General features: G+C 40.1%; 2 protein-coding genes across 3 annotated transcripts; both read left to right on the plus strand.

Annotated features, from left to right (window-relative positions):
* Window positions 1-2,736: 2,736 nt before the first annotated feature.
* On the plus strand, window positions 2,737-26,459 carry LOC306945811 (glutamate carboxypeptidase 2-like; the record flags this gene model as incomplete). 2 transcript variants are annotated; one of them, XM_079534635.1, is made up of 19 exons in its annotated part: window positions 2,737-2,854; window positions 4,121-4,229; window positions 6,743-6,929; window positions 7,726-7,827; window positions 11,434-11,559; window positions 12,508-12,694; window positions 13,472-13,565; window positions 14,747-14,845; window positions 15,640-15,725; window positions 17,186-17,305; window positions 18,574-18,656; window positions 18,914-18,977; window positions 19,543-19,610; window positions 20,898-20,989; window positions 21,773-21,863; window positions 22,660-22,924; window positions 23,017-23,098; window positions 25,169-25,261; window positions 26,270-26,459. In XM_079534635.1, the coding sequence occupies 19 exons, from the start codon at window positions 2,737-2,739 to the stop codon at window positions 26,457-26,459; spliced, it is 2,256 nt and encodes a 751-aa protein (XP_079390761.1). The 2 variants fall into 2 exon arrangements, with proteins under 2 accessions (XP_079390761.1, XP_079390762.1); XM_079534636.1 differs by lacking the exons at window positions 2,737-2,854; window positions 25,169-25,261 and having other exon boundaries at window positions 4,174-4,229.
* Window positions 26,460-32,435: 5,976 nt separating this feature from the next.
* Window positions 32,436-60,139, plus strand: LOC306955623 (N-acetylated-alpha-linked acidic dipeptidase 2-like; the record flags this gene model as incomplete). Its single annotated transcript, XM_079546944.1, has 19 exons — window positions 32,436-32,517; window positions 33,599-33,710; window positions 34,581-34,767; window positions 36,102-36,203; window positions 36,984-37,109; window positions 38,727-38,913; window positions 40,249-40,342; window positions 40,620-40,718; window positions 42,582-42,667; window positions 44,503-44,622; window positions 45,041-45,123; window positions 47,304-47,367; window positions 50,056-50,123; window positions 52,551-52,642; window positions 53,830-53,920; window positions 54,568-54,832; window positions 57,358-57,439; window positions 58,486-58,578; window positions 59,950-60,139. The coding sequence occupies 19 exons, from the start codon at window positions 32,436-32,438 to the stop codon at window positions 60,137-60,139; spliced, it is 2,223 nt and encodes a 740-aa protein (XP_079403070.1).
* Window positions 60,140-66,206: the final 6,067 nt, after the last annotated feature.

A 66,206-nucleotide genomic window follows, 5' to 3' on the forward strand; every position in this document is an offset into this window, starting at 1 on the left:
AATAGAGACTTGGAACTCATGAATTTCTTCACTTTTTCTAAATAAATGATTTAATCCTACAGAACCCTGGGGAGCTAAGCAAGTCATTTTATTTCACTATCTGTATGGCAAATATGTAACAGAGAAGGAGGGATATTTAATATTTACACAGCAGACAGCATATTAATCCACAAGTAAGTCTCCATTGAAATCACAGTAAAAAAATGTTAGAAGGGATCTCTAGAGGTCAATCTGGCCTAAATTCCTGCTCAAAGCTGTGCTACCTTCAACTGTTCAAAGTTAGATCAGGTTGCGTGGAGCTTTGTGCAGTGTTTTGAAATACTCCAGGAATTTATACTCCAACTTTGGGAAGCCTGTTCCACTGTTTACCTGCTCCCACGTTGAAGGTACTGCAATGGTGGGACCTCTTCCAGTTGTTTACAAAAGATTTCTTCCTCTTTCTTGTCTTGAGATAGCTGTCAGTTGCAGTCAGACAACATGAAGGCCCCCTCGATGGCCTCCCTTCCTAATTCTGACACATAACCCTCTCATCATTTCCAAAGCAGAACCCCATGTATTTGAGCATCTGCTTAGCATCCTCTCTCTGACAATTAAAACTGTAACAAAGACCAACAACCTTTTTCTGTAGATAACTCATCTTTATTTGACAATCTGCAAACGTTCTTCTCAGACATTACAGAATAACCTGAATCTCCGCTCAGGACTAGGTGTTCCTCCAGGGGGTTGTAAGTGGAATCACTGGTTTCACCTTCTTAGCCTTCTGCTGTAATCAAAATGCTGGAAGTTGTCTTAATCACCTATCAAAGTCGCTAGTCACAGGAATGAAATTATATGGTAAAAATTACCACTGAGAGATCTTCTCTCCATCTTCTCCCAAAACCTTACAAAACTTAGAAAACCTGAGTAAATTCACAGCATGCTCGCTCAATTTAGTAGGAGCATTATCAGCTTGTATCTTGTATCTTCAGCAACAGATTTTCTGCACTAGGACATAGGGAAGGGATAAATATGCTACTTTCTGATTTATTTAATGTTTTTGTTTTAGTGAAATGTTTTGGCTGTAAAGTGATCTACAGAATTCTGCAGAGGAACAAACATAGCACTTTATGTATTTATCACAGCTGTGATATGCTCTTGAGTAAAGTTTGCCTCTGCTCTTTGGGGTCATAATGTCCTGTATAAGCTGAGGCACACTGAAGGCTATATATAAAATAGCTGAATTCATAAATTCTAAGGGGTGTGGGTGGCTAATTAGCTTATGAGTGCTGAATAGCACCAAACTTTTGACAACATTCCCACCACAGTTTCCTCACTGTTACTTTTCATCTCAAATTTTACTTGAGTAAGTGTGCCTATAACCCATAGGGATTAAATCTCCAAGGAATATTAGTCTAGAGATAAAATATATTTTTGTTCATTGCATAGTCCCACAGTGCTTCATTAACTCGAATTCCAAATACCTCCAGCAGAAATTAACTTATCAAGGATTCCAAATTTCTAGCCCTAAAGGTACCCTGGCCATGTTAGTCTTCACAGGAACAACATATGTGCCTGTTCTTCACTGACTTCACTTAAACACAGCATTGACTTCAGTTTACACCAATGAGTTATGGCAGAATAGTGAACATGGGCACATAATGTAGACGGGTTGATGGTTGGACTAGATGATCTCTTACCAGTCTTTTCCAACCTTAATGACTCTTTGATTATGGCACTCCAGGAACAAAACCTGACACTAACTGCAAGGCAGGGATACAAACTTCCACTGTGGTGACTCCCAAACTCATGTTGCCTTCTTTCTACACAGGAGATCTAAAACATTCCAGAACAGTATCGACAACAGAGGGTAATCTGGCAGACATCTGGTATTGACTTACTTGACAGAGTGACAGAGCACTCCACCTAGACTGTTAGCTCAACCAGTAAAATCATAGAGTTGTTTGAGTTGGAAGGGACCTTTAAAGGTCATCACATCCAACTCCCTTGCAATGAACAGAGACTCCTACAGCTTGATCAGGCCGCTCAGAGACCATCCAGCCTGACATTCAGTGTCTCCAGGGATAGGGCATCCACTGCCTCTAGGCTGCTATCAGATCTCTCCAGAGTCTTCTCTTCTACAGGCTGAACAGTCTCTCAACCGGTCCTCGTAGGGAAGATGTTCCATTCCTCCAATCATTTCTGTGGCCCCAGGGAGCGCTCCAACAGCTCCACGTCTCTGCTGTACAGAGGTCTCCACATCGGGCAGTAGTGCTCCAGGTGAGGTCTCACAGCACAGAGCAGAGGAGCAGGATCACCTCCCTCGCCCTGCTGCCCACATTTCTTTTGGTGCAGCCCAGGATACAGCTGGCTTTCTGGTTGTGAGGGCACTTTGCTGGCTCGTGACCAGCTGCCATCCACCGGTCCTTTTTCATCGGAGCTGTGCTCTACACTTACATCTCCCAGCCTGTACTGACAGCGGGGGTTGCTGTGACCCAGATGCAAGATCCCGCACTTGCATTTGTTGAATCTCGTGAGGCTCTCTTGGACCCGCTGCTCGAGCCTGTCTAAATCTGTGGATGGCATCTCAGCCCTCAACTGTGCAAAAAAGCAGGGCGCTGGGCGCTGCGGGTGAGATCAAAGTCCGATGCCCGTACGAGACACCCCGACGGGCGGCCCCGGCTGAGGCGGGAAGCAACGGCCGCGCCCTCCCGCCCGCCCCTATGGCGGGGGCGCTTCGGCCGGGAGCAGCGGGCGGGCATGTGGACGTCGCTGGGCGCCGTCTCGGAGCCGGTCGGCCCCAGGGCAGCGAGCGGCCGCTTCTGGGCCGTCACCCTGGGGGCAGCGGTTGGGCTTTTCCTCCTCGGGTTCCTCATCGGTACAGTGCGGACTTCAGCCCTTTTTGGAGCGGAGCCGGGCTGAGCGGCGGCCGGGTCGCGGGGAGGGGGGGGGGGGGAGGGGGGGCAGGGAGAGGGCGGGAGTGGGGGAGCCGTGCCCAGGTGGCTCAGGATCGGGGATGGGGTGAAAGAAGGGGACAGACTCTTGATCAGGGCCTGTGGTGATAGGACAAGGGGAAATGGTTTCAAACTGAAAAAAGATTGAAATTGGATATAAGAAAGAGGGTTTGTACTGTAATGGTAGCGAAGCATTGGGGCAGGTTTCCGAGAGAAGCAGTGAATAGCCGATCCGTGGAGACTGAAGGTCAGACAGGACGGGGCTCTGAGCACCTGATGGAGCTGTAGGTGTCCCTGTTCAGTGCATGGGAGTTGAACTGGATGGCCTATAAAGGTCCCTTCCCACTCCAAAGATTCTATGATTCTGTGTCCTGACTTAAAAATAAAAACAGGTGTCAGAAACTTTCTAGCCAGATGTTCCTTCATCACTTACTCTGGTAATGCCTGTATAGTAAGGGAAGGTTTCCAGAATAAGAACCAGAGACAGAGAACATAGTTAAAAGACATCTGTTCCTTAAAAAGGGGCTCTGTTTCTTTCCTTTTTTTTAAAGCTGCTATCTTTCTGCAGTGACTGACAGCATCATGCTCTGTGTGCAGGGAAGATAGGAGTTCTCAACATCTCTTCATTTGGAGGAGAGGAGGCTCAGGGGAGATCTTGACACTCTTTACAACTCTCAGAAAGAAGGTTGCAGCCAAGTAGGGGTCAGCCTCTTCTCTGAGGTGAAAACGATAGGATGAAAGGTAATGGCCTTAAGTTGTGGCAGGGGAGGTTCAGGTTGGATATTAGGAAGAATTTCTTCTCAGACTGTGTGGTGATGAGTGGCACGGGCTGCCCAGGGAGGTGGTGGAGTCACCATCCCTGGAGGTGTTCAAGAACCATGGAGATGTAGCACTGAGGGACACAGTGGACATTGTGAGAGTGGGCTGACAGTTGGACTAGGTGATCTTAGTGGTCTTTTCCAACCTTAGTGATTCTGTGAGGTAAGATCTGCAGTAAAATGACTGTGATTGGTATAGCACTGTTTTCTCTTCAGTGCCCTAGCTAACAAATACTGTAGTGCAGGGCTATCACTGCCATTACCAGTATCAAGTTGTGGCTGTTTTATTGTGCTGTGATAAAGAATAATGGTAAAATACACAGTGAAAATCTTGTGATATTCAAGAAAAATGTGTTTTGATGTGTTGTATAGGCTGGTTTGCAAAACCTGTAGAAGAGAAGACACCTTTAAGACCTCATGTGGAGATGAAGGCGGCATTTATGGCTGAGATGAAAGCTGAAAACATCAAGCACTTTCTTTTGTAAGCAATGTGTAGCCTTATCTGTCAAAAAAAATAATAATAATCAGGAACCAGCCCAAGGATACCACTAAACAGATCAGTGTGTAGGCTCTTGGCCATTGGTTTCAACTAATGTTTTCCAGTAAGATGAGAGAAACTACAGTCCATCTTGACTCCTCTCATTCTTGTTTGTGTTGAAAACACTTGGAGTCATTCTCAGCAAACTCAGTACTTAAAAGTAATTAAGAGCTGGCCAAATTCTTGCTCAGCAGTTGGTGAATACTTGCACAAGCATAGTTCACTCTTTCACGTATGTGGCCTATTTAGACAACAGCAGTGTTGACCTTACACTGTTTTTTTATGGAGGGTGTTTACTTCAAATTAGGCTTTATGAATGAACAGGACAGATTCAGTGCAAAATAGTAGAGTTCTTAAACATAAAAGAGAAAAAAGTCATGCCAGTATTTGAGCTTGTGTTTCTTTGTGTGGAGACCTTTACACTTTTTTGCTGTTCTCCCAAATTTGTGACCACATTTGTGTTACTTGGCAGCATTCTGTCATGTTCTCACTTTCTTGAAGAAAGATGTTCCCAAGCACTCCCTCACCACACAGTGAACAGCTAGAATGGTTATCTTTAAAGCTGTAAAGACACTTTTAAGACCATGGGTTTTTTTTCCCCAAGGAGGTTTTCCGCTCCAACAAGCAAAGATGCTAACTTCCTGAAAATTCAAGTGGTAAAAAATGGCACTGTAGATTTTAAAAATCTATTGTAGTTGAATTACTGTAGTTAATTTCTTGATTTCTTAAAGTTTAGAAGCCTTAGCTGCTAGGAAGCTGATGCATTATTAATTGTTCGTTCTAGAGACCTTCTAAACAGATTTTCTACTAGGAAGGTGTGATATTTGTTAAAATAATATATTTATTCAAGCTAGAAGTCGTAAATTATTGATAGAAATCGACTTTCTATGTAAAGAAAATTTTAAAGTGTCAGTGCTTTTAGAAGTAGACAGTAGTGCTGGTTTTGCCTTTAAATCCCAGCCTGATTAAATAGCAGGAAGTTACATCTTACTGCAAAACCAAATTGCAAAAAAAACCAAAACATGTTCAGCTTATTGATTGTGTCAATCTCACATATTTCGTTTTAAGTGCACTTCCACAAGCTATTGCAAATAAGTTAGCTGGAAAGTACATTCTCTTTACTGCGTTTATAGCCATGTCCTGGGCTATGTAAACATTGAAAACTTAAGATTTTTTGCACTCTTCAATCTGTGTTTTGGCTCCTGGAACACCAACTGTTGCGCGACAGCTCTGTAAAAGAAGCTTTCTTCCCTCCAATCTCTGTCTCTGTGCCAGCAGGAACATTGTACCACATTTACTGACATGCAGCCAGTCTGTGGTGGAATACACAAGTGCTTAATCACTACTCAGAACTAGCAGTACAGGCAGTCAACAGATTAGAACAGGAAACGAAGAAAAACAAAGTTCTACTAAATGGGGACATAACACAGGAGAACACTATTGCATAACTCAGATTGTAATCAAATCCAAAGAAAGTGCTGCCTTGACTGTATGAGGAACAGTACAGTACAGTCTTGATAGAAGCTGTTGATGTTATCAGAAGAACATGGCTCTGTACAAAAGTCAGAAGTATATAATTCTTCCAAAGTACTTTGCTGGTTTTTGGTAACACTCAGTGGAACTTAAGAATTAAAATTTTCCCCAACCTTATACCTGGATCTTATCTGAGGTCTCCTTTCCTTCATTAACACCACTTGGTTCACGTGGTGTGCTGACGGGGCACGGTCATAAAACAGGATGAGAACATAATGATGATAATCTCATTCAATGGAGGCTTCTATAGATCAGTTCACCACTGGGTTTTCTCAGTAATCTGGCCAACTTTCATTTTCAGCTGATGAGTTGCTCACCATTCCTGATCATCACACACTATTTGTTATTCAGTGTGCATGTCTCTTAAGTCACAAGCTGCTGAGTTTTTCTGTTCCTTGTTTGTAAGCTGCTACGAACTCATGATTTTATTTGCCAACAAAACACACTCAGTGTCAACTTTCAGATAAATCAGTATTTGCGCTAAAATTAATTAAAACAGTGGGATCTGAGGACACTTTCCAGCTAATTAAATATAGGGATCACAGCTTAATTACGCACATTTCTAACCTGAATACCTAGAAGTAATTATGCTCAGTTATTTTACTGCTTCAAGGAGGGCTGGTCTTATTATGCAGAGAAATGGCCCTAGGATGCCCAGAAGACAAGGAATAAAGCAAGAACAAGACCCCATGGATGATTTTCTGCCATTCTTGCTAGGCTGCATTGCTAGCAAGATGTAAACACCTATGACTGAAACCTTTTGCCTCACGTTATATGTATGGCAGACAAAAATATAAATGCTGAAGAATCTTGGTCTTGATTCAGTCTGGATACATCTGGTCATATCCAGGAGATGTTTTTAGCTAGGTTAAGATCGTATGCAGCAATGCCTGATCCTGACCAATTGCTTCTGTTTCTTCTAGCAATTTTACACAGCGTCCTCACCTTGCAGGAACAAAGGAGAATCTCCATCTGGCTCAGCAGGTTCAAGCTGAATGGAAGGAGTTTGGTTTGGATTCTGTTCAGTTGGTTCATTATGATGTCCTGCTCTCTTATCCTGATGAAAATAAACCAAATTACATCTCAATAATTGATGAGCGTGGAAATGAGGTACTGAAAACACCTGCTTTTGCGAACAGTGCAAAAAAACACCTTTATACACCTGGGAAGACTGCAAGGGAAAGCTGTCCTCTGCTCTGTTCATGGCACCTGATTCAGAGTTCATGGAAATTAGTGGTTCTCATTTGCTTTATTTATTTTTTCTTAATTTATATATTTGTTTCTTCATTTTTGTGCTGGGAATACTAATAACTGCACTGCTTCGTGCAGCTTACTGACACACATGGATGAAAGGAAAAGTGTGTGTTAGAGTTACTGTATGTAATTCAACTATTTTAAAATTGCTGTGTTAGTTAGGGAGAGGAAATCAACCATGGTTAGCATCATTACTTGTATTGAGTCATTTTACAGCATTGGTGATTGTGCTGAATTCAGTTCCTCGAAGATTACAGACTTTATGCCTCAAGATACACTGACACAAATAAAATCAGTTCATTACAGAGCAGCTCTACTGCTCACTGAAGGACGAGGGATGAGCAGAATGCAAACATTTTTTCTATTATTGTGATCTAACCTTCTCTTACTTGCTATATTGACACCTTCAAAGGAACCTGGGTTCACATAAACAGGCTTCTGTGCTAAGTCTGTGACAGTGAGGCTATCAAGATCACACACTGAATTCACATACAGAAAGTGAATCATTGCTTATTGAAGTTTTGGTCACATCTCATTTTGAGTTAAAAAACTAGAGTCCTTTAAACATAAATGCCTGTGAAATGTGCCTGCATAAACAGTACTTCTTTTTCATATTTCCTGGTTTACTCTTTTGTTTGTTCTTTCCTAATAGGTGTTCAACACATCATTGTCAGAGCCACCTCCTGCAGGGTATGAGGCAGCAGGAGATGTGGTGCCACCCTACAGTGCATTTTCAGCCCAAGGAATGCCTGAGGTAAAATGGTGGAATAGTGAAAGAGACAGAGACAGAGATGGAAATAAGAGAAGATGAGATGCTGGAGCATAGCATAGTGTGAAGTAAATGGAATAGTATGGAATAGAGTAATGTAAAATTCCTGGGTCTTAGGCTGTGTGTGTACAGACCTGACATGCTACCAGTAAGAATGATGAGTCAGCCCTGATGTTATTGGGAGTTTTACAATGGAGCTGTGTTGAAAATGAACTGTCATACATACATGTCTGTTTGTTTGTTTTCCCCTCTAGTTTGACTTAAAATTGAATTGTTTTTCATTTTCCTAAAAATGTGAAAATAAGTCTTTTGTTTTATTCACTTCTTCGGCTTCTCTAGATATTGTGTGAATATGCACTATTCTTTTCCATCTTGGTGATCAAAATAAGACTTATATTTAAAAGTAGGCAGTTAACCAACCTCATTTTCAAAGTGCTGTTTTCCAGAGACTGTCATACAGCTGTAGCTGTGCAGTGTACCATGGCTATTGCAAATGGCTATTGCTAGCATTTGTCTTTTCTCTGTTGCACAGATGGCACCAGCTAACAAACTGTCTATTCTGAAGCTGGTCTGTGTAACAGGAGTTTTCTGTTCTATGGTCATTAATTGTTTTGATACATAATTTGTAAGAATAGGAAATATTTTTTTGCTTGCTGTACCTTCCCTGTCTATACACAGAATAACATAGGTGGGGAGGGCCCTCTGGAGGTCCTCTCTTCCAAGCTGGCCTCTAAAATTGGAGTTGACTTTGGAATCTGCTAGCAGTATTAAACTCATATTCTTTCTGAAGCTTGTTAATAAGCTGCACAAGCCCAGAAAGCAAAATATATCCTATATTCATACTCGGAGGAAGCTGGAGAGCCAGACAGGTAGCCTGTCTCCTAGGATATGAGAATTATGAGCGTTTCAAGAATCACAGTGGGAATTGTGGAAGGTAATATAAGGTAAAATTCATCAATTCTGCCTTCCTGTTTTAATATTCCCACAGAAAGACAGAATAACTTCACTGTTTTATTTGATTTCTAGTGAACTACTCTAAATGATGGGATATGGGAAATAACAATAAAAACAAGTTTTAAAAGATGCAGCTTCCTTCTTTAGAAAATGATTTTATTTGAATTAAACAGGAGAACATTGTTTCTGAAAGAAACAATACCTAACGGACAGATTTTCTATTCAAAATATATTGGTTATGTTTCCCTTAAAGCATAATGGTTTGGTAATAGCTCCAGATACTGGTGCTGTTAGACACAATGTTCTTCAGTAAGCAGTTGTTGCAGCTCTACTGCAAATAGCTTAGGAGGGGGCACGTATAAAGCTCTGCAGTGGGAATGCTGCTTGCGTTTTGGGCTCGTCTGAGTTTTCCCATATCTCTTTATGTTAAAAGCCATTTTATTAAAAACAGAACTAGGCTGTGGAGACAGGTGTGGAACCTGCCAGGTGCATTCATCAATCTTAGGCTTTCTGCTCTGAATTTTGGGGACAGTTCCTGCGTAAAGCTTGAAGTTCAATGAAGGGAGAAGGCTGTCAAGAACCTGCATGCCAGCGTAACTGTAGTATCAAGAGTAGGACACTTTGCTGAGAAGTGGGAAGAAATGGATCAAAGTTCTTCATACTGAGAGAGGCCAGGAACTCAGCTTTCTTATCTTCTGGGTGAAAGCTCTAGTCAGGGAGTTGTAGAGGTAGTTAGGCGCTGCTAGCACCATTACTATTTCCTGCAGCTGCTCTTTAAAAATAAGTGGTAGTGACTCTATTTTGGAGGTTATATACTGTCAGAGTGGGATGGTAGCTTCTTTTCTGCTAGAGAGAAACCCTGCAGAGATTTAGAAATAGCTGCTGCTCATTTCTGGTAGATGTAGTATTGTGACTGGGCTTTCTAGATCTGTCTGTGTCCATGGTAGGAGGACAGCAGTTCCACAGGCCCACTGACCCAAAAAGGGGAGGGGAGGATGTCAGTGGTTTGTGGGCAACTTCAGCCCAGTTCTGTGACTAATGGGGCATGGGACCCATCGATCCACGCCCTGGGAAAGGGGAAGGGAAAAGGGGGAAGGGTAGGAAGATGGGAGATGGGCCTAAATACAGAACAGCAGCAACCATCTGAGGAGGAAAGATAATTTACTAAATATGATATCAGAATGCAGGATAACACACTATAGTACAATATATTATTGGAATTGAGGCTAATAAATCAAATAAAATGAGAGAGAGAGTATCTGAAACCGGAGGCCTTACTTTGAATTGAAGGTGGAATGGCTGGGAAGCACACCCACACACTGCCAGGCAGCAAGGGAGGGAGAGAGTCCCATGACTTGCGGGTCTTTCCTTCCCCTCTGAAGGAAAGTCTTCTGGGATATGTAGTTCTTTATCTCTTCTGACCAGGTATCCAGAAGTCAGTCCAAGGAACTGGAGTATTAACTCTTTAGTTCCACGAGCTTTACATGATGTGATGATGTGGAATACCAGTAACAAAAGTCATAAAACTATGACAAGTGTACTCTGGTCTCAGATACAATATATTTTTCTTCCTTGTGGTGTATTTCAACTAGATCCCAATAAACAGAGGAAAGAAGTTAAGTTTTGAGCAAAAGCTTCTTTTCTTATAAATCTTTAGTAGAAAGCTTATTTAGTGATGACGTGAAGTCACGTTCTTACATACAGTAGTGTTGGTTTGGAACATTAGCATCTTAAATAGCAGTAAAATTCTATTCTTCATTGCTTTTTAAGTGACTGGAAAAATGCCTCATGCCTTTGGCTGTTGGGGAAGTTCTTTACTATGAGAGTGGTGAGGTGCTGGAACAGGCTGCCCAGAGAGGCTGTGGATGCCCTGTTCCTGGAGGTGTTCAGGACCAGGTTGGATGGGGCCCTGGGCCACCTGGTTTACTATTAAATGGGGAGGTTGGTGGCCCTGACTGTGGCAGGGGGGTTGGAATTCATGATCCTTGAGGTCCCTTCCAACTCGGGCCATTCTGTGAATCTGTGATGAAGCCAGTACAGTTAAAGGGCTGTACCTCAGTCTATGCTGTATGCTGTATTGCAAGGCCACCTGAATGTCTGGTTACAGACTGTGTTGGAGATTTAAGCTTACTCGTTTTTGAAATTAAATTAAATATCTTTCTGGAAGTGTGTGATCATACAGAGAAATGCACCTTGAGAAGAGTTATCTGTCACCTAAGTTTAGCTGTCTGAAATGGCAAGTGTCTACCTTAAACTGGTTCTTCAATCTCACTGTAGGCATTTATTCTAAAGAGGACAACATGTTTCTTCCTAAGATAGTTTTGGGATACCTCCAACTGTCCAATGCTGACTGACTAGAGCTTAAGCAGGCTAGAGAGAAGAAAGGCCAATGCTCTGAGAATTTACACTCAATTTCTGAATCATATCTTACATTCTCTATAGAGTCTTGAGATCACACAGCTTTTTATATTACTGTAAATTCATGAGAAGTCACTTACTTACCTAATTGTCTCTATCAGAGGAGAATTCATACAAGAGCCAGTCCTGAAGATTATTGTTCTCAGCCTGTTGTCTTGCTAAATCCCATCCTCCTCCTGTTATGCTCACTGACATTCAAATTCTATTTCCTTCTATCAGGGTGAGTTAGTGTATGTCAATTATGGCCGCACCGAGGACTTCTTTAAGCTAGAACGTGAAATGGGAATTAACTGTACAGGAAAGATTGTTATTGCCAGATATGGGAAGATCTTCAGAGGAAATAAGGTAATCACTCCATATAGAAACGTGATTTATGCCATCCTTTAGTTGATTTCAAGAGACTGAAACTCTTAACCAAAGTCTTCTCAAGCTTGTAGTGTAATTGAGGTTTTCATAGAGATGTGTTCAAAGAAAATTATTTAGTAGGAGATATAAAATATCTATTTGGTATGTATATAATACATCTAAAGGATAAAAATGAGTTGGAAAATGTTACATATTTCAAAATGTATCTGCTTACTATTAATTGTTCCAAAATGTAACTAACTTGCTCCAGTAATATACTCTGAAGTAGTATGTTCTTCCCAGTTTGTTCAAATGCACCTTAATATAATTTGGGAAGTGCTGCATTTTGAATTTCTCAGTTAGATCTGAGTATTAAACACTGAATATCCTCATTGGAATGCCAAAATTTATTATGCAGACTTGAGTAATCTTCTGGAGAGGAACTCACTGGTTTACATATATACTATTTTCACCAAAGAAAAGTGATTTGTGGCTCTTAACTCTAAGTCAGATACCACTGTGATTGAATTTTTATAGGCTGCCACTCTTAAAGATACTATCTGAATGGAAAAGACTTAAACATTATAGAAGAATCTGAGTCATTTATTAAAATGAAATACAGATCAAAATTGCTCATAACCAGAGGGACAGGCAGTTGCCATTTAGTTTGGAAGTGGTATGTCCTCACTGACATAAGGGGATGATACGTTCACTCTTACAGTGGTGTTTCTAACAACTGTTTATATTGGTGTGCAAGTCTCCTACTTCACTATCTGTGTATCTGTATGATCTTTTTGATATGAGACAAGTATGGGACCTTTGTTTAGCTAAAGCTGTGTGAAAGGTTCCAAGTTATAATCACTGTAATTTATAATACTTTCTTTTGCCCCTTGAATGCTTATGTCAAGCTATAAAGGTCTGGATAGAAACCAGAGATGTGCTTTGCAGGTGAAGAATGCTGAGCTGGCAGGTGCCAAGGGAATTATTCTCTACTCGGACCCTGCTGACTACTGTGCTCCAGGAGTAGATCCATATCCAAATGGCTGGAACCTTCCAGGTGGAGGAGCTCAGCGTGGAAATGTATTAAACCTGAACGGTGCAGGAGATCCTCTGACCCCAGGCTATCCTGCAAAAGGTGAAGTGTCTGTTCAGTGGACCAGCACACACTTCCTAAATGGGTGCTGAAATTTACAGTGGAGCTAGACATCTGTATGTCTTCGGAACAGTTACTAAGAAGAAAGCCTCCATCAGAAAAGGTCACTGTGAATGCTGTATTAAGGACAAAATTCCATTCTATTCCACAACCTACTGGAAAAATGGCTTCCAAATGTTTATGTTTGTCCACACTGTGAAAATTTAGATTCTGGTTTGTGGGGGGGAAAAAAAAAAATATTTGAATTGTGTCTTGTCTGAGCCAAACCTAGTCCTCATTTATTTATGTATTTATTTTTGTGAACACAGCAGAACAAAATATTCATTAATGTAGTGTGCAAGTCTGTATCTGAATCTCTGGCAGATGCCCAGCTCAGTGTTCCAAACATTAGGCTATGGGCTCACAGTTTAGTCTTGTTTTATGGCTGTATCTTTTTCTGAAGTTGCTTCCCACAAAGAGAAGTATTTCTGTATCATTTAAATGAAGAAAAAAAAAAAAAGATTAAGAAATAATTTTTAAATCTCCAGCCAATTCTGAATGTGTAACTGTAGATGCTGTGGGAGAGTGTTTTGTAGTGTTGTTTTGAAAATGTGCTGATGGAGCACGAATAGGGAAGTCACCGAGGAAATGTCAGCCCAAGTTATAGGGAAGTGAAATGATTCTCTTTGAGACCTGTGGTGTCTTTAAGGACTGTGCTGTGAAATGTACAGATTGCTTCTGAGACTTCTAAGGACAGAAATCCTCGTCTTTGCCTTTCAGAATACACCTACCGCTTAGACAAAGCCAGTGGTGTAGGTCTCCCAAAAATTCCAGTTCATCCCATTGGCTACCATGATGCTGAGTCATTACTGAGGTAAGTGCTGGGGAGACAAAGAATTTTAAAAAATGTTCAGTGACAATGAGAAGAGTGTTTGAAAAGAAAAGGAAAAGGTTTTTTCACTCACCAACTTCTGTAGTTTTTGAAATCCTGTTTGTGATTAGATCTACACATGTTGCTACGTGCCAGATTCATGCAAAGTGTTTTGGATAGGGCTGTTTTTAATACATCAGGTATTACGGGAAGTAACAACGATTAGCACAGGTACACTGAAGTTGTAAAGTTACTGTGGAGAAAAGGCAAGAACTTGTGGGCCTGCTCTGATGCTTGTTTTGTGAAAAAAAAAAACAAAAATAAGGAGTGTCCAGGTGAATACTTGACTATACATCTTTGATGGGACAGTATCTATATTGTGTTGTAGTTATATGAAGCCATATTTTTTCTCCTCATTTGTATTATGTTGTGTAAATGTGAAAAGATGCTAGCACACGAATGTAAGGATACTGGAAAAGCTCTGGAGTGTTAAAAAGTAAGTAATAGATAGCCATATTTAAGGAAGTCTGCATACTAAGTGTGCAGGTGATCTGAAGACAGGCTCCGAGCTTTGCAGAGGATGGTATTAAAATTCATTTTTATGTTAACAAAACACACTGAAGAAGCTAAGATGCAGTAGAGTTGGCAGGTGCAACACTGTCCTTAAACATTCAACTTGGAGCAAGAAAAGATGACTTGGACACATCATATTTGTTCAGTTTTAGACATCTTAAGAACACTTCAGCTGTGTCTATGCCACCATATTAAATGGTGCCCAGAGACAGGCACTGAAAGACAATTGCCTGTGCTGTTAAACTGTTAGAATGGTCCAAATAACAATCTGCTGAATGAAAACTGCAACTGCAGTTCAAGGCAGTAGAAAGTTCCAAGGACCATTTACAATGAGCAGTTTATATGCAAAACCCTTGGAAGCAAAGACTGTTTTCCATTCTGAACTGTCCTCAATAACCAGGAACAGTTCTTCTTGTTAAAATACTAGTATTAATGTAGCCAAAAATGTAGATTAGTCATCTTTGAAACCTTATGCTACAAAACGTTTAAGACAGTGACCATCACTGTGGTCTGCATTTGCATGGCTCTGAGAAAAATCTGTTTTCTGCTTCCTTGTTTGGTGCTAAGATGATTGTAATAACAATGATACTACGTGTTTCTTTTCATAACAGTAATATGGGAGGATCTGCAGCACCGCATAGTAGCTGGAAAGGAAATTTGAATGTGTCTTACAATGTTGGTCCTGGTTTCACAACAAATTATTCTACAAGGTAAGTTCTGTTTCATAAGGAAAACATGTTTGGGATTGGAGAAAAAAAATTGGTAGAGCAATACAATTTGACTGAAGATACAATGGTCAAGGTTATATGCATTGTTCCTTTGATTTTGGCCATTTCCTGGGCTGAGCTGCTCTCTGCAAAGCTGCAATAGATTCACATCTAATTGGGCTCACATGACTGAATTGCTTTAGTTTTAAGCTAATATTGAACCAAGTTCATTTGACAGTCATCTAGCTTTTGGCAAGCTATTTGAATAGATGGGTTACTTTTTCAGAACAGAACCTATGTATTTGAAATTCTTGTTGGACTGGCTTTTGATCTTACCTTTTGCCATGTATAAAACAATATTAACCTACACTTCTAAGATTTCCAGAAAAAAATGCTGGAAGTGCAGTATCATTTTTATTAACTCAGATTTGTGTTTAAGTAAATAATTACAGTTTAGGATCAATTCCAGGCATTTCACTATTGGCTGAACTACTGTATTGACTTCATATGAACCATTTGACCTTTTGTTTTTTAGTCAAACCTCTTCTTCCAGAAAAAATATGCAGGCAGTATCTTTGAGGATGAGCTGTTGTACCTCCATCTGTGTTGTGGATAAACATAGTCTGTGACACAACTTAGTTCATCTGATTTTCTGGTGTCTGAGGTGCCACATCAGTACGAACACACAGACTGTGCTGAATTCATTACAGTTTATTCTGTATGCTTTTTAAAGGTGTTGATGTTTTATTATGTAATCTGGTTAACTTTTTCTTTGGATTTTTTTCCCAACGCACCAGAAAGGTAAAAATGCACATTCATAGCAACAACAAAATAACAAGAATTTACAATGTGATTGGTACCATCAGAGGCACAGTGGAACCAGGTAAAGTCATTTGTCTTCAGTGGAGTAGCTAGAAAGGGGAAATGAGGAAGATAGTTTTCTCTGAAATACTGCTTTGTGTGATACTTGGTGTTGAAATACTTACTGCATCAGATTTCATACAGTTAGCAGTATAAGTGCTGAGTTCCAAAGGGAGAGTCATACTCTAGACAGAATATTTGTCTTCAAACAAGTAGTTTTGCAACTGAAGGAATACTCTTAAATGGATATTCTTCCCTATGAACGAGGGAATGATATTGCCAGTTGAAAGAATTCAAAACCAAATGGAAATGGCTCAAAACCAGGTTTTCCATTCCACCTGAATACATCTTTTCCACCACTGTTGTCTGATCGCCTGTCTTATAGTTTTCTGCAGCCAATGTTATATTTACACATAAAAAAGCATAAATAGAGACATCCCTAGAATGATGCATTCATTTAATGTGTAACTGCAGCCCTTCCCTGTTCTCTGAAACACAGCTGCTGACCATATTACAGTATCACAGCTATCTAGTCTGACTTTGATCATATTAATCACATTTCCATCACATTGAACACCTTTTTATGACTGACTATATACATACTCACAGATACACATGCTTCCAATGCTGGGAGTCAGCATGATGTACAGAAATACATACGCTATTGTAAAATGTGAAAAGATGCATCTATTTTCAGAGGCAAACCACAGAATTTCTAATAGTAGAAGTAATGTTATGAAATTTAAGAGATCTTATGTCCTATGGGCTTGAATTGTTTGACAAGTTTTGTAGCACTGGCTGAAAATGTAGAAAAATGTCTGGATATTAAAAATATCTTTTGCCTTTACATTATGTGTGATACAAACTAGTAAGTTTTGTTACCTAACACTTACATGAAAAACTAGAAATAAGTTCCAGTCCTGATGTGTCCAGTTCTGGGCTCCTCAGTTCAAAAAGGACAGGGATCTTCTAGAAAAGGTCTAATGGAGGTTCACAAAGATGATTAGGAGTCTGGAACATCTCCCCTGTGAGGAAAGGCTGAAAGACCTGCACCTCTTCAGTCTGGAGAAGAGAAGGCTGAGAGTGGATCTCATCACTGTTCATAAATATCTGGAGTGTGAAGCTGATGGGGGCAGGCTCTTTTTGGTGGCATGCAGCAGTACCAGAGCGGGCGGTGGGCAAAAACTGAAACACAGGAAGTTCCATATGAACACAAGGAAGAATTTACTGTGGGAGTGATGAGCACTGGAGCAGGCAACCCAGAAAAGTTGTGGAGTCTCCTGCTCTGGAGATATTCAAGACCTATCTGGATGCCTTCCTGTGCAACCTGTTCTGTACGGAACCTGCTTTAGCAGTGGAGTTGTACTCTGTGATCTCTAAAGTTCCCTTCCAGCTACTACAATTCTATGATTCTGTGTGTAATTAACTCTATGGCAGGAAAATAATGTTTTTTTTTCTAAGTAAACTTCCATATTTTTCTAGATAGATATGTCATCCTGGGAGGCCACCGTGACTCATGGGTATTTGGTGGCATTGATCCTCAGAGTGGAGCAGCTGTGGTTCATGAGATTGTGAGGAGTTTTGGAAAACTGAAAAAAGAAGGTAATTGTCATGAGGGAATAAAGCACACAAAAAACACCGCTTTCATCAGTGTCTGCTGATATCTCTGAGATTTAAGCATGTGCTTAAACTTAGATTTATTTATCTCTGATCTCTCAAAGAGGCACATTGCTCTGCAGCTCTTAATTAATCACACTTACAATCTCAGTATCTCTGTATTACATCTATTCAAGAGAAAATACACCTGAAGAAAAGCAAAAGTCAAACCATAAGTTATGAGAAGGATAGTAAAATAAATATGACATTCAGATAAAGTTGATTGCTGTTTACTTGATGTTGATCATCCTGGGAGTTTGAATGATGCTATAAAATTGATACTGTGGTGAACTGATTAATACTTCAGCAGGGCAGCATTGAAAGTATTCTGATCACTTGACTGGTCTGGAGACAGACCCAAATACGAATAAAATCTGTGTGATGCAAAGAATGAGCTGTGCAAACACAGTAGGAAGTAATAGTTTTAAAAATACCTCTTACCTAGTTGTATTATAATAGGAGAAGAATATTAATTGTACCAGATTTCTGTTGTTGTCAGAGCAAATGCCGATATCTCCGATAAAACTCAAGTAGTGTGTTACAGGAGCTTCTTTTGCCTTGCCATTGCATTATAGACCTATTAGCACTCCGTTTTCTCCTCTTTCCCTTGCAGTTATTGAATGTCAGGGGACACTCTTTGCAATGCAAGCTTAAATTTAAAAAAAAAAAAAAAAAAAAAAGTTATAAGGGGCAAACAAATGAAAGATTCCAGTATCCTCAAACTTTGTGCAAAGTTAGAGAGGCAAGGCAATACATTAGAGAGGCAAGCCTGCTGTGTTCAGCCTGGGTTTGAATGAACTTCAAGTGAAATAACTTTGTTTTGAAGATGATCTAGGTATGGAAATCTCATATTTGTGAAACAGGTCAAAGAAATTGAGTACTAGATGTGACAACTTTCCAAATACAACTTTTTTACAATCGTTTTACAGTGTGCACTAAGTTGAAATGAGCAAATAGAAAAGCTTTCTTTCAAGAATTTATGCACATTCTTTTTTCTTGTTCAGTTTTAAATTTGAGGAAATTCTGTCAAGAGAAGAAGTGTACATGATATTAAAGTACGAGATTGCTAAAAAATAATAAAGCTTTATTAGATTAGAGAGAAAATTATGTTTAAAGTTCCTCTTTTTCCACAAATCAGGATTAAAGATGAACACCTTAGAAATGACATGGGCTGTTTTTATTTTGGTAATACACTTTTTATGGTCTTATTACAGGATGGAGGCCACGGAGAACAGTGATATTTGCAAGCTGGGATGCAGAGGAGTTTGGCTTGTTAGGATCAACAGAGTGGGCTGAGGTAAACTGATGTGGCTACAAGACAAGTGTTCATAATGACATATCTTTTAAGAAATCTGTTTAAGAAAGCAGCACTTCCTCTCTCAATTGCTCTCTGTCTATCTTACATATACACAGTTTTCCTTACAGACTTCCCAAGGTAGATCTGTTCAGTGCAGATCATACGACCTTACCTGAAACAGCTGTTACTTCTGTGGTCAGAAAAATTGTTCTGAGGAGAAAAGTTTATCAACATTTTCTTTCTGTTTTCCTTCTCAGGAAAATGCCAAACTGTTGCAGTCACGAGGAGTGGCTTACATCAATGCAGATTCTTCTATTGAAGGTATATTGTTTTGGCTTGCATTTTGTAGCAATTCTACATGCAAGAGATGCATGTAGAAATGCAGAGATGGCATGTATGGATGACTGGGAGGCAGTTTGACTTAGAAATCTGTGAAAGCCTCAACATGATAATATTGTTGAGTTAATGTTATACTGAATGTGGAAGGAAATGGTGACCCAGAATTGTAAAGCATCCTTCAGATATTCCATTGCTGGTGCTTTAGGGAAGAAGTACCTTACAGCAGCTGTATTATCTAGGGAGTCATGGTGAGCAACAGTTGTTGTGCCTCTGTCAGCACTGCTGTAGCAACTCAGTAGGGTCTACATCCCCTCTCATAATGTTCGTAATCAGCATGGGGGCATAAGAAAAGCTCTTATGGTTGCTTAAGAAGTTGGTCTATAATTCATGCTAACTAGCTCAAAGGAGAAGAGCCTCTCTACAGGAAGAATCAGCTTGTTTCTTGTAGAGTGTGTAATTTTCTGATGTCTTTCTTATTAACTAGTAATGGCACAAGGCTTCAGTTGAACTTCCTTCTTCATATGAATATTTTTGTTCTGTTTTTCAGGAAACTATACGCTAAGAGTAGATTGCACACCACTGATGTACAAACTGGTGTACAGTGTGACCAAAGAGGTAATATTGCTTTAAATTTGTAGCCACAACATTCACTGTTTGTTTACTGGATGGGGCTTAGTGTATAAAATATGATGTCATGTTGCTTTCTTTTCTACCAAGGTAAAGGAAGTGTAGGAACTCAATGTAGGCATTTTCTGGCAATTGAAAGACAACAAATACAATTTAACTCTGTTAAAATTAGAGCCCAGTTGAAGATATTTCTGTCTGGAGCTGTGGAAGAGCTGATCACCTGCAGTTCCCATGGTAACTTGTGCTGAATGTGAGTGTTCAGAACTGCAGAAAATCAGGTCATTAGAGCCTTACTTTGGACACCAGAGCCATCATTAAATTGTTGACCTAAATACCAATCAACATGGTTGCATAACCCTTCCTTGAGCTGGAAAGCAGCAACAAAGGCCGATTAATGCACGTTACTACACCCTGTTGGTAGCTGGGGTCTGAAGAGATCACTCATCAGAAAGGAGGTTGTGTAACACCGTCCAAAATTAACCTGTGGCAGAAAATGTTAACACGCTTGTTTAGGCAGTTAGCTCCGTGTCCAAATAGCCAAGCATATTTTATTTTGATTGCTATCATGGAGTCATTCTTACAAATATATTAAAACAAAAATAGAGAGTAAAAAAATTTTAATACAGTAAAAGCAATGAAACCTCAGCTGCCCATCAGTGAAGAGAAAGCTGAAAAATATACAGTGTTTATTGTGCTCAGTAATCTGGGAAGTAGTCTGAAAACAGTGATAGGAATGAACTAATAATAATTAGTTAATAATAATATACAATAATACTTGTTTAGCTCTGTAGCAGTAATAATGATGGAAGCACTCAGTGCTGCATACTTTGTCCTTCTAAAGTCATTACTCTTTCTCTGGAAATCCTTGTTTTGAACTGAAACAAGGAAAAAAACAATTAAACCAAGACAGAATTCTTTGAAATTTCCTGCCAGATTGAAGCAAGAAGCTTTTTTTTCCCCCCATATTTTAGTATTTAAATTAAATGACTGAACATCTCATTGAAAGTATCAGAAGGTAAATACTGACATGAAATGTTCTGCTTTTCTTGTGCTTTCTTTCATTTAAAATTACTTATTTTTAGCAAATAAAATATCCCTTTGAAAAATGTGCATTTAAAACTTTGAACTGGAAATGTAGAAAGGATGAGGGATTAAGACTTTTATTTATTCATTATCCTAAGCCATAGGCTTTGAGTGATGGCCAGTTTTAGTTTCATTGACTGGTGATATTTAAAACTGTACCTTTTGTCTTTTTTTGCAATATATATTTTCTAGATACCAAGTCCTGATGAAGGGTTTGAAGGAAAATCTCTTTATGAGAGCTGGTATAAAAAAAATCCATCAACAGAATATAAAGAGGTCCCCAGGTTAGTGACAAAAGAAAATGAAGACAATGCCTTAACTTAAAGAAGCTTGTAGTTGTAGTTAAAGAAATAACTACTTGAAAAACTGAGCACTTGAATGAAACAGTGTGATTTTCAACAGATATGGATTTCAGAGTCTGATTGCCACTGATACAGTATTGTACAACACTTACATGAACTTGGACTTGTAGCATCAACAGCTTTGTGAGTTAAAAGTAGTGTTGGCATAGTTTAGAGATGTAGACACATAAAGTATGTGAAAGGCAGTGGCAGGAGCACTAGATGATTACACAGTAGCATTCCCTTGCAGTTTCTTCCAGTTTCCTGGTAGGCCTCTGAATTTCTATGGCTACGGAGCACACCAAGCCGGTTTTTGCAGTACTGTCCTTCAGAATTTACTGAATCTAAGAAACTGATTCTCTTATGTGAAGCCATGCTAGTACTGTTGTGTTTTTTTTCTCAGTTGAGTGACTGGAAATAATGAAAGTTCAGCAGGAAGAAGGTGTTTTGGTCTTCTTAATTATTAAAGGCAGTGAGTTAAATTTTCCCCTTTAATGTTTTCTCTGCAATGGCTCTGTCCTCCTAAGAATACAGTTGTTGGTAGGAGATGAATACAGTGCAGGCTTTCAGGGAATTTGTGGTGTGTTGAAAGAAAGAACGTTCTAGGGAAAGATTATGTAGTGACTGTAGCGGGAGAATAAATAGCTATCTCAGTACTTGGAAACAAACTAGGAAATGTATGTTGAGTATTGTCACTCAAGGCATTTTCTTCTTTCTTGTTAAAAGAATAAATAAACTGGGTTCTGGCAATGACTTTGAGGTCTTTTTTCAACGTCTTGGCATCGCTTCAGGCAGAGCACGTTACAGTAAAAACTGGGTAAGTCTGCATCTTAGTAATTGCATCTCCCTTGCAATTACCTGAATAATAACTGTAAATGAGCCATTCACAGTGGTAGCTTTTTGGAATAGTTCAGTTTACTGTGTCAGCGTGGAGTCTCAGTTCCTAACTAGAACTACTATATGCTACTATGCTACAAATACTTAATAAACAGGACTTGTCAACTTGGTGTCAATCAGACAAGAGAAGAGGAATTTTATTTAGAGTAAGTGGATGTACTCAAAATTATTCATGGTTCAGGAAGGGTTCACTGGCTTATGATGCCTTTCAAATGAATTTGATGGCTTATGAAGCTTTGAATTCAGCAGTAATTCATGTTTTGTGAAGAATATAGGGTCGACTCTGGTTCATGGTATGAAAACAACTGAGAAATGTTTGAGAAGCAATCCATTAAATTTAGTCTTTTCCTGTGAAAAAGCTCAGCCAAAGTCATAAACAGAAATAACTACTGAGATCCAAAGAGAGGAAGGGCAAATTCACATTAATTCAGAAACTAGAAGTTGTGTCTGTTCCTGGCTATCTTCTTTAGGCCCAGTTCCAGGTCAGTGGAAAGAGCTTCTCCACATAACCATTTCATCATAAGCAGATGTCTAGAGCTAGCTCCACCACTGAGCGGTTCTTCCCATGTGATTGTCCATAGCGGCTACAGAGTAGCAGTGTGACCTGAACACTTAACTTTACTGTGCCTTAAATCCTACAGCCAAGCTTTTCAAACAAACAGAAAGTGTCTGTAGCTGACTTGAATAATGAATTTGTTTGATTTTGTTTGTTTCAGAATGTAGAAAAATATAGCAGCTATCCAGTTTACCACAGTGTGTATGAAACCTATGAAATTGTGGAAAGATTTTATGATCCCTCTTTCAAGAATCATCTGACAGTAGCTCAGGTACGGGGAGGGTTGGTGTTTGAATTGGCCAACTCTATTCTGCTTCCTTTTGACTGTAGAGATTATGCATCAGCTCTGAGCAGCTATGCTCATGTCATCTATAACATGTCAAGGAATCATGAGGAAGAACTGGCAGCATACAATGTATCTTTTGGTAGGTATAATCTTTTAATTCCTCTGTTAATTGTAGCGATGCCTTATTTTAATTTATAAGCCTTCCAATTCCTTCCTTTCTGCTCCTTCCAGATGCTCTCTTTTCAGCTGTGAAGAATTTTACAGAAGTTGCTGATAGCTTTCATGATAGACTGCAACAAATAGATATCAACAAGTAAGTTTAATTGTTTTTTCTTCCAGCCAAATCTTCATAGTCCTCTGGGCTCAGAGGGCATTGTCTTTGTTTGCATTGAGTCCCCTGAATAACCATGATGACCAATGGCAGGTGGCCATTTGAAGTCCTTACGGGCTCTTGTCTTTAAGGATCTGATTATTCTAAGAGACATAATATGGAAGTGTTGAACTAGTGGGCATCAGAGAGACACTGGAGAGCCTGGAAATCCAGCCATTTTCTCTTTGAAAAGTATCCAAGGTAATGAATGTCAGTTCTGCTCAGGAGGAGCACTTGGGTGGTGCATGGTTGTGACACAAAACTATACTTCTTTTATATATATGTAGACCTATGTTACATTTCATGGGAAGGGTGGAGCTTAGCCAGAGGCTTGCCCTTGTGGAATACTAAGAGTAAAAGCCCTATTTTTAATTGTGGCAACTTTGAAGAGAGATAAATTTATGTAAAATATTAGATTTATGACATATGCCATATTTGAGACATTTTTCTGGGCTTCATATTTCTATGGTGCTTATATCATGTTATTTGAAAAAAGATTAGTTTGCATAAGCAGAAAAAATGACTTTTAACCTAATTAATTCATTTTCTGTTTTGTGCTGCATTTGCAAATCGTAACTTCCCTCCCGACTTTGTTAGATCTCTTCTGCTTTAGTTATTTTGATTTTGTAACTCCTGTCAGATACCAAGCTTACACATTTGTAAATTTCAATGTATTTGTTTTCCTGCATCACTAAAATGTGTTGCTAAACATAGCTGAAGTTTCAAAGTAAATATAGAAGAGAACACTTTACCATTAATCTTTGTGACTCAGTAACATGTCTTGATAATTCTGCAGCACAGTAGCAAATGAGAAAGTTCAGTCTAAAATCATTTTACTGATGATTGACCTAAATCTAAACATTAATTCAGCCAACCAGATTCAGTTTATATCTGTATCAGTGTAAGCTTGAAACAATTTCATTGACAGTTGTAGAATTACTGCAGGCTTAGAGTGATAGAAAATTTACCACTTTTTCTTGGTGAGTGCTTTTGAACCTTTACAGTAAGTTACTTTGGATGTGAACTATCAAACTCAGATATAGTCAGCGTATTCTCCTTCACAGTTCTTCTATTTGTTAAGCATCAGTAGTATGCCCAGAGCTATTCAAAGCACACAGAAACAGATGGTCTCTGCTCCAGGGAATTTGCAGTCTGCTATCAGAAAAACAAAATTCTTGGATTACTCAAAAGACGATTCTAATGTTCCTGTTTCTCAGAGGTGATTTTATATAAATGCTAATGTGATTTTACTGAAGTAATTTGGTGTTGACTGGCTTTTTGGAAAATGGAGTCTTCTATAAAAGAAGAGAATGGTCTATCTAAGCATCCTAAGAAAAAGGAGGGAATAAAATAAAGCATGAAAGAAAATACCTGAAAGTCTGTCTTCTTTGACAGTATTCCTTGGTCTGTAGAACAGCTTTAAAAAACTTTCAGGTCTTTTCTCTCCTCTGGGGAGACCTCATTGTGGCCTTGAAGGGAGCATATAAACAGGGGGGGGAACGGCTGTTTATGAGGGTGGATAGTGGTAGGACAAGGGGAAATGGTTTTAAACTGAGACAGGGGAGGTTTAGGTTAGATATTAGGAGGAAGTTTTTCACACAGAGGGTGGTGACACACTGGAACAGGTTGCCCAAGGAGGCTGTGGATGCCCCATGCCTGGAGGTATTCAAGGCCAGGCTGGATGTGGCTCTGGGCAGCCTGGTCTGGTGGTTGGTGACCCTGCACATAGCAGGGGGGTTGAAACTAGGGGATCACTGTGGTCCATTTCAACCCATGGCCATTCTATGATTCTATGATTTATACACCAGACTGTCTCACGGTATAGAATAGCATAATTTGCTCATGCAGGTTAGTCATGGTCTGTCTTCTGTGGGTTGTGGTTCAAGTTCAACACCCTGGATCTACTGTCCTTCATATTTCCAGAGCTGTATACATCTCATAGCATGAACAGAGTAAGCAAAAAAATAATTTGTTATATATGGCTGATGTCTTCTTTTGTTGTTTTCTTTTTAGCCTGCTTGCTGTTAGATCGTTAAATGATCAAGTCATGTTTCTAGAAAGGGCTTTCATCGATCCACTTGGTTTACCTGGAAGGCCATTTTACAGGTAAGAAAGGGTTACTTTTCACTTTCTGCCTGAAATACTATATGAGAATTTCTTTGTAATTTATGGATCTCTAAATGAAATTGTAATGACTTTATTGAACATAGTAAAAGTACATTAAATAGGAAAAATAAGGTTGAAAGGGAAACAGTGCTAGGGAAAACTGCACTGAGAGACTCTATACAGAGTGAGTCTTGCTGTAAGCGTATACAAATCAAAAAAATCCATTTCCATTGATCTTAGTGTGCTTCTAACCAGATCAGAAAGTTTGGCTCTGGTCCCAATGCAAATTCTCTGGTAAAAATTTTTTAGGAAGCTGTGAATTGGAAGTGACATAGGGTATACTGGAAACATCTAAAATTGGACCCATCGTAGCAGAATAGGCATGCTAGCAAATACATTATGGAGGGCAGTCCTCCAGCAGCAGTGAATTCAGTAGTTCTCTCTTCCAGTTCAAGAAATAAATTTTGTTGGAGAGGCAGAATAGCCAAATCAAGCTTAGCTTTTTCATCCTTATACTACTCTGCATTCTGAATAGTAATCTTTCCAATAAAAAGTAACTGGAGAAGGAGAATGTAAGATTCACAATCGTATCTCTCATGACTTCTGATTAAAAATCTCTTGAGAACAGCCTGTTGTTAGAACATCAACTTTCATACCTCATAGCATGCCTGTATCTGTCAAAGGCTGTGTATATCTGTGAGAAGAGATGCTGGCTCTTTTTTTCTTTTTTTAATCTTTCCCTTTCTTCTGAAGTGAGGGAAAGGTGAATGCTTTAGTCAGTTTTATCTCAAGTCTTCTTAGCTACAAAGTCGTTGAATTTGCATGGAGTAATGTAGCTTGTTTAATTTTCTTTCTTCGTAGACTGTAGGCATTGTTGCTACAATGACAATATTTATTTACACCTTCAGTGTCAAGAATTTGACAAAGAATGTGGAAACACCAGATTTACTTAGAAAAAAATATTTTATTTTCCTATTACAGAATTATTTTTTTTCCCCTTAATTACAGACATGTTATCTTTGCTCCAAGCAGCCATAACAAGTATGCAGGAGAATCATTCCCAGGGATCTATGATGCCATGTTTGACATTGAAAACAAAGCTGATCAAGATGAAGCCTGGAAAGAAGTTAAGAGGCAGATCTCCATTGCAGCCTTCACTGTACAGGCAGCAGCAGGAACACTCAAAGAAGTAGCATAAATATCTGCATTATCATCAATGAAGACTATGTTTAACAGTGTGCAGAAGCCTCAAAACCAGAACATTTGAAAACACTAAGACAATTACTAGAAGTGCCACAAAACCCAAACAGTCTTGTTCTTTCTAATTATTATAACCAAGTGGAATGCACTTAGCAGTGTTAACAAGGTAATGATGTATTATATAAATTCTGGATAATGGATGCATTATATAAATTCTGAAGTGAAAGTCTGCATTAAAAAAACACATATTTTCTCTGCTTCATATTTTAAGAATCTCTAGCCAAGGGATTTATTTTCAGAGCTTTCAATTCAGCTTGCTTAATTTTTTATCTTTGTATTTTTTACCTTTGAGATGCAGATTTGTACTCTGTGACTGTCTTCTCGCTTTCCTTTTACATGAAGATTCACATAGAAAGATGGGAAAACTGTCACATACCGTGTGAAGAATGGATTAGGATCATAACAAATTCTGAGCTGCCAGCCCAAAATACTCATACCTATGTTGTATTATCTTGGCCATATCATAGCATTCTTAATATTAAGACAATTAGAAGGAAAGAAAATTCATCATGTCTCTTGTGTGAAAGTTTACTAAATTATTAAAACCACCGTAGAACCTGTATTTCTGATTTTGGCATGCAGCTTACTCTTACACCAAGCTGCTGAAGGGACAACTGAAATCGGATGGAGAAGACTCGGAAAACCAGGTCAATTCATCTGACAGTCTGCCACTGCAGGAATTCAATAATATTTCTGTGAAATTTGATTTGTTATTTCATCTGAGTCCTCCACCATTTCTTAGAAGATTCATCTGTCATCTGGTGGATTTCAGTGTAGTGATTTTTTATTTTCCATAACAATTCTTTTATTCTTAACAATTCTTCTTCTCACATTAAAAACCTTTGTTGTTAGATCATTTTACATGGCAGCTACTCTTTCTCAAAATAATTCAGTTTATCAGGTAATGGGAAGTGCTCTTGCAACCACAGTTGTTACCCAGTTGTTCACACATTTCTATGGAATTGATTAAAGCTGGAATAAAAGCATGAAGACACGTTCTCCAAAATCAAGTTGTGTGGATGGGAGGCAATGCAGTCTTAGTTTTATCACTGCTGTCTGCTCCACTGCTCCTTTTGTCAATGAAGCAATGAATCATGATGTTCTATGGTCCAATTCTTGCAAAATTAGTGAGGTTAGTTTCGGTTGTCAGGTAAGTTAACCTATAGGATTTTGTGTTTAAAGATCTCTTCGCTTCGCTTCCTTCCCCTCCCCCCCCCCCCTCCCCTCCCCTCTCCTCTCATTTTATTCTATTCAATTCTGGATTATGAGTTATAACGAATGAGCAAAAAAGGAAAGAACAGTTTTGTGTGAACTGAGAAATGGCATCTCACATTACTCATTTACTAGGAGGACAGTAAGAAGCACAGGTCACGTGACATTTATGAATGAAGTCAAGGCAACTGGCACATGCCAGCAAATGAAGCATTCAGTTCCTGTCAGCCTAGTGGCAAAACAGCGGTTAAATAAACAATAAATAAGCATTCTGAGCCCTGCCTGTTAATATGTTCCTGAGAACTTTGTAACTTTACTGACAAATATTTCCAGTTCAGTGATTCTTAGAGCTCAGAAAACAGCCTGAACCAGCCTCATGCACAAGGAGATACATCTTATGAGCAGGTCTCCTAAGACACACTGTGAGAAACCAGATAGAGGAACAGATAGTTTTTAAGCATCTGTTAGATCTGTCGGTGTAGCTCAGGTGTACAGCTGTTAGCTGACTGAAGCCCTGAGTGTGGAATCAGGGAGTGGTTGGTGTGTAAATTGGTTTCAGGTTGAAATGGAGCCCTGGAGGTCATCTAGTTCAGCCCTACTGTTGTGGGCAGGATACTTTTCACTAGATGGAGCTGCACATGGCTCCCTTCCAGCCTGGCCTTCCAGGGATGGGACATCCATAGCTTCTCTGGGCAATCTTTTCCAGTGCCTCACCACCCTCATCCTAAAGGATTCCTCCCTTACATCTAATAAAAAAAACATAAGTCTTTTTTGTTGGACTTCTACAGTGAGTCAAACTTTTAATGCTACTAACTGCTGTTGACCAGATTCACCATTTTGACTCTTAAGCTTTGATATTAATCCACAATAATTGGCCAAGAAGGATTACTGAGTTAATTTTTTTACAACTGGTTGTAAATAGGAATAAAAAAGAAAATGTGTTGAATTTACAGTCAGTACACGGGTTGTATAACATGAGCAAGTTGTTCATGTAACTACAGATGTTTTCAGCTAGAGATGACCAATAGGGGAATTGTTTACTGTAACCAAGAGCTTTGTTCTCTAAATATGCTGTAATGGCTACTTGGAAGAAATAACATCGTACTTCCAGACAGCTCTTTGCATGGCCCTTGCAAACACTCATTTTTGATGGTTACAGCAGACAAATTCATTATGTCATTGATTTAAATACAGAAGCAGCTGACTTAAATAGAAGTCAGGAGTGTTAAGTAAGCAGAGGGGGGAACCTCTGGCATTATTAAGAGAAACAAAAAAAAAGGTTTTTTTATAAAGAAAGTACATCTTCTCATATGTCGTTAAACTGAATGCTGTAAAGATTTTCCAAAGAACTCCATGTGACCATACTGTGCACTGTATATCAAATGAAATGAATGTGTTGGAAAAGTAGAACCTATACTTGTATTAAAATTAATCCTTGATGTCAATGTTCGAGCAGTCCCTGGTAGTCAAGTTCTTTGAGACTGGACCTGTGCTTGTCTCTCTGTATGTAAGCTGTTTGAAATTTGCAGCTGGATCACAGACAGTAGTGTGGTGGAGCAGAGTAGACAGCTCTAAACAGCTGCTGTCAGTGTGTGTCATTCTTTCATGTGACTCACAGCAGGTCCTGAGGGTAGGGGACTGCAATGCGTAGAGCAACATCATTCAATCAGAGGATCGTAGGGTAATTCAGGCTGGAGGATACATCAGAGGTCTGTAGTGCAAGTTGCTGTTCAATGCAGGATCAGCTCTGAGGGCAGATCAGGTTGCACAGGACTTCGTCTAGTCTGGTCTTAAAGAACTCCAAGGACAGAGACTGCAAAACCAGTCTGTGCAACGTGTACCACTGCTTCAGTCTGTAATGAAGAAAAGCTTTTGCTTCAGTTGATGCCTACTGTTCTTCATGTTTCTTGAAAGACTTTTTGTAGACACCATTCGGTTGCTTTTGGTTTATGCTTAATGTGCAGTTCTTTACTCTTTCTATCTCACTTGGTTTATTCCCCTTGTAGAAGAAAGCCTCAAAGTCTGCAAGCTGAACTTAGCTGCCAGTAATGTAAACTTTATCTGGAATCTGATTAGGGACTTCTGAAGTTCAAGATAGCAGTCTCCAACTCAAGGCATCAAAATCTGCTGCCCTTTTAATCTAGCAGTCAGACAGATTGCAGAGGCCATGAGAGAGAGAACTCAGGGGAGACTGAGAAACTGGCAGAGTCAGAAGGGATCTGTTGACTTGAAATTGCAGTTGAGCATTCCTTGACTGCTAAATAAGATGCTCAGTGAGATCTATGCATTTCTGTTTGGAGCAGCTTCTTCTGCCTCCTCATAGATGTGATTTTCCATTCCAGGCATGCTGTATTTCAGCTCTCATATGTCAGGCTCGTTTTTCTCTGGCTTCAGTTATTCTTAGATGTTTTAGCATAGTCAAGACATGCCAGTACAACTTTGGCTTTGTGATTTAGTAACATTTCTTGTGGGCTACTCAGGGCATGTATCAGGAAGTAGCAAATGTGCAGGACGCAGGCTGCATTTCTTATGCTGCATACTTTAGAATTGGTAGTATGAGCAAGGAAGAGAAAGTAAGGGAATTAAAGAAATAGAAAATGACTGGGATGAGGGGGACAAGAAAATGAGCAGCAAAAAATACTAAAGAGAACCCCCTCTTCCAGCTTAGGCAACGAGGTGAATGAAAGTGGGTACAGGAGGCATCATTCCCTTTCCCTTCTCTTGAAAAACAGTTCAAGCCACTGCCTCTGCACGCTCTGTAAGAATCATCTATGTTTCTGCACCCTGTTCCCCCTTCCAGAAGGGAAGAGCATCATCTACAAGTTTTGTTATCAAGCGTAAACTCCTGTTTCTCCATCATGAATGGATTTGGCCTTTAGATGTCGTTCTTCTCATCTTCCTGCCAAGTGCATAGATGGGATAGCTAATGTATGCTCTTGCAGCGTATCAGCAAGTGATTTTAATTCTATATATAGTAGATGTGATCCAGGAGAGGGCCAGCAAAAAAAGTTAGGTAGTAATGCCACTCCTTGAACTGGCCTCCACAGCACACCAAGATTATTGGAGGCACAGATTCATACTATGGTATGCTTGTATTTAAATGAAACATAAGGTACTCTGCATGTGGCCAAATCATGGAGTCTAAGAGCATACCACAGCTAACAACTAATAGTATTAGAACTTTGTCTTAAACTGTAGAAGCCACTTGGTTACTGCTGTATTAAACACAAGATGCCTGATTCAGTCTCTGTATATCTGATATTGTGAAGATATAGAAAGATACAGAAATAAATGTATTTCGTACTGTCTCATTGTTACTATTCTTACCTTCTTCCTCCACTGATGTTGCCATCATGTGAGATCTAATTTAGGCGTTAATCCCCAAAAGCCCTTGTCACTTTGCTGTCTATTATGTGCCAATCCCACACCTGTGATGCTATATAAATGCCAATAATACACCAATATGCTCATTTGTTATATTTTCTGAAGGTGGAAATCCATCTGGCTTGTGTATGTCAAGTGAGATGGCGTGGAAAGGCCTTGCTGTTGAGGATTTGTGATAGTTTATGAGCAGCTGGGAAACGACAGGAAAAAAAAAATAAGAAAACTGGACTTGCTTATTGTTCTTGCTTATCATTTGAACAGAGACATCCAGCCATGTGGCCGCATGCTCAAGTTCATGGCTTTGAGTGGAATAGAATCCCCAAGTCTTACAACTCTTCTGTATCTCAGGCCTTCTTGAAAGGCCCTTGCTGTTGTGACTGGGATGCTAAGCAGCCTTTCCAGCTATTTCTGATTATTTTCCTCTCGGTACAGTCTGAGACATTTGAAGCACTTGGATACTTGATACTTGGAGCACTGCCGTTTCTTTCACAGGATCTATCTCCTTTGGACCTTTGGGATCGAGCAGTAAGAACAGCGTGCATGTCTGGGTTCCCAGAAAAGCTTTCCTGCCTTCATCCTGAGAAGTTGTCTTGTGGGCAGGCCCTCAGTTCCAGAAAGATCTGCCTTGGCTTCAGTGGCAGGGAGAGAGATACAGAGCCAGGGTAAGTTTCCACAAAAAGAATTGGCTTTTCCCTGGGCTGAGGCTGCATCCTTTCCCACGAAATACTGATGGATTTGGTAGAATTAGATTGTCAAAACTAGATCCTAGGGACCTCGTAGTCCAAAATGTAAAAAGCTAAAGGATGTAGGAAATCCTTTGGCAACGTATCTAAATTGGAAAGTGACATTTGGAAGTGTCCCCATTGGCTAATTTAAGTATTTATTGCTTGCCAACATAACCACAGATTACAAAGAGGAGCGATTCAATGTTTCCTCAGTAAAGAGAAAGTAATTTTCCCTTCGTCCGTTTCATCTTGCGGTCACTTCCACGGATTGTGGTTTCAGCTTGAAACAGGAACTTTCAAAAGCAGAAAGTCCTGATAATTAGTAGAGAATGGTTTTAAAAATAATAGTTAAGCACTGCTTGCTGCACAGCCTTTGTTCTGATACACAGACTGTCTTGTAGGGCGGTTTGCTGTGCTCAGAAAATCCTCCCATTCTCATCGCTGGGTTGCAGCTTCCTAGGCAGGACATGAGCTGAGGATCACCGAAGCTAGAGGCAGCCCTGGTGCCGAGGGGGGAAAGAGGAGGGGGGAGAAAGGAGGAGAAAGAAGGCAGCAGCTTGCCTGCACTCTTTGCCTGTCACAGAGCTGCCCGAATGGCCAGGAGCCGGGCCACCCTCTGCACATGGCTGGGCTGCCCTGCGCTGCTGGGCTGCTTTGTGCTGGGCTTTCTCATAGGTGAGTACAGAGCTCTGGGACTCAGCCTGCAGCTCTTGTCCTCCACAGATACTTCTATGCGACCCGTGTCGTGATTAAGTTCCCATCTAGGAGCTTGGGCTGCTGTCCAGGGACTTCAGATAACGCTCACTTGCACCAAGAGTGTTCATCTCTCAGATTTGTGTCTTTGGAGAGGGAGAGGAATACAGCAGTCACGCTTCAGCAGAAGAGGAGCCACAGTGAGCTGACAGCTCCCTGCAACAAGCAATCCAGAGAGGAGAGGTTAACAGAAGAGTTTGAGATTTACATGACTGCAAAACCTCCAGGATTTTTCTTTCTTTAATTTTTATTTTGTGATTCCTTCTGAAGGTCTATTGAAATGCTCCTATTCTGTTAAAGGAATGCAGACAAGGAGGAGTGCTGTCTAACAGCCAGGAGCGGAGCTGCTGAATTTTCCATCGTGTCCAATGCACTGCACTACAACTTCAGATTCATTTCTGCAGTCACATGCAACATTTGATTTTATGTCTAAAATCGCATGTCTGCATCTGTCCTTTCTAACCTTGTGTTGCAACAGAAGCAAAGGGCTAAAGCATGAAGGAAGGCTATGAAATATAAAAGTTGTTGTTTTCATTTAGGAGATCCCTAAACGGCAAATTTCTGGTGGTTTTGCTACAGGGGCTTTTGAGTCCTAGGCTTTTGCTTTGAATACGCTCATACACAGGTTTTTAAATACCTGTAAAATTAAGGAAACTTCACACATGATTCAGAATCTATACCATAGTTAAAAACTAACAAGAGATGAGTCTGCCTTAAAAATTAACAATATTTACCAGAGGTTTAGCTTATGTTCTTTTAATGATGTCACTTATTTTGCAATTCAGCCAGTGCATTTTTTTTGCTTCTCTGTTTCACTCCTCTGTTTGAGTCAGCAGGCACTGACAGAGAATACTCTAAGCCCCAGTCATCCTCTTGACTTTGATGTGACGCTCTGTACTTGAAGTTCCACGTGGGCCCATATATGTGAGAGCTAGGGCTCTTGCTAAGTAGGATCTTTTCAATAATGACTTTTTCATAAATAACTTTTCAAAATGTCTTTCAGGATGGTTTACAAAGCCAACCGAAAAAAAACCCAACTCTTCAGATGTCTTTCAGAATGTGAGACAGAAACTTGTGGATGAAATGAAAGCCGAAAGCATCAAGCGATTCCTTCGGTAAGCCCTGCTCATCTTGCCTTGTGATTAATTTCATCAGCCAGGAAAGCTGGGAAGTGATAACATCAGCTCCAAGAAACAGTCCCTGAAAGCAGAACTGCTAAGATGCATTGAAAATGCCTGGTTTGTGCAGGCTGCCTGGGGAGAGGGGAAGGGAGAGACCCTCAACCCTTCTGCTGCTTTCCTCCCCATTTTTGAAATTGTCTTTTCAGCACATGGGTAATTCCCTCAAGCTCTATTGCTTCCAGTGCTCATCAGAAAATTTTGCTATGAAGATTTTCCATAGTCTACATCTAAAGTAGTATAACTGCTTTTTTCTTCATGACTCTCTGAAGCTCTAGCATCAGAGATGTGAAGAATTTTGTTCTTTGTTCTCCGACAGAGATTATTTTACTTTATTTGGTAAAGACTGATTGCTATTAATTACATTTGATTGATAATCTGTCCAATGTGTCCTTAATTTTTCAGTATAAGCAATAATCCAGTTAATCCAGTTAGTCCAAGTAGAAAATCTATACATTCAAAAGGTTACAATGCTTGCATGCCACTGAGTTATGTGTGTAGTTACAATTTGGAACAAAAGATGATGAAGAGAGGTGGCTCAGGTTTGATATTAGGAAAAATTTCACCTCAGATAGAGTGAAGTATTGGCACAGGCTGCCCAGGGAGGGTGTGCAGTCACCATCCCTGGAGGTGTTCAAGAACTGTGTAGATGTGGCACTGAAGGACAGGGTTAGTGGTCATGGTGGGGTTGGACTGTTGTTTGCATTTGATGATCTTAGAGTTCTTTTCCAACCTTAATCATGATTCTGTGATTCTTTGATTCAATGAACTGATAACTACTACTGGTGACCTTTTGTTTTATTCTAGCTCCTTTACCAAGTTGCCTCATCTTGCAGGAACTGAGCAGAATTTTCTTCTTGCCAAACAAATTCAAGGCCAGTGGAAGGAATTTGGATTGGATTCAGCAGAACTTGTTCATTATGATGTGCTGCTTTCCTACCCAAGTGAAACACAGCCAAACTACATCTCAGTAATTGATGATCAAGGGAATGAGGTGATATTTTTAACGATTAAGCTATATTTATGTAAGATCTCTTTTAAGAAATGATGTCTTCCTCTGTCTTCACACTCCCTCATCCCAGCACTGGGCTTTATATTCTGATAAAAAATCCAGTGGAAAGAGAACTCAAATGTAAAAATAGTTTTCCAGTCTGTGCAGCAAAACAGAATGGTGTGGCTTAAATCTCAGTGCCTCATACAGAAGAGAAAGGACGTGAGGATAGGCAGGGACTCAGCGCATGTATGCCACAACATGTGAGAATGGCCACCACTGGTTCATATTAGAGGTACATCTAGACCAAAATCCTCTTCCTGCAAACAGCTTTAAGTAGATACCCAGGCAAATTTAAGGAAAAGAAACATGTCCAATGTGCATAATTCTTCCAGTGTCTAGATGTTTTCAGCTCAAATATGATTGTATCACATTCAGAGAACATGTTAGACCTCTTTTCCAAGTATTTAATTGGTTAGTACTCTTATTAGCTCTCTGTTCCAAGTGCCTTTCCAGGGTCTGCTTGAATGTCTGTACAGTTGTTTCCACACATAGCTGAGGAATGCCGTGCAGTGCTGCACACCGTATGGAGTACTGCCTCTTTTCAATTGCTCTGAATATGATCTTACTGCCTTCCTGGGGTGTTGGAAGTAATAACAAATGACTCGTATGTAGTCACCTTCTTCATTTTTTACACCCAGGAGAATTAATAGGTAGCAGTGAAGAGGGAAGATGGAGCTGCTAGGGAAGCATCATAGCACACTGTCAGGAATGGAGACCACTGGTAGGAACTGAGGAATATGTGCTCAGGAAGGAATGAACTTAAAGTTAAAAGAATGGAGAAAGCCTTCCAGAAACTTCTTAACACAATCTCTGGGACTCTCACAAGGTAACAAAGAATAAAAGTAAACCTTGAGACAATGTGAGTGTTACAGATAGATAGTGGTGAAAGGCTGCATGTTTAACTGGAGTGTAAGTACTTCAGAGAGGTGAATAATGAATAATAACATAGGTGGGAGTTATCACAAGAAATGCCTGTGAAGGCATGGATGAACTAGGTGTCTCTGTATTGCCATCACCTCTTGGCATTTTTCAGCTACTTCTTTACTTAAGTGACTGATGAACATCTTCTGACAAGTGATCTGTATTCATAGCAGCGTTATGTTATAAAAATTCAGCCATGTATCCTCAGCTGATTTTTCTTTGAAGTTACGCATGATGCTTAGCATTCCATCTTTTTGCTGACAGTTTAAGGAAATTAGCATATCATTTGCATTAACCAAACTTACACCTTGAGTTGCACTGCTGGACCAAAGACTTATGTTATTTATTGATAGATTTTCAATACTTCATCATTTGAACCACCTCCTCGGGGATATGAAAATGTTACTGATATATCGCCACCATATAATGCTTTTTCAGCGCAAGGAACACCAGAGGTGAGAAAGAAAAGAAGGGGATTTGTTGACTGAAATCATGTTTTGAGAAACACTTGGTGGAGTGGATTGCTTCCACATTTCAAAATATTCCTTGCAGAAATTTTAATTAACCACTACTACAAGGGAAGAAAAAGACAGCTAGGCCACATATTGTGCGAAGTTTAGAAGGCTATTTAAAAGAAGCCTTTCTGAAAGTGTTAGAAATGTGGTTCGTGAAACAAGTGAAGAGCTTCTATTTCTATGGAAAACTGGATACATCTCAGATTACTCCACATTACTCAGTCATGTGGAAAGGATTTCCATAAGTCTTAAGTGGAAATAACTATAGAAATCATTTTGAAAGACATTTTGGATTGAGTGTGTGTCTTCAGAGGTTAAAAAATCACTGGAACTAATAATTCTTCATGGCTAGATCAGTCAGGAGCAGCACTGTTTTATATATATATATGAATAAAATTATATAATAGCAAGTGTCTATGTGTACAAGAACATCTATCCATGGCCACAGAACTTTGTTACGTTTGCAGACCGCGTTGTTTTCATTTGCAGCCTTGCTTTGTACGGCTGCTGGGCAGCATTTAAGTGCAGGGTAATACAGGAAGGTCAGCTGCCTAAGACAAGATTTCCTGTAGATATGATGGAAATATTTTGCTATTACTTTTATCGGGGCTGGAACTCGTGTATGGAAATGCAAAGTATATCACACATGAAGAAAACTGAAGAGGTATTTTGTTTGTTTGATGACCAATTGCCAACAAACTGATGTTCTTTACTGTACAGGCAGATCTGGTATATGTGAATTACGGCCGCACTGAAGATTTTTTTAAGCTGGAGCGTGAAATGGGAATTAACTGTACAGGAAAGATTGTCATAGCCAGATATGGGAAGATCTTCAGAGGAAACAAAGTGAGTACTGTGTTTTATTGTTTTTTATTATTATTATTATTTTTTTTTTTTTTTTTTTGTAGGTATCTTTGTCTAATACTGCTCATAGTAAAGCCTGCAGGAGTTAACAACAAATGTAAGTTGCAATATATGAGCAGAATCATAGAATCATAAAATAGCATGCTTGGAAAGGACCTCAAGGTTCATGAAGCTCCAACCTCTCTGACACAGGCAGGATTGCCAACTGCTAACCTGGCCTTAAACACCTCCAGGAACCACAGCCTCTCTGGACAGCCTGTTCCAGCACCTCACTCCCATCTCAGTGAAAAACTTCCTCCTGACATCAAATCTAAATCTCTAAATCTCTAAATAAAGGATCAAAAAATCCTTTGATTTAAAACCATTTCCTCTTGTGTAAGCACTATCTATCCATGTAAAATGTTTATTTTCCTTCTGTTTATAATCTCCCTTTAAATATTGAAAGGCCTTAATGAAGTCACCCCACAGCCTTCTCCAGTTGAACAAGCCGAGCTCCCTCAGCCTGTCTTTGCAGGGGAGGTGCTCCAGCACTCTTATCATCTTAATGGCTCTCCTCTGGATGCTCTCCAACAGCTCCCCATCTTTCCTGCGTTGGGACCCCCAGACCTGGAAGCAGATGGGACCTCATGAGGGCAAAGTAGAGTGGGACAGTTATCTCCCTTGCGCTGCTGCCAACCTCTTCTGATGCAGCCCAGGATATTGTTGGCCTTCCAGGCTGTAAGAGCGCACTGCTGGCTTGTGTTAAGTTTTCCATCTGCCAGAACTCTAAGTCCTCTGCAAGGCTACTCTCAAGGATTTCTTCTCCCATTCTATATATACACCTGAAGTTACCCTGACCCAAGTGCAAAATTCTGCACTTTGCTTTGTTGAACCTCATTAGGTTGATATGGATCCATCTCTTGAGTTTATCAAGGTTCCTCTGGATGGCATCCCTTCCTTCTGCCCTATCAACTGCAATAGTCAGCTTGGTGACATCAGCAAACTTGCTGAGGGTGTGCTCGGTCCTATAATCTGTGTTATTGATAAAGATGTTGAAGAGTCCTGGTAATGCATTCAGCATGTCTGCCTTCTTTACTATAACTTGTAACAGAAGGAAAATCGTTAAGCATACTAATCTTGTGAGAGTGATATGACTACAAACTCTTTAGACAGTTCTTGCAAGAGATTAGTTTGGGGAACAGAGTATTTTGTAGAGCCAAGGTATTTACTACTTTTCATCTAAAGAACTGCAGTATTTTGGAGAAGGATTCAACATGGATTCTGATGTACAGAGATTGAGTAACTACTCCTTTGGCTTTGGACATCAACTCCAATAAAATTCAGGATAGAAGGAAAAGGAGGGTAGTGGTTAGTTTTTTTTTCTCTCAGTGTTAGGCCTTGTGCTTTATCTCACAGCTTTGAGGTATGATTTAAAGGTGTGACACAAATAATGAACTTAACATCTTTTGTTGTGGTTTGCTCTGATGAGTCTGTGATCATTTTCACTTTTCCACATATATATCTTCTAAAACTGCGTCCCCATGGGAATAAATCACAGCACTCAAAATTGTTATTTCACTTAAGAAAACCTGTATTTCTTAATGCCAAATCATTTTACAGGTTAAAAATGCCATTTTAGCAGGAGCCATAGGGGTCATACTTTATTCAGACCCTGCTGATTACTGTGCCCCAGGAGTAGATCCTTACCCAGATGGCTGGAACCTTCCAGGCAGAGGAGTCCAGCGTGGGAATGTGCTGAACCTGAATGGAGCTGGGGATCCTCTAACACCTGGTTATCCTGCAAAAGGTAAGTGGCAGATCCGTACCTTGGACCATCAAGTACTTTCTAAAATGATACTGAAAGCTACTGTAGCTCTAGAAATTCATCTGGTTTTGGTACAGATGCAAAGAGAAAAGCTACTTAGAATGACTTCTAGCAGTCATTCATTTTCCTGGTGCACAGTAGATTCTGCCTGTATATCATTTCGACTGGTTGCTTTTGAGTTAGGTGGGGATGGTTACATTTTCTGGAAAATCTCTTTGCATTTTCTCAGCCTTACAACTCTCAGATGAATGATTTCAGGTTTACAGACTGCAAAGTAGTTGAAAATGAGTAACAATTTACAGCTATTTTTAAATCTCTATGTTTCGCAAGAGGACAAGTTTAAACTACATTATATTCTATCATCAAAGAGAAGTAATAGCTTTGCTTGGAGGCATGTTTTCTTTGTCATCCAAAATTCCAAGTAGAAAAACAATTTAAAATTCTCTATATAGGGTGTAAATTTCTGTAATAAAAATAACAGTAGCCTAAAGCCTTTTGAAACTTGGCACCATATGCTTGTCTTGTCTCTATAGGCATCCTGAATTAAGGTGCCTACCAGTCCTATCTGCCAAAGGGTTGGCAACAAAACAGTGCTTCTGGCTTGTGTGATCACTACTGGAGGCATCACACAACACCATATAGAAAAAAAGCAAACCTAACAGGGCAGGCTGTGTGCATTTGGCTCACTAGATTCAGAGAGACAGTGAAAGTCTGCAACTTAGATAAATCACAGCATCACAGAATTGTTGGAAGGACCTCCAGAGATCATCGAGTCCAACACCCACATGCATCTGTGGATGTCTCCTGAAGCTGGCAGAAAGCAAACACCAGCTTAGTTATCTCACATTCAGCTTTGAAGAGACACAATAATGTAGATGGACATGCTAGCATGTAGATGGAAGGCTAGCAAATCTAGCCTTCAGTCAAATGTGCATTCAGATTAGGGATTCATCCACACCAATCTCTTTCTACAACCAACTTTAAGGGATGCCCATGCAAGGTTAGAAGCAAAGAAGTGTGTCTGATATGCATAATTCTTCCAGTGTCCAGATTTTTTCAGCTTGAATGTTCTCTGAATGTGATGCAGTCAGTCTCTTTCAGAGTCCTCTTTAGACCTCTTGTGGGGGCTGTGCAGACTCTCTCATTACGTTTTGGTTTTCTAGAAGCAATATCTAAGAAATGATGTAAGAAATGATTTAGGAATTGATGTATGCTTGTGAGTGATATGTGGCTGCATCGATCAAAAGAAATCTTGGTTTAGTTTGGTGAAAGCTGATAAGAATGCTGTACAATGGATATTTTGTTCTGGCTTTTTAGAGTACACTTTCCGATACAAAGTGAATGAAGGTGTAGGGATTCCAAAAATCCCAGTTCATCCCATTGGATATCATGATGCAGAAGTGTTATTACAGTGAGTATACATCAGTCCTCTTCACCACAATTTAGCATTCACAAATGTACTGTGAGATTTTCTTGTTCTAAGATGGTGGAATCTGTATAGTTACTTGTATTTATTGTTATTCTGTAGTAGTGTGTGCTTCAGAAATTTCAAAGATTTGGAGCAATGTTTCTGGCATGATGTTTTTAGGAGTTTTGTAAGACCACTTTGGTTTAGGCGCACCAGCTTTTAAAGGAATTTCTGGTTTTAGCCCACTGTTCAACTGCTTTTCTTGGTTTTCACTTAACAGTGCAATGGGAGGACCTGCAGCTCCAGACAGCACCTGGAAGGGAGCTCTGAATGTATCATACAATGTAGGGCCAGGATTTGCAAACAACTTTTCAACAAGGTCTGTTTTAACACTCACCTGTTCATAAAAACTGCAAAAATGTCCACAAGAAAAAGACTGTGAAACAATACAACCAGATGTGTTCTAATAGCAACATACAATCGTAGAATGGTTTTGAATGAGAGGGACCTTGAAGTCAAATCTAGTTCCAGCCACTCTGCCCTGGATAAATTAACTTCATTCTTAGTGGGGAATACTTAATGATAAATATTAGAATTTGGAGGTAAATGGTCAAAACTGCAGTGTTGCTCAGTGTTCCCCAATGTAAATGGATAGACAGATGCAAAGAGTATATATCCAGTCTATCTATCTATTACTTTTCTTTCATGTTTCTAATGATCAAGGGGAAAATAGTTAAGCCAATTTGTAAATGTCCAAAAGGGAAGCACTACTAATTAGGTAGTCCTCTTCTAGATAGCTTTCCATCGTCCACTGGAAGCCCCCCCAGTGTTTCTTTGAACATAAGAGCTGTGGAATGGTTTGTGAGTCCATCAACTGTTTCCCAAAGCTGGTAGTTCCCACGGTGGAAAGCCTGTAAAATAGCAGGATATAAGAAAATGAAGCTCAGTGTCTGACTAATTTGATTAGGGAGAAATTGGATGTGGAACTGTTGGATTAGCAATAGTATTTTGCTCTTTACCTTTTTTCATCTCTGATGGAGAAATAAAACTGGTCAGGTCTCCAGCAGTTGCTGGAGCAACTTTGAGCAACTTCTTCCTGCAGAACAAGATATTATTTTGACACTATATAATTCTGCCAAGACTTCATTTATCCTTTTTCTTTCCTTGTCTGTTCTAACACTATCTGAAAATGAACAAAGTAGGAACAAAGTAGGAAAAAAATAAGAAAGCATAATCAAGGTGCTGTTTTGAATGTCTTCAAGAGTAATAAAACCAACAGTTAGAAAAGAACTACCATGATTCATTGTGAACACGTATGCAAAGGAAATATTTTTGAATGCACTTTTTAACATCTTCCCACTTGATAGGAGAAGTAGTTTTTGTAGAGATTAATCCTGCATATACTTTTCTATCAGAGTAATTCCATATCGAAAGGAGACTTTTGAGTCTAGGTAGACAGTCACTTGCACATGGAAATGTGCAAGCATAAGCATGTTCAAGCCACAGGTGCCAGTTTCTTTCTGGGCAGTGATCCAGTAGCTGTCTTGAGAAGTGGGTCTCGATTTTGACAGCCATGCAGATCTGCTGCCAAAAAGATGAGAAACTCTTGGAGTTTTGCCGGACCCCAAATCAGTGTTGTTTCATTCTTTGTGTCTTCTATACGTTAAAAGGGGCTGAATAGTACATTATTTTTAGTTCTTCTAATACCTGAATTCCCTTTCTTTTTATGAAATTTCATGAGAAGTTTTTTTTTTTTAATGTTATTTTGCTTTGACAAATTTTGATCACTTTGATCTGCTGTCTTAAACAGAGATTTCAGTGTATTTGTGCATAACTGTTTATAATGACCATCTCTCCAACTTTTATCACAATTCATGTAGTTTTGCTAAAAAATCACAGTGTATTCCTTATAAAGATATTTATATCCGCAGTTATCATTTTGATCAAAATTCAGGTTCATTTTTAGTTACTGTGTAGACTTTTCAGTTTCCTGCTCTAACATACCTTTGACCAATTGTCACCCAGAAATAACAATTCAATAAATTCTGTCACCATTTGAAACTTTAGAAGCTGACCTGTAAAGGCCTCTTCCTGTCAACAGTTTAACTTGAAATATGAAATGGGAAGCTGATGCAGCATGATGGATTAGACAACTGCTGAACACACAAAGCAAAACAGGAACATAAACTTTCTTACTTACAAGCTTCTCAGAGATGGTTACACCAACTGCTTTTCATTTCAGAAAAGTCAGAATGCACGTTCATACAAACAATGAAATTGCTCGAATTTACAACGTCATTGGTGTCATCAGAGGAGCTGTGGAACCAGGTGAGCATAAGAATTCCTTCTTTATTGCTGTTTGGTGAAATTGTCATTGGGTTTCAAGAAAAACTCACTTTCTAGGATAGCCAGAGAGTGTTGGAACCTGAGAAATCTTTAATAGCTTGTCCCATCCCTCCACTACACTGTTTTTAATAGGCATTCTCAAGAATATACTTGAATTATAATGCTAGAATGATAGACATAATTCTTTACATGCCTGTCCTTTTACCATGGGATTCTGCTTATATAATTAATATGCTTTGTCTGGCAAATCTTGACAGAATGCAAAGCGCAGAAAACTGGTTATGATTTAGGACCTTAACATCCTATTGTTGGGACTGAGTAACAAGGCGTGCATAAAAGAATGCTAATTCAAAAAGTGTGTAGAATAGATTTGCTTGCATTGGAAGGGGCAGTAAAACCCACCCTGTTCCAACCCCCTGTCATGGGCTGGTTGCCCGCCACCAGCTCAGGCTGCCCAGGGCCCATCCAACCTGGCCCTGAGCACCTCCAGGGCTGGGGCACCCACAGCTCTTTGGTCAGCAGTGCCAGGGCCTCATAAAAAAGCCCTGCCAAAATTGCCAAATAAAAATTTTCTTCCCTATATCTAATCCAACTCCCTTTTAGTTTAAAAGCTTAACTTGTTGTCCTATCTGCATGCTTTCGTAAAAAGTCTTTCTTCATCTTTCATATAAACCCCCTTTAGGCACTGAAGGGCTGTAGTAAGTTCTCCCCAGAGCCTTCAGTTCTCCAGGCTGAACAACCCCAGCTGCCTTAGCCTTTCTTCATAAGAGATGTGTTCCAGCCCTCTGATCATCTTCATGGTACTCTGGACCCACCCTAAGAAATCCTTGTGTTTCTTTTATTGGAGACCCCAGACACAGATGCAGTACTCCAGGCAGGATCTCACAAGGGCAGAGCAGAGGGGGACAGTACCCTCTCTCACCCTGCTGCCTCCCTGCTTTTGATGCAGCACAGGATACTGTTCTCTGTCTGGGCTGTAAGAGCACACTTGGCTCATGTCAAGCTTCTCCATCCTGAACACTGGCTTCTCAGGTCTGCCCTCAGTCTACTCATCTCTCAGCCTATATCTGTGTTTGAAATTGCCTTGAGCCAGATGTAGGACCTTGCACTTGGCCTTGTTGAACTTAATGAGGTTTGCATGGGTCCACCTCTCCAGCCTGTCCTGATCCCTCTGGATGGCATCCCTCCCCTCCAGTGTTTCAACCACACCATGCAGCTCGGTGTCACTGACAAAGCTGGTGAGGGTGCACTATCACAGAATCACCAAATCACAGAATGGCCAGGGTTGGAAAGGACCTCAAAGATCATGAATCGCCAACCCCCTGCCACATGCAGGGCCACCAATCTCCCCATTTAATAGTAAACCAGGTGGCCCAGGGCCCCATCCAACCTGGCCTTGAACACCTCCAGGGTCGGGGCATCCACAGACTCTCTGGGCAGCTGTTCCAGCACCTCACCACTCTCTCTGTAAAGAACTTCCCCCTGACATCCAACCTGAATCTTCCCTCTCTCAAAACCATTTCCCCTTGTCCTGCTGTTATCTACCCTTTCAAAGAGTTGATTCCCCTCCTGGTTGTAGGCTCCCTTTAGGTACTGAAAGGCTGCAGTGAGGTCACCCTACAGCCCTCTTTTCTCCGGGCTGAACAAGCCCAGCTCCCTCAGCCTGTCCTCATAGGAGAGGTGCTCCAGTCCCCCCACTAAATCCCACTGTCCATGTTACTGACAAATATGTTGAATAATAATGGTGGAATCAACAGAAATGCAAATAACCTAAATGCATTTTTAAGTCAGGATTGATATTGTGTGCTTGTTTGCAGATAGATACATTATTTTAGGAGGTCATAGAGACTCCTGGGTATTTGGTGGTATTGATCCAAGTACGGGTGCAGCTGTTCTTCAAGAGGTCGTTCGAAGTTTTGGTAAAATGAAGATGGAAGGTAACTTAATTATTATGGAATTAAAGTGATGGATATGGAAAAGAACAGCTTTGAGAGACTGTGATGAATATTCCCAGTTGCAGCTGCTTTGATTTAAGCTTCACCTTTACAGAAAGTTGGTTGTATATTTCATTATGAAATATACAAATTCGTTGAAGAGATGCAAATGCAGCATTGCATCTTAGTTGGCTGAATTTATTCCCTCATCTTTCTTGTCAGTGTAATATTACTACTTTAGTTGTATGGAATGAAAATGTTACGTTAAGAAGAAATGTCTTTGCAGTAATATGTTTCTCTAAAGAACCTAGAATTGTTGTTTCTTTTTTTTTCCCTGCTATTTCAATTAAGTCTATTTTTTTTTAAGAGATTCAATTAACTGTGGTGAAATTAAACTTGAAAATTAATTTGGTGACTGCAGGCTGGAGACCTAAGCGAACTATCATTTTTGCTAGCTGGGATGCAGAGGAATTTGGATTGCTGGGTTCCACAGAATGGGCTGAGGTAAATAAAATGGTTTATTAGCACTGGAACATTTAACAGATTATTTGCTGTTAAAATTTCATTTATTGTACATATTCTGTACTTATAGAACTTGGATTTTGCTTTCAAAATATGTAAAAGAAAATACTTAAATGTTTTTATTTAGTTTGTTTATCAGTAGAACACAAAATTGCAGAACAAAAACCAGAAACATAAAACAGCATCATTCATCTGTTAACAAAGCTGAGATTTCTCTTTCCTTGGACTTGCACTAACCTTTTCTCCCATGAAATTATGTTTTGCTTCCAGCTGCAATAGACACTCTGCCCCTTAATGTTGTTTTATGGGATATTAGACAAAGGAAACATAATATAAATTACTTTTAAAATTATTTATTGACTAGAGGGAGTTGGTTCTAAAACTTCATTTCTCCTGAATTCCAGTGATAACAAAAGTGTACTGTATATTAATCTTTTATTTATGGTTTCTTTCTTTATCTATCTGGGCACGTTTAGATGCTATCAAGAGAAAAAAGAACAATTTTAAGTATGAGGTGTATGGAAGCATGATATTTAAAAGATCTATTTCTCTTGAGCAAGTAATGAATAGATTAGTTCTCTGTATGCTTGTTCTCATATTACTACTGCTGCTCTGTAATGTTTTTTGTTTAATAATTTAACAGCCAGTAATCTATCATTTACTATTTCACTCCATGGCAGCTGTAGTAGATTAGAAGCCTCTAAGCACCTCTCATATCTGAACCTCAATGTTTTTCTGTTATTGTTTTCCTGCTTTGTCTCAGTGGTGTGCATTCCTCCTCTTTGACACCAAAATTAGATTTTAGTTTCTCTGGAGACATTCCTCACAGCTTACATTCATTTTCCTGCAGCTGCCAGATCTGCCATCTACTAAATCTTGGGAAAAATTAATCCATTATATTTACTGTCTTCTCTGTAACAAAGACTCTGCAAGTGTGGCAACGTCCTTTTGTTACATAAACACATCATGAAGGAATTTATGCTGCAAATATGCTTTTCCACATATGCGTGGCCCCATGTATGCACACACAAGATTGCTTTCTTCCTTCATATTCTCCTGCAGAATCTTCTCTAGCGTTTGTTTTGAAGACAGTGAGTGCATTATCGAGTTATCAATTATCAAGCTAATTTGTAGTTTGCGTGATTTAAAAATAATTAGTTGGTTATAAATTGAATGAATCAAGTATCAATTACTAACCTAATTAGAATATCTATTACAAAGCCAAGATTTAGTAACATATCCCTTCCTGATTAGAATATCAATTCCAAAAATAATTACCGGTTTGCAAAAAAAATTCAGCATATGTGTAAATATTTATCATGAAAGCAATGTGTAGTTGACTCAAAACTGCTTTGATTCATTGTTTTTAGGAATGAGTGAGTATAGAAATGACAGCAATACCCACTTTATCATTGTTAAAATTCATTTAAATACTGGAACGTGATATCAGTAGCAAAACTGGTGAGGCTACATTTAGAATACTGTGTCCAGTTCTGGGCTCCCTGGCTCAAAAAGGATAGAGATCTCCTAGAGAAAGTCCAGTGGAGGGCCACAAAGATGATAAAGAGCCTGAAGCATCTCCTGTACAAGGAAAGGCCTGGGTCTGTTAAGGCCTGAGTAACCTGGGTCTGTTCAGCCTGAGGAGAAGAAAATTGAGGGGGGATCAGATTAATGTTTGTAAATATCTAAAAAGAGGTGGGAGGCAAACAAATGAGGCCAGGCTCTACTCGGTGTCTAGTGACAGGACAAGGAGCAGTGTCCTAAAACTTGAACATAGAAAAGTTCCATACAAACATGTGGGAGAGCTTCTTTATGGTAAGGGTGACAGAGCTTAGGAAGGAAGTTGCCCGGATAATTTGTTTAGTCTCCTTCTATGGAGATATTCAAGACCCATCTGGACTCTCTCCAGTATGAGAGGTTGGTTGCTTTCCAGACAAAAATGAGTCCCAGAAGCAAGAGTGAATGTTGTACGCTCAGATCATTGACCCATCCTCAAACACCACAGTGATTGGCGAAGAACATTGTGCTACTTATCCTGACTTGTTTTCTAAAGGTAATGTGGTTAAAACAAATGAACAATAAAAAGCCCACCTAATATACTTAATATGCTCTTCTGTAAATGTCATTAAATGAAGGTAATAATTACACTTTTACAACCCCAGGAAAATGCCAGAGTGCTCCAGAAACGGGCAGTGGCGTACATCAATGCAGATTCTTCTATAGAAGGTGTGTCTTACTTTTAAACTCACTTTACTTTATGGATGTCAGTTTTAGTAGTTACTGTGTATTATTGTCGCATCCAGAGCTAGCAAACATCAATTATGTAATATTCGGTAATTGTAGCAAATTCAGAATGAAGTGGAGGGAGAGGACAATCCAAATCCTCATGTTGCTTGCTTGTTGCAAGTAGTGCCATCCATGAGCTGCAGTCCACATATCTGGAAGCCAGAAGGCCTCCTCTGTATTCAGTGTTCTGTGCAAATGAGCTGAGCAGTCTGAATTTTTAAATCTCTCTTAACTGCTTTAGCAATTATTATACAATTATTGTTATGATGTATGGCTGACATACCTGCAGCTCCAGCTCCATTTACTGTGGAAGTGCAGTATCTTGGGACACTATAATTATTTACAGTCACAGGACAATTAGTGTCAAAACCTTGGAGTTATGTTTTGTAGGTGTGGGAAATCATTTTGTTGCTTTGGGATGGGGTGCACCCCTTTGTGCAGTGCTGTGAAGAGGGAGGCTGTGCAGAGTTCCTTGCAGAATATGCCTGAGCTGACATAGAAAAATAGGCTCTCAGGAGTGATTCACAAAAAAAGTGACCCACCGTTATTTAATTTACTGTGTCTTTCAGATTCTCAAAAGAATCTGGCATACAGGAATGCTGCTTATAAGCTAGACTTGGGAAGTTAGAGCAAGCACAATGACCTAAATGAGAATAGCAAGGATAATATCATTAAATTATTTTGAGCTTTGTTACAGAAGATCTTCATTTGCTGTTTTCTGTGCTGAAATCATCATAGAATCATAGAACTGTTTGAGTTGGAAGAGGAAGAACCCTTAGAGGCCATCCAGTCCAACTCCCTTGCGATGAACAGGGACACGTACAGCTCCATCAGGTGCTTGGAGCCTGTCCAGCCTCACCTTGAGTGTCTTCAGGGATGGGGCATCCACTACCTTTCTGGGTAACCTGTGCCAGTGTCTCACCACTGTCACTGTGAAAAACTTCCTAATATCCAGTTTAAGTCACCCCTTGTTTTGTTGGAAACCGTTTCCCTTGTCCTGTCACCACAGACCCTGCTAAAGAGTCTGTCCCCTTCTTTCTCACAGCCCCCTTTAGATACTGAAAGGCCGCTCTCAGGTCTCCCTGGAGACTTCTCCTCTTCAGGCTGAACAGCCCCAGCTCGCTCAGCCTGTCCTTGTAGGGGAGGAGTTCCATCAGTAGAGCCCCATGAATCTGTTCAGCACAGTTCTTTCTGGCATTGCTTTTTCCATGTTAAACCCAACCATTTTGTGCTTACTCTGTGTGAATAAAATGGATATCAGTAGGCACATTTAAAAACTCTTCTTACTCCTGTCAGCAGAAAATTCTGTCTGTCACAAAAGGATTGGAAGGAAAGAAAAGACAAATCCAGTTTCTAAATGCTGTGTTGGAGGTTGGCTGTAAGGACAGTAGAGCTGTTCCTTCAATTATACAGTGTACATGCTGTGGAAAAAGTGGAGCAGAAGTTCACACTTAGATCTTGTGGATGAAATAATAGCTTTACAACTGCTTCATATTCTCAGCATGGATTGTAACACGTTCATTTTTTTCAGCTGATCTGCAGCCAACATGCTGCTGCATTAACTATTTTCTTCCAAATCCTCGTTACTCAAACACATCTCTTGCTTTGTGCATTAAAAAAATGTGAAAGTAAAACCAGTGGGAAAGATATGTAGTAAGGCAAAAAAGCACCATCACCAGAGGACTGTTTTAAGTATTCGGGCGTCTTTCACTTTCTTCTGAGCATCCGCTGTAGAGGCAAAACATCCATATAGTCTGGGAATTAATTTTTTTTATCATCATGCTTTTTCTACAGTGCTTCTTGTGCCATGTTTCTATTCATTGGCCTTGAGACGTGAAAATCCATAAAAGGAACAGCAAGTCATTCTTTTGAGTATTTTTGTGTCTCTAATTTCCAGTTCTCAAATAGAGATTCTTGTTGGAAACATTATTAATGTTATCAAGTGATTTTAACATTATCTAGAATTTTTTACAGTGTTGTTGGGTTTTCTGTAATTGTTAGTCCAACGCTGGCTCTTGTGAGCATGCAGTGGATGACCCCAGGTCTAAAGCAGTAACAAGACCTAATGACAGTGTTTTCTGATGTTTCATTATGTCAGAACCTTCTCACCCTTCTTGTTGTCCACATCTGAGGAGAGAGATGTTTGCCCAGCTGCTGTTGGGTGGCTACAGAAAAGATTGTGTTGCAGACCTGCCTCCCTCAGCAGTGGCAGCAGTTTCTTTGCAGTGGGGCTCTTGCTGCTATGACTGACAGCTTCCCTATGAGATACTTACCCACTTACCACTCCATTCTGTTGAATGCAGGCTTTTGGGAGCATGTGAGAGACAAGGGTCAATGAGTGACAAGTAGCTGATGAAGGATAGTTGCACATATTCCAGAACTACGTGGAAACTTCATTACATTACTTTGCATGTTCAATAACCAGTGCATAATTGTGTAGAAACAGGAGCTTACAAAGTGTGACCAAATAAACAGTCTGTTTCTGTGTATATTCTGAGGAAAGATCTAAATTCTTTGCCTTGGAGTCGAGGAGTTTGTCTAAGAAAGGACTGCAGGGCTTAATCCATTAAGAAGATAATGTCAATTGTATGTGGAGGGAAGATTTCCATGTCTGTGCTTCATTTTCAGGCAACTACACATTAAGAGTTGACTGCACTCCTCTTCTCTACAAACTGATATATAATCTAACAAAAGAGGTACTGAATCAGAGTGTTTATTGTTCTTGATTTTCTGAGAATGTGCAAATTTATTGGATAAAATGGGACTATTGAGTAATATTGCTTTTGTCTTACAGCAATGCTGAAAGAATCTTGATCCTACTCTAATCAGTAGCAAAACATTCTCTCAGTGGTACACAATCCTGGCTCACAGTTCCCTGGTACGCTGAGCAAGGCTGAAATGTATCGCTGACATAGCTGGAATATTATTTGCAATATATAGTGAAACAATTGTATGTAGAGATAACTATATATATGTATGTATAAAACTTGGAATATAGATAATTGGATAAATAAATAAGTTTGAGATAAGAAAACACTTAAGCAAGATCAATTCTTGTAAGCATGCAAGGAAATAAACTGCATTTGACATTCAAGTGCGATCTATTACAATCTAAGATCTATTTCTTTTCACACTGGCTAGATACCAGTTGTTCTCAGATCCCCTTGAATCACCTCCAGATCTCACTGAGCTTCTGAAACACTGTAATAAATATCAGAGGACTGAATGGGCTTTGTAGTGGGCCAGAAGTATGGATTTGCTTTACTACAAGTGGTCAGATCACGTCTCCTTTGCTTTTTTAACTCTCAGCACAAATTATCATGAGGCTTAAAGACGTATTTTCTCTCTCTGAAGAATCTCATCTACAATGCATTTTCTCTACATACTCTTTTTTTCTTTTTCTTCTTCTTTTTTTTTTTTTCAGTTTTGTGCCACAGTTTTCTAGAGCATAATTTCTGGCTATCTTTTCTTACTTCTTGACTGGTGACTGCCTGCCATGGAAAATAAAATCATGGCTCAATTTTTACAGTGCTTCAATTTTGTAGTTTTCAATTCCAAACCACCTCAAATTTACCAATATTGATGTGTCCCAAGTGGCCTCCTGTGACCACATATCTCTCATTCTGAAACCTTTCCTTCCTACTCCTTTGACCTTCCCTGTAAGATCATTAATAGAAGTTTTTGGGATTTCCCCAAGGAAAATGATGTTTTTTTGATGGACTGAAGAAGAGAAATCAGAGATACTAAGGGCAATGTGTTGAAAAATCACTTCTACCTAGGCCACCATTTCTGGTAGCATAGAAACACATGTACAGGTGACTGATTAACATTGTAGAGCTGTGATATATCTTTTCCTTGCCTCACTGATTCTAGCATCACAGAATAAAATTTATGTAAGGATTTGAACATCTTTTTTCTCCTGGGATCTGATTCCAGACTTAAATCTAAGTTAGAATGGACAGTTCATTTTACAAGGTTCTTAGCATTGTATGAAAATGCTGGCCAATGGTTTTGATATGAGCAGAGCTGTTAGAATGACATCTCTGACAGAGCATGAAGCACTTTCACTTGCCTGTGTCAAGAGTTCAGCTTGCTCCTGTTATGCCATTTCCAATTTAGCCTTAAAACTTTACTGAAATGCCCTGAAAATGACAGCAGTCAAATGACTGCTTCACAAAGTTGTTATTTTTTCTGCTAACTGTTGCCATAATTTTAGAGGTCAGAGCTCCTAGGATTTTCAAGGATTTTTGGAGTCTGTATGTTTTTCAATGCTGTATTAAGACTCAACAATATTATGCATCTACCCATGCACATTTATGCTTTGCATTAAAAAAAAAAAAAAAAAAAAAAGAGAAAGAAAAAGAGAGAGAAAAATCCCAATCTTGTGCAGATCATGGCCAATTTTACACTTGAAGGACAATGGTAGCTTTAGCCAAGGCTGTCACAGACAGGTAAGCATAGCTGGAGACCTGGACCAGGGTTCTGATTTATGTGAAACTCTGTCATAGTTCTTCTAGCAGCTTTGGACAACCAATTTCCTAGCTTCCTAATTTTCCATCATGGATACATAACTACCCTTTTTTTTTTTAAAGGAAAGTGTGTCTCGCACAACAGGGCTCCGATCTTGGCTGTGTTCCACTGACACTACTTCAGACCACAATTCCTTTATAAGCTTCCTGTAAGAAATGCCAATTTCAGGCTCAGCCTGTTGAGGGAACGCCATTGTTTTGTGGTGCAAAGTTGTGGCGGCTTAGGGCTGTCTTTTCTTCTTGCCAGCTGAGAGGTGAACAGCTGGAGCAGCTCCTCAGTACTGTCCTGTGCACTTGTACGTGTGCATACACAGCGCTATAATAAGTTGGTAAAAAGTCCTGGAAGCCCCAAGTACGCTTCTGCTTTCTTCCAAAACCAGATGGGTTTAATTTTGTGTCTTACAGCTTTTGTCTTGCTCTGCCCTCTGCCTGTGGTTGGTTCCAGGTGACTGTGTGATGCTGTTTAGTTGCATATAGAAGTAAGCAGGGTAGGTGTGCCTCCTTGCATACAGCAGTGCTGTTGGTTAAAGTCTCTTTTGATACCAGTTTGACTTTGAGGTACTTCCAATGAGATTATAATGTATTCCTCTCCAGATTTCAAGCCCTGATGAAGGCTATGAAAATAAATCTCTTTATGAGAGTTGGCTTGAGAAAGACCCTGCACCTGAAAATAACAGTTATCCCAGGTAAGTAATTTGTCTGTTTTCACTTTCCCAATGTTTTCATTGTTTCACAGCACGGCTCTTCTCTGGAATTCTTCAGGATGTGCTGTTGTTCACAGTGCTGCAAAAATCTTTTAGTACTTGAAGTCTCTAACAATATCTAAAATGAAATAAAATGTCATGACCTTTTTTTGAATGATTGTGACATCTATGTCCACTACAAGAACAAAATCTCACGCTCTTTGAAAGTCTGTTTTGAACAGAAAAACATTTTGGAAAACAAACACGGAAGTGCAGGGTGGGGAAAAAATCAAAGTATAGTTTAGTTACTCTTCTAAATAATATCAAGACTGTTATGCTAAGCAAGTACTTTGTTGAAAGAAACTGCCTCAGGCGGTAGTTAAAAGCTCTCATGATAGTTATTCTTTGTTTGTACAATGGATGTAGATGTTATACGTTAAAAATCTATATCTGAAGATATTAAAACCTCAGCACGTTGTTTAAGCCCATGACTGGTAAGGCTAAATCTTACATTCTCATAAGGCAAATAGAACTGCTCCCTGTATCATTTGACCCAAATATTCTGCATGGATGACCCTATCAACTTTTAAGCCTTGGTAACATGTTCTTGTGACACATCAAACTCACTTGAGGTTTCTTCCTTTTGAAAAACCTACTAGATCTAATCCGTCTTAGCTGATATTTTGCTTTTCCTTTGTCTTGCAACACCTATCCAGCAGATGGCAATATTTACTTGTAAGAGACAAATGTTAATGTCTTCTGCTGTGGAAATTGTTTGCCAGGCTTTGGACTGTGGAGTACTCTAAGTATGTAAGCACATCTGTTTTTACATATATTGCCTCCCAATTCCTTTTAATTTGGGAATAAGTATTTAATATTTTAAGATTGCAGAGGCTTATCTGATGCAAATCACTTCTCGTGCACGCCACGTTCATTTTTTTCCTAATGTGGTCACAATCAGGGATGCTACCATTAAGAGATCCTTGTAGTAATACTGGATACTGGATGGAATAAAATCAGTTAGGGTAATTAAGCTTGCTGCTCATCTACTCTCTAATCTGACTGGCGTCCCTGGTGTGCCTTTCAGAAGCCTTGACCTCCATTTCTATGAAAATCTGCATTTGCATACATTACCATCATTTAATAAAATAAGTACTGCCTCTCTGATGTGTTCTGTTTCCTACATGAAGAATAAACAAACTGGGATCAGGCAGTGATTTTGAAGCTTACTTCCAGCGACTGGGAATTGCATCTGGCAGAGTCCGCTACACCAAGAACAGGGTGAGCCAACAGACTGCTCTGAGGGGTTCAGTGGTGCTGAACATTCATCTTTTAAAAGCATTTATTCATAGTTAATAAAAAAAAGCTTCAGTGAATTTTTGGCTCGTTTTTGACTCATCAGTACCATTTTAGAATTTAACAAGAAACCTAATGGCGTGGAGAATAAAATGTTACTGTAATGTGTACATTTTATGGGCTATCAAGTTCTCAGGAGTATATTTATAGTATCTGATTGGGAGGGTGGATTTCATTCCACTGTGCTATTAGTAGTCCCCTTAATATATACATCCCCCTGGAGTTTGTTCAGGAAACTGTGCATTATTCAGAGGGGCCACAGCTGAGGATTTCTGTGATCCCAAACTTCAGACTGATTTCCAAATCAGTGAAGGCCATATCTGTACAAGGGAACTGAAGTCAGGTCTGCGTAGGTGGGAAGAAGGAAACCTGCTCCCTTATTCTTGTGTGACAGCCCGTGGATTTGGGTTGCTTTATTTTCTGAAGATGAACACACAAAAAGAGGGGAAGGAGAGCAAATTGTGTTTTCTAAGAAGTAGCTTTTTTCATTTGGAAGCTGTGCAGAACATCATGGCAGCAATACAACCTTCACTGTAGTCACTGACAAATTTACTTGCTCCTTTTTTTTTCAGAAAACGGACAAATTCAGCAATTACCCTGTTTATCACACTGCGTACGAGACCTTTGAGTTAGTGGAAAAATTTTATGACCCCACCTTCACGAAACAGCTAGCAATTGCCAAGCTGCGAGGCAAACTGGTTTATGAACTTGCAGATTCCCAGGTCATTCCATTCGACTGTAGAGACTATGGAGAGGCTTTAAAAGGGTACAGTGACAGAATTTATGAATTGGCTAAGAAACATGAAAAACAGTTGGAAACATACGGAGTATCATTTGGTGAGTAATAGCCAAAGCAGAATTTGTTGAGTGGGTCAATTGGATTTATGCAGTGACATGATGTATCTGTTCTCTCTCTGAAACTGAATTCCTTTTCTGTTTCCAACCTGCTATCATATTAAGATCCACTAAAAAAAGATCTTTCTGAACCTGACTGGAATGAATACATTATTGTTTAGAGATGACTGAGTTACAATAATGTTCATGCATATCATTAGGTGTGTTATCACAGTACTGGTGAGCAGCCACAAACCAGAATCAAAAGCAGAACAAAGAGATAGTATCAATCTGGTTCTCACCCGTGATCAGATTATTTTCTCTTCCTTAAAAAAGAAGACAAATCGCCCCCCACTGTAAGGGCAGAGCCAGTCTGAGACTGCCTCATGAGAGTGAATGTGTACAAGTCTATGAGGCCGGTTTTCTGTAGTTATATTAGCAACTTCATTTCCAATTCAGAGCTTACAGCAGACAAAGTGGACCACTTGATGGATAAGAAACTGGTTGAAAGGCCGCAGGTGGTCATCAATGGCTCTGTGTCCAGGTGGAGGCCGGTAACGAGCAGCATCCCCCAGGGCTCTGTCTTGGGACTGGTGCTCTTCAACATCTTTATCAGTGACATCGATGACAGAGTGCACCCTCAGCAAGTTTGCTGAGGGATCACAGGTTAGAAGACATGTTAGCTTTAATATAGTCGTCTTTTGAGTTGTCTGAAATGTGAAGAAATTCAAATCAAATCCCCACTCGGGGGAAACCTAAAAAAGACATTTAAAACTTCCTATAATGGCCTAGGTAGAAAACTCTTGACCATTTTGTAGTGATGTTGTTTTTTGCCATCAGACCACAACGGAAGCCCTTTGTGATGTTGATGGGTTGCCACGACTGAGAGTTTATCTAACAGAAAGACTTAATTCATTGAGAACTGCAGTATATCGTATGAGGAAACATCAAGACTGGACTTTCTTTTTCCACTACTGGAATATCTCCCAACATTTCTATTAAATCTTTTATTTCCATTGTTCGTATTTCTTTCCCATTTCACATTAGAACTTTGCCCGAATTGATGCATATATATACTATATGCATAAATGATGCATATATATACTATACTGACATATACTATGTCAGGTAGGCTCTACAAGCAATTTTTGAGGCTTTTTTTTCCCTATCACTGAAGTCCTTAAGAACTTCACAGATGGGGCACTTTGACAAGGCACATTTTTTTAACCTTTTCGTTATTTTTCATTATTTTCATGTCTCTCCTCTGATGCCTGATCCGTTTTAAAATATTTCTCAGATAAAACTATGATTCTCATTTTATGTTTATTCAGTGGCACCAGAGTGCATTGCAATAAAGATGTAGTTTTTTACATTACTGTGAAAATCAAAATTCATTTCACCCAACATTTCTATGGAGCTGCTTATTGACATCCCCGAATGTCAGAAAGCTGTTAATTAAAGCTGAATAAATCACATAATTGTCCTTCAAAACAGTTGATGAAGTTTTTAATTTGCCTTTGTGCTACCATTTCAGCTGTTCCTCTGATACAATGAATGCTGGAAGCCTTTTCTTCATTAAATATTTACTTGTAATAATGAGCTATTTGGAAATAAGGCCTGTGGGGGAAAAAGAAAAAAAAAAAAAAAAAAAAAGAAGTGATAATATTTCTCAAACAAAATTGGCAGCATGGAGTAGCTCATGAACATGAGCACAAATTCTCTTATATGTTTTCAGATGACCTTTCCTTTTTCTCTTAAATCCCCTCCTACTGCTTCTGAAATACAATCTGCTGCCTCAATGCAGCCATGATGTCAGCGGGACATCTGTCCTCTGGCAAGGTGATAACTACTGCCCCAGGGAAGTGCAGTCGTGGACAAGTGCAAATCCTCCCCAGCAAGGTGACTCCACACCACAGTCCATAAACAGGTTGCAGGGGCAAAATCTGTGCTTCTACTTAAGTAGATTCTATGATATTCTGGATTATCTAAAGATTTCTGAAACTTGTAGGCAAAATATGCAAGTTGTGAAACTTCCTTCTGTGCAGTGAGTTTTGGTGAGGCCATTTCTGCTCACAGCACCCGCCTTGTTCTACAGAAATCAGCTGCAGAAATGGCTTCTTTTCCCCAGGTCTGTATCAAACAGCCCCTTCCACGGGGAAACCATTGCTGCTGATATTGTCATTAGCAGGAGGTCTGCTGCTTCTGCGGCTCAGCTATGGCACAGGGTTGGATGGGCTGCCAGGGGCAGAGCTGGAGAAAGCAACCAAATGTGTGGTCAGGCGTAGCAGGCAGCGTCTGGGGTAGCAATGATGTGGGTGGCACACGGGGCCGTGGCTGAGGTCTTTCTTCCTGCTGGTAGTGCAGCTCTTCCAAGCCTGCACTGGGGAAAGTAATACATTCTGTGGCAGATGGGAAAACTACTGCAAGCAGTGCAGCCAAACACATGTAGTTGTGCTCCCCCTGGTTAAATGGAAGGTGTACTGGGCTCTGCAGATCGTCTGAAGTTGTTCAAATCCTTCCCATTCCAGATCCTCTTTTTTCCGCCGTGGGGAACTTCTCAGAGGCTGCTGCTGAATTTCACAGGAGGCTCGAGCAAGTGGACAGGAAGGAGTAAGTCTGAAAACATAAGGACGTGTGTATCTCATTTTGGTAAAAGCTCATCTCTTGGTATTTCCCTTCTTTGTCCCAGGGTACTCCTGAAACCCTCCATCAGACTTTGGTTGGTTGGAATAAGTTACAAATGCAGACCAGCTGAACTTTCAGTCAGTTTTGGATTTGCTCCTAGTGCAGCCTGCATTTCTTTCTCTCCGTGGGGTGATATTTATCTTGCTTAGTTTTCAGCCACCTTAAAGATATAATTACTTGTCTTGAGTCCCTTTATATTTAATGGAGCAAAATTGGTATTTTGAAGGGGCAGTTAATCACATCTTCTTTGGGTAGCGAGGGCACTGACTGCACAGGGAGCCTGTCTGATTAGTATAGAGCAGAGCCCTTGAACTCTGAGACAGGCAATATCTGCCAGGATTAATTCTGCTTTCAGTGATGAATAGTATCAGCTGTAGAGCTTATAAATATGAGTTTGTCATTACAATTATTGTAATAAATGGAAAAGCAGATAGCAGCGGAAGATAAAGTTGGACTGAGCTCTGTATTTAGACACCTATGCTTGAATGCTGTAGGTGTCACAAATATTTATACTTTTAGCACACCTGAAGGAGATAGAGTGATGATTGAGAGTATATAAAACATTCATGTGCTTGAATACCTAGGGGGCAGCCCAATGGCCTTAAGTTGCACCAGAGGAGGTTCAGGTTGGAGGTTGGAAAACACTTCACAGAAAGAGTGTTGAGGCACTGGCACAGGCTGCCCATGGGGGTGGTGGAATCACCATCCCTGGAAGTGTTCAAGAACTGTGGAAATGTGGCACTGAGGGATGGTTAGGAGGCATAGGGGGTGGGTTGATGTTTGGGCGTGATCTTAGAGGTCTTTTCCAATCTTAATGATTCTGTGGGACTCACATGCCCTATGGGTGCAGTGGCTGGAGGCCACTATTTGCAAAGCTTCACCTTCTGTCCAAAGAAGAGAAGTATTTGAATGAAAAGGATCAGTCATGTTTCCTCACTATGTGAAATGCATCTTGTTTCCATTTTCTGCAGCCCAGTTGCAGTGCGAATCATCAACGATCAGCTGATGTTTATAGAAAGAGCTTTCATTGATCCTCTTGGCTTACCAGGAAGGAAGTTTTACAGGTGAGATAATAGCTTTCTTAACTTGTCCAAGTTCCTTAACTGTCTAAGTTAAGTCCTCTAGCTCTTAAATTTCTTAGCTGTCCAAGGTGATTTTGGAGATGAATTCCACTCAAACAAGTCAGCCAGTTTAACTCCTATGTAGGCTGTAGGTAGGCATCATAGCTCAATGGATACTGTTTTAGGTATTATTCAGCAAGTAGGAGACTTTGTTGATAACTTGCAATCTGCACCACCCTCATTGGTCTTCCCAGTTCCAGCAGTCTATTAGCCAGGACACTCTGTGAAGCTTTTATACAGCCCATGAGCTATTCTGTGGAGTCCTGTCCATCCCACCTTTAGTTGCTTGCTGTTGTCTTTAATCCTTAACTGGTTGTTATTGAAATTTTCTCTGTACAAGCCTGTGGGTCTGGAGGAAGGCAGTGCTCGATTCACCACCCTCTGTAGAAGTCCAATGCGTTTCTTGGTTCCACTTGCCAGAAGCTAGCTTCCAATGTCAGGTGCGCAACAGCCTCACTTTGCTCACAATATCCCCCTTTTTCCAATGGCTGGATACATCTGATGGCTGGATGCACCTGATTCACTGGCTGATGGCATTTGCACCATGCCAGAAGTCCCTCAGGCAGAGGGACTTCCATCCTCCTAGGATAGTGTTCACACTTGTGTAACAGTGAAATGGTTGTTTTCTGCAGTTCTTCTTGTGAACATTGATTTATTGTTCATTTCTAGTTGGGGGGCATCTTTCACATACTACAAATGCACTTTTTTACCTTTTATGAACAAAATAAATTTAAAAGTAGGACTGCAATTATTCATTATTTAAAAAAAAAAAAAAGTTATGATTTTGTCCACTCCAGATCCCATATAATTACTGCTCCTCTAAAGAATCCGTGCCTTTCTTACCAATTCTCCCATAATTTTCCACATTCCTTTCCCAGATTTCACAGTTACCACTCATTTGCTGCATTATTTTTTGGGACTCATGTACTTTTCTCCTCTGTTGTACACCCATTTGCTATTTTATTCCACGTTCTGTACTGTCGCATTAGTTCAATATATTTGTTGAGCTCTCATTTACAAAAGTTCCTAGCATGGTTTCATTCCTAATTAGAGAAATGCACTGTGTTTTCCCAAGGAGAAGGTTCTCTGTGCTAAACCTGATCCCTTCCCTGTAGAGTTGGTCCTATGGGCTGGTCTGTTCTGTCTTTCTAAAGACAGTTCCAGCTAGACTACCTTTATATTTAGTGAATTCTAGTCTTCTTGCAATTCTTTAAGCGTTTCGTAGCACACATTTTTACAGTTTCCCCCAATGAATGCACATAATACTCATGATTTTTTTTACTTAGTATATTTACACTTTTTTTTTCCCCACAGACATGTCATCTTCGCTCCAAGCAGCCACAACAAATACACTGGAGAATCCTTCCCAGGTATCTATGATGCCATGTTTGACATTGAAACCAAAACCGATCATCAAGGAGCCTGGGAAGAAGTTAAGAGGCAGATTTCCATTGCAGCCTTCACTGTGCAGGCAGCTGCAGAGACACTGAAAGAAGTAGCATAGGATGATGGCCTGGAAAAATGCACTGTAGGCAGACTACTGCAGTGACCCAGCCTCAGCTAACTGCTGCTGTGCCTGAGCTCCCAACCTTCAAAAGCGTTTTCTTGGAGTTTTACACAAAGACTCACAACAGTGAGGTTCCACCACTCGGGCAGTTACTGTGTACTTCCATCCTGTAGTTGCTTTTTTGAAAACAGATTATGGGATAACTGAGAACTGAGATGTTTGCTCCCGCTGATGCTCTGGCCAATCCCAAATCAGTGGCAGCTTTTGCCTTTTTTTTTTTTTTCTCTCCTGGAAGAGCTCTTTCACACAGTGATGTCCCTTCCAGATGAAGGGGGTGGATGACAGCATTGCCACTATTGCTGTAGGGCTGGATGCATGGAGTAATTCTTTCTTCTGATAAGAGAGTTTCCCATCAGGAGCTGCATGTAGAATCATATAATCCTTAGAGTTGGAAGGGATCCTTAATGGTCATCTAATCCAACTCCCCTGCAATAAACAGGGTCATCTACAGCTAGATCAGGTGCTCAGGGCCTAGTCCAGCCTCACCTTGCAAGTCTCCAGGGACCGGGCATCCACCACAACTCCAGGCAACCTGTTCCAGTGCTTCACCACCCTCACTGCAAAACACTTTTTCCTTATATCCCACTTAAGTCTACCCTCTTTAAGCTAGAAGCTATTTCTCCTTGTTCTATCACTACAGTCCGTGCTAGAGAGTCTGTGCCCCTCCTTCATTTAGATCCCCTTCAGATATTGAAAGTCTAAACTGTACAAAAGTGTTTAATTTTTAAAAATTATATATATAAAGTTTCATTTGCCTCTAAGTGTACCTCTGATCTGCTTTACGATTAATACAATTGCTAGAATTTTATTAAATCACATTCCCGTTTGTGAGGGAGCCGATAACAAAAACTGATAATAACCTTTTTTTTTTTTCTTTCTGTTGTATAAAGTATGATACAGCTTTTCTCACAACCATGAATTGCTGCAGGTTATGGGAATGAAGTGCTTTCTGTTTTATGGGGAGCGGAACAGGTGTGCTAAAACAGACAGAAGTGCAAACAGGGCAGTGGACTCAACAGGCTACAGTGAGTTATTCTCAACCCAAATGTCTTGAATTCAGACAAGAGAGTCAGAAATTACAGTAGTTCAGTCCCTCGGGTGTTGGTTGCAGGGGAATGTGCTATCAAGAACAGTGACTCATCCATAACCACTCTGGTGACTGTTCCCTTTTCTTGGGTAGCTCTTCCTCCCTCATAGATTTATGTTATGTTATGTTATCAACAAGTAATTTATGCATCAACTAGTAACTGAGACTTCCCCAGGGAGAGGTTCCAATGCTCGGATGGTGGAAGAAAAGCCACTGGTGCCTCTTCCTCATGAACAGCTGTTGGTGGTCACTGCCTGGGTCCTGTCAGAGGATGTGACAGAGAAAAAAGAAATATATGGAGTAGCATGATTTCTTCATAATTGGCAGGTATCTTCATAATAAAATAAGCCACCTTTCATTTAAGTGAACAAATGCTCCACCAGTACACATATACTTTCAATGCAAGTTTGTGAAGCTCTGTGCCATTACCTCACCACTGCAAAATAACCTGTCATCTCCTGTGGTTTCCATGCACTATTCGAAGCAGTACAAAGAGTGCCTAGCTAAAATCTATTGTTTCCTTCCCCTTCTCAACTTCACTGATAATTACGTATGAATGAATGAGTCATTATGACCTGCTACTGAAAACTCTGTGGAGCTTAGATCTCTTTCCCTTCCTCTGCTACGTTATAAAGGGATGGTGATACCCAAACACTTCTAGATGGCTTATGCTCACAGACTCACAGGAATTTAAAATTGGCATTAATTTAAAATAATCTCCAAAAACACCTTGCAGATCTTAAGCTTAATGAAAACAGAAGCTGATGTGGTACCTTTGCAGATGAAGCATTTGGGGGTAAGTGAGACCAGTGCTTCTCTCAACACTTGTAATGCTTCGGTTTAACAACCCTTCCCAACACAGTCATTCATCAAGAGACTGTTTTTGTGGAGCAGTGAAACTGAGGTTTCCCTGTCCCACTATCCTGACCACTGAAGTACACCATCGATTTGTAATTTCTGGTTTTGTAAGTCTTCTCAATGACAGTGTTGTTCATCTGTTAGAACGGAGCCTCGAGCTGTCCATGGTTTGGATCCAACCAAAGCAATGTCAGGTTGCTTCAGCTGATCTCAGACTGCCTTCTTTTACAAGAGTGATAAAAACAGACCACACAGTGTAACTCAGGTACCTACTAAGGAAAAGGCACTGCAAGAGGAAGGTCCTAAAGCTATGAATCAGCTCATCAAGCATATGGTCACAATCAGTACCGGTGCTGTATACGCTGACTTCTGCACCAACCCAATTTCTATAATTCAGTCCTTCTTCTATAGACAACCTGTAACATCTCTGCATGTTTGTAAGTGCCAAGAGAATGTGAACCATGTGGACTGCCCGTGATTTTGCTGCAGCAGAGGACCAAACCCCTCCGGTGAGCAGATTAAACATACCTGCTTTGTGCCTTTGCTTTGCTTTAGGAATCTGTGATTGTGAGTTTGCTGGGAAAATAACCTCTGTACTCTGAAACAGAGTACAAGGAAGCAGACTGGAATTTCCAGGCATCAGAAGCAACTGGAGAGCTGCGCTGAGCAGGGAGGAACACGGTGTACTCACCATGACCTGTTAGTTTCCTCTCACTCTAAATTCCTGTTTTCAGCCATGAGACTTTAATGCCATACAGTTAAGTGTGCCATTACCAGACCTAGATGAAGGTGAACATCATGGACTACACTGTAGCACTGAATGCAAAAGTGAAGTACAGAAACCTTGTGTCTGCTGTGCTGCTCTGACCCAAACCAAAGCAACGTGCTCCTTGCTGAGAAACACATCACCATGCAGCAACTATCCCTAGAGAAACTACTAGGAGCTGAATTTAGCTGCAACGAGACCAGAGCATTGCCATTACACGCCTGAGACCTAAAGTAACACCAATAAAGTACACGTGGCTCCTGTTTAACCCTGTAACTCAGCTGTAAGTATACAGCGTGCTAGACTTGAGGTTCAAGAGAAGTGCAGCAGGGACATCAGTTTCTGGCGGAAATCGTTGGGAGAAACACAGAAAGGCTTAGGACCTTGCAATGGATTGTTTTCTATACTTGCTTGTGCCAGTTGTAATCCATCAAGCCAAGGCAGCTCATATCAGTATCAACTGGTTTTCCTGATGGATCCAACCTGGGGAGATTCCCAAGTGTAGGAGAACTGGGTTCAAGGAACCTCCTGCAGAAGAGGCTGGACCTGGTTCAAGTAAGAATGCGTTACAGCCTTCCATAAGGGGAAAGAACGGGAGAGGCGATAACGGGAAAAGCATTTCACAGGAGGGCAGCAGATAAGAATAGACTTGCTGTGTTTACATGGCAGCTTCCCCAGATGTGCTCTGCTAAGCTGCTCACTGACAGAAAGCTGCTGACGCCACTCCTTACTCTGCCATCCCCATTACCTCCAAACTTGGCTGTATTTTTAGGAGAAAGCCCCGGTTGCTGGACACAGCGACTGTTGTGGCAACACATCCTTAGGTAATCCACAAGCAGCAGGACGTCAGCCTGGAGAAACAGGGTCAGTTGCAAACAGAGCACAGAAAGCTTTCGCTCCTCTGAGATCACTTTTCCCTCCTGATATTCCTGAAACCAGCATCTCCCTGCTGAACAAAGCAGCTGAGCTTCAGTCCTCCGGCACCTCCTACATGCCCTGAAATACTGACTGCAGCCCACAGCTCAGAGCTTTGCCACCCACTGTCACAGCTGTGGGATAAAGCTGAAACATCCTCCCACTCTTGTTATGTGCAGAAAGAAGCACACTTCACAATTAAAGCCAAGCTTATTGTTAGTACCATAGAATCCTAGAATGGCCTGGGTTGAAAAGGCCCATAATGCTCATCCAGTTCCAACCCCCTGCTACGTGCAGGGTCGCCAACCACCAGACCAGGCTGCCCAGAGCCACATCCAGCCTGGCCTTGAATGCCTGCAGGCATGGGGCATCCACAGCCTCCTTGGGCAACCTGTTCCAGTGTGTCAGCACGCTCTGTGTGAAAAACTTCTTCCGAATATGTAACCTAAACCTCCCCTGTCTCAGCTTGAAACCATTCCCCTTGTAAACCATTCCCCCACAAGCTGCCTGACATGGCCCTGGGCACCCTGCTCTGGGTGTCCCTGCAGGAGCAGGGGTGGGCCAGGTGAACCCAGAGATCCCATCACCTCTTAACCAGTCTGTAATTCTCTGTGTGATTCTTTTTCCATCAGCCAAACAAGCTAAAACAACCCACCAGGAAGGTGGGGAGCACTCAAACCAAGCAGACTCAGCAAGTCCCAAGAGACTGCAAGGCCAGAACAAAGCCTTGCTGCTAGCCATGGCAATGCTGTGTTCATGTAGCTGTTCGCGTAGATCTGCAGAGGGAGTACATGGGGAGAGCCCGAAAGTTTCATAAACCATAAACAGGGACAGCTGTCTATACACTATCTAAAGACATACCCAGTTTTGGTAAACCTGAGAAACAGATGAAATGGACAGCTTTTCTCCTTTCACATAATTCTGCCTGAACATGCTTTAATTTTAGAAACATCTATCATTTCTAGCCACCTGCAGTCTGATAAATGATTTTTTGTTGGAAGGCTGTATGTTTATATGGGATTCAGAGTGTAACTGCAGAATTGAGCACTTGCTTCTTGGTCAGTACTGCACTCAGCCTTGTACCAAAGAGCAATTATCAGATGATATATCATAGCTAGTGCTCATTCTATACACAACCACATTCAAAATTTCTCAAATGGCTAGAATGTATGGAGGCAAAATCAGAATTGTTTGAGTTGGATGGGACTCCTAATGGTCATCTAGTCCAACTCCCCTGCAATCAACAGGGACACCAACAGGCAGATCAGGTTCAAAGCCCTGCTCAACTTGACCTTGGATACCACCAGGGAGAGAGCACCCACAGCTCTCTGTGCAATCTGTACCAGTGCTTCACTGCCCTTACTGAAAAAAACTTATTCCTTACATACAGACTAAATCTCCTCTCATAAAAATGAGGGTGCACAACACTGCCAAAATTCAAACATGCATTTTAGTTAATAAGACAACTGTGAAGTGGAAAAACTCATGCAGATGGCACATTTTAGGTTTAGAACTATATATTCAATGTCTTGGTACTGCCACTCAGCAAAGTGCACGCCAGCTTTCGTTGAGCAAACCCCAACCACACCTCAGTTTTCAGGCAGTGGATTAACATAATGGTGCAATAATTTTAACAGGGTGATTTAGGGAAAAAAGCACTAGAGAGGAATAGAAGTAAAACACGTTCCATTTACTTTTTCCACCTTTATCTTCTTTCAGTTGTTAAACCATGGCTCTTGGCAAACATAAGCATCCAATTTAATTTATAAATTCACCGAAGTAAAAATTCTGTCACAGAAGTGCTGACAGGCTTCTGATTTTCAGAGCTAGTATCAAAGAGTAATTCTGAACAGAACACCTCTGCTTAGGTTATATTCACGAGCACACAATCCAAATGTTAACAGCACCCACAAGTAAAAACAGAAGTTCTGAAGTTCGGGCTCATGTCTGTGCATACAGTACTACCTGATTACAAAAATTAAAAAGTCCCTCAGGGTCTGGAAGTGCAGAGTAGCAGGTGCCTCCAACACACAGCTCTCAGTTTCAATAAAGGAAGAACAAATGAGGGGAAGCATATTAAGTTTGAAGCACAGTCAGTTTTACCTCAAGCAATGAATTCTGTTATAGTACTGCAGTATCAATATTTATGTCAAATTTAAAATAAACATTTCAGAGAACAAGGTTTTTGGATTACAAATATTTCGGATGGCTGAAGGTGCAGCTCTGCCTCCAGCTAACTTCCGATGATTTTTGGTTGCAACGCAGCTTTTATTAATATTTAACCAAGAGTGATGTTTTCAAATACTCTATGCAAGAGGATGCTTCCTCTCACATAGGAGCAACTAGATGGAAAAAAAAAAAAAAAAAAAACAAAACCA

This window comes from Tetrao urogallus (assembly GCF_951394365.1).
Source record: "Tetrao urogallus genome assembly, chromosome: 1".
Classification (NCBI taxonomy): domain Eukaryota; kingdom Metazoa; phylum Chordata; class Aves; order Galliformes; family Phasianidae; genus Tetrao; species Tetrao urogallus.